Source organism: Dromiciops gliroides, chromosome 6 (assembly GCF_019393635.1).
Source record: "Dromiciops gliroides isolate mDroGli1 chromosome 6, mDroGli1.pri, whole genome shotgun sequence".
NCBI classification, from domain to species: Eukaryota; Metazoa; Chordata; class Mammalia; order Microbiotheria; family Microbiotheriidae; genus Dromiciops; species Dromiciops gliroides.
The window spans coordinates 5,776,875-5,847,433 of NC_057866.1; the positions used below are offsets into that span (position 1 = coordinate 5,776,875).

Below are 70,559 nucleotides of genomic sequence, written 5' to 3' on the forward strand. Positions count from 1 at the left end.
CTGTATATCCAGTCAAAGTATACCTCCCGGGCACCTCTGTCCATGGCTCCTAGTTATGTGCTCTGGGGCCAAATCTAAAACATCTAAATCAGTCTTCCCACCAGATATTTGGAGTTGGTCGCCATGTTGCTTCTGAATCTTCTTTCCAAGCTGAATGTTGAATGAATAAATGCAAGAATAAATTCATGAATGAATGAATGAATGAAAGAAAGAAAAAAGCACTTCTTAAGCACTTGCTTCATGCTAAGCCCTGAAAACAAAGAGGAACATGTGTCAGCCTCTCCCATTCTTTCCAACCTTTCTCTCACAACCCTCTCTCCCGTCTTGCTTCCTTATCTACCCAGTCATCTGTAGCTGTCAAGTGTATTCCTATCTGAGCACTTGAGAGGGAGATGCCACAAGTATTAGTTCCCCCCAGGATCAGGAAGCTGAGTCTGGGAGAAGGGGGATGACTTGCCCAGGATCACCTAGGTAACAGGTGGTGGTGCTGGGATGACCATAAGCCTTCCAACTCCAGATCTATGAGTTTTGCCATGACACCACAGACCCAGGATCCTGGCTCTTGGCTGATAAGCATTTACTAATACCCACTCCATGCCAGGCACCATGCTAGAAACTGATCCAACCTCCTTACCTTACAAGAGAGGAAGCGGGGGGCCAGAAAAGGGAACAGACTTTTCCCTATATCAGATCCTTGCCTTAACAAAAAGGCAGAAAGGATAGGCTCTGGGAGGGAGATACCCGGGACACCTGACTGTAAGTGACCTGTGTGATTCCCTTCCAACACACACTCACACAGGCACACACACAGGCACACACACACACACACACACACGTGCACGCACCCTTGCACAAAGATGCCTACAAATGCTCAAAGGCAACCCCACCCTGCTGCCCAGGTCAGCACCATCACTAAGTCGGGCCTGGGCATTAATCCTGACTTAATGAGATGACATAGCTTCTTTGGTGTTCCTATTCTCTGAAGTCTTGCTTTTAAAGACAAATAAATAAATAAATGAAGAGACTGATGGATGTGCCTCAGCAAAGGAGGGCAAGAGTTAAGAAAGGGGAGTTTCGGGACGTCAAAGTCAAAGGAAGAAGGGGGTGGTGAGTGATGTTTGTCCCAAAGCTGCTTTGTAAAGCCAGCTGGGGACACGGCTGCCCTGTCTGTTTGTAGGGGAGTGCGCAGGCTTCCAGATGTTTCACTCTAAAGCATCGCACATCAAACGAGTAGAAATTCAAGCCCATTACCTGCCTGCTGCCTTTATGTCTTATTTCAAAGGGGAATCAGCTGCACTTTCCCTGTAATCATGATCCCTCTTGAAGACATGTCTTGAATGGACCATGAGGAAACACCTCACAGAAATCCACCAGCTCTGTTCGGGCTGGACTGGCCCTGGCAGCTTCCTGTGAAGCGCCAAGCCCCTCGTTATCCTAGGTGAGCCTAAGGGGAGGACAGAAGGCACAGGACATCTGGGCCAGACGATCCCAGCTTCGGGATTCTAGACTCTCTCAAGCCATGCTTGGATGCCAGCGTAAGCAGCGATGCCTCAGCTGGGCACCATCTGCTCTTTGTCCACCAAGACCTTTGTTGTGGCTGACAGCCATGTCTCGGCGGACACCAGGGCACGGAGAGAGGCGCAAACTAACGCTCGTGGGCCATCACTCTCCCATGCTGCGCTTGATTTCAATCCACCAAACAGCAGAGGCACCCAAAGGCATCAGCCTATTTCTCAGTGACCCAGTGGCAGGAAGATCAGTGGAGAACAAAGCTCCATATCTGGGAGTCTCAGGGTTGGGTCATGTCTCATCCTGAATAAAAGTCCCCACGACAATGTAATAGCAACCCATCCCACTTGTTGGAAGGCCTCCAGGGAAGAGAGGCCCCTTGGATGGCTCTCCTTGGTAGGAAGGCCCTCCCAATGTGAAGCCTGAATTGGTTTCTGCTGGACTCGCCCCCCCGTACTCATGGTTCTGCCCACTGGGGTTGAGCAGGGCAAGGTTGACCCCTTGTCTACACGACTACCCTTCAGAGACTTAGGCTCTTGTCCTTCAATGTCCCAGTTCTTTCAGCTGAAAGCGCCCCCTGGCCCTGTACCAGGTGGTCCATAAGGTTCCTTCCCACCACAGACCCCGTATGGAGCCCTGGAAGTCAGAGAGCAGCACTTCTTTCCATTGCACTGGTGATAACACTGATGACGACTTCATCAGTCGCTTCGAGTAAGACCTAAAAGCCTTTCTGCATTTACCACTGAGAGTTAGCCCACTGTGCGGCACATTTCCAAAGAAAAATGCCTTTGCTGATTATCAAGTTGACCCAAGTCAACAAGCATTGATAAAACGTCTACTAGGTTCGAGTACACAAAATCCTGGGGATACAAAGAAAGGCCAAAACCCCTCCCTGCCGTCAAGGAGGTCACAGTTTAATGGGTGAGGACCCCTTGGGAAGGACAACTTACATAGAGACAGACTAGGGAGATCATCTCAGAGAGAAGGCACCATATGCCATTAGAGTCCTTCATCTTTTCATCCCAGCCTTACTTAGGCCTCTTGTGTAGGTGGCCCTGGGTCCTCACTTCGCTACATTCTAGGCCAGGATGTGCAGGGTCCATTGAAAGACATTCACTAAGCGTTACATATACACACAGACACACACATTCACAAGGCAAAGGTAATGGTGCCTCCAAATGAAACTTGAGAAATAGATGGGGCCTCTGATGAAATGGCGACTCAGGAAGCCAGTCTGGGTGAACCCCCATCTGTGGCAGAGGAAGGAACTGAGCTCCAAAAAGATGAAATGATTTGCCCGATGTAACACAGACAGCAATTAATAGAGCCAGGATTTGAATGCAGGTCCTCTGTCCTGATTCTAAATCTAGTCTTCTCTGAGCCACAGCCCACAGCCCCAGAACCAGTTAGTTCATGCTTTGAGGTCACATGGAAGGGTGGAACAAGGATACATCCATGTGACCCTATAAATAAAGGGTATTTTTAAGTGGAGACACAAATGGCCAGATGGTACTATGGGGTTCTGTGGGGAGAGAAATTCTTTGTACTGGAAACAGGGGATCCTGGGGCTTTTCCTTGACCCAAAATGAGTGGCAGAGTCAAAAGGAAGGTTGGTGAAGTGGATGGAGCTGAATTGGGGTTCAGAAGATCTGGATTCTAGTCTTGGTTCCATTGCTTCCCAATGTCCCCTTGGGCAAATTCCTTCCCTACTCTGATCCTCAGCTCCCTCATCTGTCAAGAAGGGAACTGGACTGATGGATCTCCAGGGTCCCTCCCAGCTCTGACATTCTCTGATTCATAATACTCATGTAAACTTCCTAAAGCATTTAGGCTCCTGGACTTTAGCCAAGTGTGGAGAGGGATGAGTAGTAGTTGGTTTTTCCCTCTAAATTCTCCATAGCCCTATTCACCTTTGACCTCTCCTAGTCTTCAAACAAGGGCGCCAAGCCCCTCCTGTTAACATACCCCTGCAATGGTTGCATGTTAATGTGACTCTCCAAGTGGACTTCTCGGCTTGCAATTTAAAAATGAATGGGACCGATGTTGTGTCCTGAGGATGAAAGCAGCAATCCAGGGCGGTGAGTGGTAAATGCTTTTTCCAGAGTTCTTTGAAATGAAAGCAATGCCAAAGCTGGTGCTAAGCCATCGCCACCCCTGAGATGAAGAGAAGAGAATGTCAAGAAATCCGCTTCTTTCTCTGTGGGTTGGGGGCGGGTGGGTAGGAATTGAGGGTAGGTTCATTCTAGTCATAGATTTGGACCTCGAAAGAACTTGAGAAGTCATCATGTCTAATTACCCCCTTCTTTGTACAGAGCCCAGGGATGTTAATTAACTTGCCCAAGGTCACATAGACTGTTAGGAGCAGAGGCGTGCTCAACCCTACATTCTCTGACTCCAATTTGAGGGCTCCTTCCCCTGGAAAAGGAGCCTCTTCCAGCCCGAAGTCTTCTGATCTGATTATGTCTCCTCCCAGATTTATCCAAGTCCCTTTCCTCATTGAAAAACTAGAAAGTTTAGAATGGACTCTGTACCTTTCAGAGAGAAGACTTGATCAGGAAGAGAGATGAAGAAAGATGTAACATTGAAATAAAGACAGCTGGAAAAATAAACAACTGAGTTCATCAGCAGTGAGCTCAGGCTTTGTGGTGGCAGAGGGAATTCTATTTTTGAAAGGTCATTCCTTCACCCCAGCATTCCTTCCCCATGCTAGCCCGCCTGCCGATTGTGCCCTCAAAGGTCTTTATTCTTCTTTTCTTGGCATGCTCTACACAGTGACTGCCATAGATAATGGGACTGCTTGGTCAAACAGATGGATGGTGAGAAATCCCCTCCATCACAAAGAGCAATGGGAACATCAATGCCATCCATTAGTGAGCCATCGGTTGGGCAGAGCAGGATGTCCGAGGAGAATAGAACAGAGTGGTAAGCTCAGCGAAGGTGGAGATGGGCACTGGTTGGGTGAATGCAGAGATGAGATGCCAGTGACATACAGATAGGATGGGAATGGACAGGCCACGCGATATTTGTGACTTTTAGGGGTGCTTCCAAATGAGCTGTTTACCAACTAAATTAACCCTTTATTTGGTACCTTACAGTGAATGCAATATGGTGGCATCTACCCAAGCCAAAGGGAGAGGGAATCCAACCTAAGAAACGTTTGTAAAGCATTTCCTTTGAGCAAGCCCTTGGGCTGGGTGGTGAGGAAACCAGGAGGAAGATGCACCATCTCTGCTCTTCTCTGAAAATCTCACAATCTACTGGAGGGTGTGGGACAGGAAAGGATACGGAGGCTCCTTTAGAAAGTGGCCGGTTAATGGTGACCAAGGTGGTTAGCTTGTGGTTGCTTCGGTTTCCTGCCTTTGCCATATGGACTCTTTTGTGTGACTCTGAGAAAGTGGTTGAGTGAGGAAGCCCTGTCAAAGAGGACACCGATGACTCATTTGGGTTCCTTCCTCTCTGTAACCCCCACCCACAAACTCAATTCCATCATCAACCCTGAGGAGGCGAAATTCACTTTTGGCTGCAGTCCCTCGGGGTCCTGATGGTTATTCCAATGGCATGGGGTCTCTATGGCAACTTGGCACAATGGAGTGACTGCTGGATCTCTGTAATCTGAGTCTGCTTGGCATCTGAGGATATGGTAAGGCACTCACTGATGTGCTGCCTGTACACTGGGGGTCCTCCCAACGCCCAACCTGTCCTTCATGAAACCATTGTAAGGAATGAGTGTATCGTTCACAAGGGTTACATGCCCCATAGCCTTTTGGGACCAACACACAGGTGTACAAGCACATATAGTCATCCTTGGGGCTTCCAAGGGTGTTCTAGGAGCCCTAGTTTTGGAGGCCAGAGAGTAGAGTTGCAGCCCCAGCAGGAAGCCCACACACTCAGACCAGTCCACCTTATTTTCTGACCATACATGGCTCCAATTACCTAGCTCTCCCCACTGCTCCTGCAAGGTTCATTGTGGGTCATGTGTCCCAACCTATTCATGCCCCCTTACCTCTCCATTGTCATTGTGCATCTTGTAACTTGACCACTGTCAGCTACAATATATTCTCAGAGAAGTTGAATCAGTCTTGCTAGACCCCCATAATGCTCTTTTTTTCTTTGAATAGAATTTTATTTTCCAAAATATATGTAAAAACACATTTTAACATTAATTTTTTTAAAACTTTGTGTTCCAACTTCTCTTCCTCCCTCCATTCCCACCCCCCCCTACAAGAATTCAAGCAATTCAAAATAAGTTATACATGAGTAGTCATGGAAAAATTTCCATATTAGCTAGTTGTGAAAGAACACAGTCAAAAAAAACCCCCAAACTTCAGATTAAAGAATTGTCAAAGAGGAAAAGAAAAAAAAATTTTTTTAATGTGTTTCCATCTGTTTTCAGATACTATCAGTTCTTTCTCTGCAGATGGGCTACAATCTTCATAAATCCTTCAGGGTTATATTGGATCATTGCCTTGCTGAAAATAACCAGGTTTCCCAGCAGATCATCCCCCACTATTGCTGTTATTTTGTATACAGTACATTTCACTCTGCTGCAGTTCATGTAGGTCTTTCCAGGTTTTTCTGATAGTATTCTGTTCATCATAACCTGAATATAGTGCCTTAAGCTTGACAGAGAATTTTCTTCATAAAAGCCCAGCAAAGTAGGTACCATACATTTTGCCATTATAATCGATCATCATAACTATTTCCCTCCATCCCACTCCCTTCCCATGACATTTACTCTATCTTCTTTTTACCTATTTCTCCTCAAAAGTATTTTACTTCTGACTATCCTCTCCCCCTCTCTGCACTCCCTTTTTTTCACCCTTCCTTCCTTATCCTCCTCCCCTTCTACTTTCCTGCAGGGTTAAATAGATTACTCCTCCCAATTGGGTATGAATGCTATTCCCTCCATGAGCCCACTCTGATGAGATTAAGGTCTTCGAGCTAATTCTGGGTTCTAAATTTTTCTTCCTCCCTCCCTCCTCAACCCTCCCTATGAGATCAAGCAATTCAATATGTCATACTGGTGCAGTAATGCTGAACATCTTCATCTTCCTTGAAAGTGTTTTGCTTTTTACTGCTCTCTCCCCCAATCTGCCCTTCCCTCCTTCCCTTCTTCTCCTGCCCCCCTTATTTCCCTCCCCTCCCTCAGGGCAAAAATATATTATCATACCTACTTGAGTATGTATGTTAGTCCTTCTTTGAGCCAATTCTGATGATATTAAGGTTCACTTAATGTTCCCCAACTCCTTCCCCCTCTTCTCTTCCCCTCCATAAGCTTTTTTCTTGTCTCCTTCATGTGAACTACCTCTCCCCAGACCATCTATCTCCTTCTCCCTCCCCCAGTCTATTCCTCCTACACCTCAACCCTATTTTAGGGCTGGTGCTTTGTCCACTGTGCCACCTAACTAACCCATAACCCTCTTAACAAGACCCATCATCAGTCATGTTGAAACACTCTTCATCCTAGGCCATGCCCTTCATCTCTCAAGAGCACTCCTCTCATCCATCTGAACTAAGGTCACCACCATTTTTTATTTCCCTTGGGTCTGTGAGTTCATCTGGGTAGAGAGCTCCGCATGAAGAAACCCCCTCTCCTGATGCAAATTGGACCCTGCTCTCCAAGTTAGAACTTACAGAGCTGCCTGAGGCATCGAGAGGTTAATGGACTTTTCCAAGGTCTCACAGTCAGCATGTGTCTGAGGTAGGACTAGAACCCAGGCCTTCCTGACTCTGAGGCCAGCTTTCCCTCCACCTCCCCATAGATGCCTTTCAATAGGGTTCATATTCACATTCATCTCCAGACAGCACACATTCAGACGACCAACACAGTTGTCCCCGTCTGCTTGGTACATCACAGGCTTTATCTTTGTTAAAAGAAAGATGTCAAGGGTATGTAAGGGTTTCATAGCATTACTAGCAGGGCCTGCAGAATTGAAAGCCCAAAGAGGAAAGAGTTTCTAAGCCAGAATTCCTTTCTTCAACCCTCCCGGAAGACCCCAAACGCTCCCTCTCTCCTCTATTACTGTATTACTGTATTACTCTATTACAGTCCCTTGGGTTCATAGCCTAGGAGTCATTCCCAACTCCACACCATCTCTTACTCCCCATATCCAATATGGTGCCAAAGCCTGTCAATTTCACCTTTGCAACACCTCTCCAACACACCCCCTTCTCTCCTCTGACACTGCCACCACCCTGGTGCAGACCCCGGTCCCCTCATATCTGGACTATGGCAATAGCTGCTGGGGGATCTTCCTGCCTCTTGTCCCTCCCCAATCCAGTCCACCTTCCATTCAGTCTCGAAAATGATTTTCCTATAACACAAGTCTGATCAGGGCACTCCCCTACTCAATAAACTGATTGCTCCCTATGGCCTCCAGAATCAAAAAGAAATCCTCTGCTTGGCTCTTTTTTTTTTTTTTTAGACTTTTTTTTTTTTTTTTAGTGAGGCAATTGGGGTTAAGTGACTTGCCCAGGGTCACACAGCTAGTGTTAAGTGTCTGAGGCCGGATTTGAACTCAGGTACTCCTGACTCCAGGGCCGGTGCTTTATCCACTGCGCCACCTAGCTGCCCCCTCTGCTTGGCTCTTAAAGCCCATTCCTAGCTCTCTTCTTCCTACCTTTTCAGTCTTCTCACCCCTTGATGCCTTTCCACCATAGATTCTGTTTCAGGTGACCCAGTGCCTCCAACCAGACACTTTATTCCCAGAATCCAGGCATTTTCTCTGGCTCTCCCTCGTGCCTGGAATGAGCTCCTTCCTCAGATCTGGCTTTCCCTGGCTCCCAGCTAAAACCCACCTTCCACAGAAAACCCTTCCCCAATCTCCCTGAATGCTGGTGCCTTCCCTCTGTCTGCGATGATCCTGTTGAGAGCTTGTTTGTATAACTGTTGGCTCATCATCGGCCTAGTGGGGGAGGGGCTGTGAGCGCCAGGAAAGCGCGGACCCTTCGTGCCTCCCTTTGAATCTCTAGCACTTCACAGAGTTTATGGCATACAGTAGGCACATAATGAATACTTGATGACTTGCCTCAACTCTTTGATCAGAGCTTTTCAAACTTGTCTCTCCATGTTGTCCCAATGATCCTGTCACTGCGTCAGTTCATACAGGTCTCCCATTCTCTGAGACCCTCCCCTTCCTTGTGTGCTTAACAAAGGCTATCTTCCTGCCACATTTGTGTGCCAAAGTTTGCTTAGTCATCCTCCACTGGGGGCCAGAGACCCCCTAAGCTTCCCGGGCTCAGCTTCCCTGGAAGGGGCCGCCCTGCCTGGTTGGGTTTGTTGTTGTCTAGAAAACACCATGGTCTTGTTTTTTTAATTGAGTAATGATAGTGAAGGCTAAAGATTTCATCTTGTTTGGTTCCTGGTGTTTGTACTTTGGGGTTGTAGTTTAGAGTTCTGTTAAGAGACAAAGATTCTTTAAGTGACCACCCCCCCCCAAAACCTGTCTAGAAAATCCCTTCCTATCATAGAGTCCGAACACAGATCAATGTGGACTATTTTTTGCTTTCTCTATTTTTTTCATTTCTTTTTCCTTTGGGTCTGTGTCTTCTTTCTGAACATGATGAATAGGGTGATATGTGTTTCATGATTGAAGATGTATAATCTCTATCAAACTGCTTTCTGTCTCAGGGAGGGGTGAGAGGAAGAACAGAGAGAGAAAATTTGGAACTCAACATTTGTTAAAAAATGAATGTGAAAAGTCATCTTTTCATATAACTGGGGAAAATTAAAATATTATTTTTAAATACCCTCATGCCAGGTACCTTCCCCTGCTTCTTTGCAGAAGCTGGGGATCATGGGAATGGAAACCTGCCTATAACACCAGGCTAATATCAATATGTTGGATAATTTCACTTTCTGTTCTTCTTTTTCGTTTTTCTGATTATACGGGATGGATCTCTGAGAGGGGGGAGAGGGAGAGGCCTAATGAGAAATACAGGTGCTAGGCCTCTGCTTTGTGTCCCCTGACTCCCGGCATCCCTCCTTCCTAGGACTCCTGGGTCAGCGAGTAGATTTGGGGCCTTCATGTCAGCTATAGAGACAAGGCCAGAGAGCAGTTCCGCCCCTCACTGCAGGGCCATCCCATGTGTCTGTCACATAACTGGTCATTTAGCATCAGAAAGTTGATCAGAGATCAGCCTGGGGAGCCTCCTCTCTCCTAATGGGCCCCCTGCCTCTGCCAGGGACAGGGGCCCTTTGAAGAGGCTCTCTATGGTAATGGATGTTAATGGGGAGCAAGCCCCCCAAGAGGCCCAGGGTCTCCAGGTAGGAAGCCCCCAAGAGCTAATCTAATTACTCAGGAAAACAAATTACTTTCAACCAAAACAAATTACTTTCAATCACTAGGCAGCAGATAAGATCTCCAAGCTGCTGACAATCTGGGAACCCAGGACCCAGAGAGGCTACGAGTTGATGGACTAAGATTTTTTTCCCCATCTCCTTAGTTTGATTTGTTGAATGATAAAAGAGCCAAGAGCTGGACTTTCCTCTCTTGGGCAGGCCTGGCTCCCCACTTCTGGGCCCAATAAGGTTTCCCTGGAGAGACCTTTAAAGGGAAACATCTGTTCATGGGTCGAGCTGCTGGGCTTGACCCAGCATGTGGTCTTTGGGGCTTGGTCCTTCCCTGTGATTTGAGGAATTCTCCCAGAATCCCACAAGCTCAGAGGGACCTATCTGAGCACCCAGGGCTACCTTTACCCGATCAGCAATTCCCTGCAAGCAATCAGCCTCCAAGGGGTGATCCAGACCTCCCCCAAGGGCTAAACCCCCTTGACTCCCAAGGCCGTCCATGTCATCTCGGAAGAGGGGATGAGTTTTAACAAAGAGGAGGCGGTGAGCTTCCCGTCCCTGGAGGTCTCTAATCGGACACTGTCGGGGGATTCTTGCTCACCCCCACGTGTCAGAGGTCCCAGGAAAATGACAAAGTCTTCTCTCTCTGTGCTTCACACTCCACTATATCTCCTTGCCTTCCCACTGACTGGTTCCAAGGCCTGAACCCTATTCCTTCCTCATCCCCATCTCCAAGAATCACTTTCCACAAGCAGAGAGCAGCCCCTGAGCTCCCCTGCCCTCACCCCAACATCTGGCCCCTGCCCCCACCCCCAGCGATGGCCCCTGCCCCCGACAATGACCACCTCATATGTATTTTGTGCTTTTACACACTTACTGATCCTATTGACATTTGCTGTGTCCTCTGTTCAACGTGAGCTCCCTGAGGGCAGGAATTGTTTCCTTCTCTGTCCTTGCATGTGCCTGGCGCACAGCCACTGCTTCAGAAACGTTTGCTGGCCCATGGGTTCTGTGGCTGCTTCTCCACTCTCAGAGCGAGCTCCCCATTTCTCCACACACTCTCACACACTCACTCTCACACTCACTCTCTCACACACACCCTCACACTCACTCATACTCTCACACTCTCTCACACTCACTCACACATTCTCACAATACTCACTCTCACTCACACACACTCACTCACAAACTCACACTCTCACACACACATTCTCACACATACTCTCACATGTACTCACACACATTCACACTCTCACTCACACTCACACTCTCTCTCACACACTTATACTCACACACATTCACACTCACACACTCACCACTCTCACTCACACTCACACACTCTCTCTCTCTCTCTCTCTCACACACACACACACACACACACACACTTATACTCACACACATCTCATCAAAACAAGAGCCAGGAAGGACCTTAGCCCTCACCACTGTCACTGAAGTCCCCTGAGAGGACCTGATTTACCCAAGGAGGTCACAAAGCCAGGACTGAGATGCAGGTTCCCCTTCCACAAACCCAGGGCTCCTTTTCCAATGCTGCTTCTTGAGGCTCCCGCCTGGTGCCAGGCCTGCTGGGGGGAGGCTGGAGGTCTCCTTCCTGGCCGCTCTGGAAAGTGCATTTCCGCCTCCACTGAGGTCAGGGCATGAGTAAGGCCCACACAGAACTCCCATTTAGGCTGCCAACAGAGGCTCTGCCTGCACTGAGCGCACCAGAGCCTGCTCCCCATTTCTAATTGGGATTTCCCTGGCCGGCTGCCCAGGGGACCTTGAAGGGCTTTTGACAGCTGGGTCCCTGGGTCAGCCATCAGAGCCTGAGACTCACACCACTGGGCATTCTGGGGCCCTTGGCCAGACCCCCAACTCAAGGGAAAGTCTTTTTTTCTTTTAGGGGGGAAGCAAGGCCCCTTGGAGCCTCTGAAATTCCCTTTAAAAAACTTTGCTGCATTTCAACAAGCTTCCAAGCTGGTCCAGCAAGCGGAGATTATGGGACCGACCCTTCACAGAACTTGTAGGAAGCCTCCTATTACAAATGGGGAAACTGAGGCCCCAGGAACTTAAATGACTTACCCCGGGTTATGCAGGTGTGAATCAGGCAGCCTGGGACGGCTCCCATTTTGTTCAATTCAGTTCCTAGCTAGAACTGCTGACTTAGACCAGAAGGGACCTTTGAGGCAGTGTTCCCACTTCCCTCCGCCTCAGCCTTCCACATAGAGGAAGCATTGATATTTGCCTGACTGTCATCTCTCTGGTGTGAGGCTCCCTCCTGCAGTGTAGACCTTGACCTGGGTGACTCTTGTCCAGAGAGGAGCTGACCACTGAACCTGCTTTCCTCTGGGCTCGTCATCAAATAGCGCAGGCCTGGGCCATTCCTCAGGTGAATCGTATGGATTCCCCCTGAAGTGACGGGGATGTCCTATACCTCTCCTCTCCTCCACCCCGTCCTTTTCTGCTCCTAACCTACCCCCTCCTGTGCACTGACACCTGAGAGACTGTCCCGAGGCACTCTCAGGCTGGGCCTCTGAGATCTAGGAGACTTCTGAATTGGGAGGGCCAAGAGACCACTAGTGTAGACAGACACCCATAAACCTGGTCATGAGGACAGGAAGCAGAAACCACCACCCTCTGTGTCCAGGGTGGAGGAGAGCAGGTTCCTGACCATTTGGGGAGTGAATCTGAGCTGCAACTTCACTGTAATAAAGGAACTCCCCAGTGAGGAAGCACCCTCCTGCAATGCAGGTTGGTGCTTCTTTGCAACTTTGCTCCTGAGAGGCAGAGCAATCCCTGAAAGGTGGTCTGCTCCGCCCCTCTGCCCATGCAACCCCACCATGCACCCCCTATGCACCCCCCCACCCATTAGGTTTGAGGCAGTATTTGAACCCAGAGTTTTCTAATGGGCTGGCTGTCCAGCTGCCAGCCCATAGCTCCTCTCCTTCTCTGGCTAATGCCATACAAACCACCAGGGAAGACATTTAAAGCCAACAAAGCACCTTGTCTCTTGAGGTTTTTCTTCTCTGAACTTTGGATTCCGAGGCCACACACAAAGCACACAAGCCAACTGGACTGATTGAGCCCAAGAACTACAGGGTAGGTGAGGCCTACATTCTAGGGCCCCACTGTACAGATGACTTTGCCGGGGTCACACAACTAGTAAGGGTCAGAAGCAGGATTTTAACCCAGTCAAGGTCAGAGGCCTCAGGTTAATAACATTCCAGGGCCACCACTTACTCAGCTTCTGTACATCCCTGCCCTCCCTGTGCCTCAGTTTCTTCAACTGTAAAATAAGGACCTTAGACAAAACGACCTCTGAGGTTCCTCCCAGCTCCAGACCCTTCCCTCTGTGAAATCATTCAGCCTTTAGCCTCCTAGGGCTGGGTGCCTTTTCCTAGAGCACCAGAAGCCTTATGAGTCCAAAGAAGGTCCCCCACTCCCCTGCCCCCAGCCTCCACCCCCAGGACCAAAAAAGTCCCCCACCCCCACCCATCTCCTCTGACTCATCTAGGCCAGCCAATGAGGGATTGATCTCAGTTTGTTTTGCCCATTAACGACAACTCTAAAATGGGGTGTTAAGGAATTAGGGCCCTGTTATACAACTTGCTCAGGGTTCCTCAGGCCCAACCTACAACCTCCGTCCCGCCTTCATTTCCCCACTTAGGGCTCTATGGCCCAGGCTGCCTTTGAATCTGCTTTGATTCCCCAAATCGTTTGTTTGGATGGTCTGCGGGGGGATCTCATGACACCCCTTTTGGATAAAATTACAGAGTAGGTGACAAAGGGCTTTGAAAATGTCAAAAGCCTTTCCCAAATTGACTGGGGCTTTTATTATCGCTAGAGCAATCTTGGAGTGAGAAAAGATCTCAGAGGCCCCCCACTCCAGCCCTCCCTGCGAAGAAGGCAGAGAATAAGATCCTCATTGATTTATTTAGCAGCCTAGAAATAGCTTTGGGTAGCCCAGACCTCAGAAAGGGAAGACTTAGGTTAGAGAGTCCGAGAAAGATAAGGTGCCCTGGAACTGTTGGAAGACAGAGAAATCAAGGAAGGAAAGGAGAAAGAGAGAGGAAAGAAGGAGGGAGGGAGGGATGAAGAGAAGGGGGGAGGAAGAGAGAAAAAGAAAGAAAGGAAGGGAGGAGGGAGGGAGGGAAGAAGGGAGGAAGGAAGGAAGGAAGGAAGGAAGGAAGGAAGGAAGGAAGGAAGGAAGGAAGGAAGGAAGGAAGGAAGGAAGGAAGGAAGGAAGGAAGGAAGGAAGGAAGGGATTTCTGATGGAGGAGATGGGAGGGGGCAGCCTCTTTCACAAGGGACCCATTTCACTTGGAAGGAAGGTGAGACTGAATTAAGGAGCCCGAGGCGGCCCTGTCCCCACCTCCTTGGCATCCACCAGTCTGGAGCCCCTGGAGTTTGGTGTTCTCCACAACCAGTCACACCGAATGTAGGGAGGTTGGCCTCATCTCATTTATCCTTTTCTGCACTGATTAGCCTTTAAAGGCAGAGACCCGTTTTTACCAAGGTGACTAAAGGGTCCCCCTCCTCAAATTTCCTTGGGTTCCTCTCCTCTGGCTTTTTCCCCTCCAAGACCCCAGACCCTACCTTGTGTGGCCCTTAGCTGTGCACATGGGCCTGTGAGCAAAGATGGCGGTGCTCCTCTCCATCATCTCCAGTGCCCAGCCCAGTGCCAGGCACATAGGGGGCATTGTGATTGATTGACTTCATGTTTTGCTGAGCCCAGGGTGAGGTGACCAGGGCTCATCCTCAGCTGTGAGCCTCCAGGAAGCACTTCTTCCACATACCATCCCTATGCCTCATTGTCCACCACTTGCCAAGAACTGCAAGGTACACTCTCAAGTGTCCTGTCCCTTTCCTGAGGTCTTCCCTCCTTCCCTGCCACACTCCCTGCCTGCTTCCCCCTTCCCCTGGTTCATGCCATCTTACATAAGAAATTCTGCCCTTGTTCTCCTATAAACCTTCAATAGTGGGTCCACTCAATGTACCAGAAGCCTTCCTCTCTATCCTTGGATGTTACATAGGTACGCATGAGTACCTCGGCTTTTTATCTATTGGCATCTGCGTGGTGCAGTGGATAGAGCACTGACCCTGAAGTTGGGAAGACCTGAGTTCAAATCTTAACTCAGACCTTTAATAGCTGTATGATTCTGGGCAGGTCATTTAACCCCATTTTCCTTCAACATCCAAGGCCATTTCTAAGCGCTCTGGAGGAGAGAGTGAGGCTGGTGACCTTGCATAGCCCTTCCTTCCTTAAATCCAATTCTTTGTAAGTCATGACATCACCCAATATCATGGTCCTCTTCAAAACAACTGGCTTTCCATTTGCTATTACCTGCTCTTAACTCATGGCTGCCCCATCTTTTCCAGGGCTATGTCATGGGACTTTTTCTATCTTGGATCTTTAGGCTGAATTCTTGACATGCTAAAGTGGTTTTTGTGAAAAACAGGTGAGTGTCCTTGGTCTGTTCTCCCCATTAGTGACATCTCTAAAGTGTTGGGGAATTAGGGTTCTGTTATATAGCCTTTCCAAGGACTTGTCATAAGCGCACTCTAGAGCTTCCACCCTCAGTGAAGGGGCTCTGGAGGGGTCTGATACTTGATGCAATTAACACAGTGCCATATCCCCAAAAGAAGTATCTATAAGACCTCATTTTCTCCAGCATCTTCATCTTCCTCTGGGCTTGGGACCTGGCCACCTCTGCTGGACAGTGGCAGACAGTGGCAATTGGGGTTAAGCGACTTGCCCAGGGTCACACAGCTAGTAAGTGTTAAGTGTCTGAGGCCGGATTTGAACTCGGGTACTCCTGAATCCAGGGCCGGTGCTCTATCCACTGTACCATCTAGCTGCCCCAGTGGCAGACTTCTAAGGTGAGCCCACAACCCTGCTTTAGCCTTCTCTGATTCTAGTCATTGGGTAGATGACCAAACAATATCATCTCTTTTGTTGCCCCTGTCAAGGAATACCTAGGATACAAACATGTGCATGAAAGACTTCAATCCCAAATTATTCAATCCCAGTATTGGGGAAAGAAAAGGAGGATGAAAAAGGAGGCAATGAAAGCTGATGGCAAAGAGGACTCCTATTTGTCTTACTTCTTATTTCTGGGCAAAGTAGAATGATTTTGACCTTGGAAATGAAATAACAAAATGACCAATTAATACATAGCTACCCAAGATGATAAATAAGGAAATAAGAAAATACTTCATTTCCCTCAATGAAATTGGGCTAAGTTTTCAAGTCAATTAGTCAATAAGCATCTATTATGTGCCAGATACCGTGCTAAGCAATGGGGATACAAAAAAGGGCAGAAGACAGCCCTGCCCTTGAGGAGTTTACAATCTAATGTGTGAGTGTTGGGAAGGACATACAAATAAATATGTATGGTGTAAGCTCTATCCAGGATAAACAGACAGTCATTAACAAAGGGAAGACACTGGAAATAAGAGGCATTGGAGAAGGCTTCCTGTCAAGGGAGTGTCCACTGTTGTTTTGTTGTTTTGGTCAAAGGTGGATCCACAAAAGCTGATATTTGTTTGAATTGGATGTTGGCACAAATCAGGGGTGTGCTGGAGCCAGCTCGAACCAAGAGCTAATTGTTACATTTTCAGTGTGAGCATTTACACTTCAGAAATCAGTGACATGACAAATCACGGTTTGATTTATTGTTTTCTTGATTTCTAAACTTAAGAAAGTGACAGAGAAAATGTTAATAAATCAGATTAGACCAAAAGTGTATCAAGCATCCTCGTGTCCTTCCAGAGAGGCAGCTGTAAAGTGTTTACCAGCACAGCCCTAAAAACCATGTATAAACAAGATGTGTGTGTGTGTGTGTGTGTGTGTGTGTGTGTGTGTGTGTGTAATAATGAACAGAGTGAAAACTCCTGTAAGAAAGGGTGGATTATACCGCAGGGAGGCAGAGCTTTAAATCTCCCTCCTCATCCCACCTTTCTGCTCTATGCTAACTACTCTGGGTGTCCGTGATTCTGGGCCCAGAAACCAAGCCTGGCGCTCCCCGTGGCCTCCCTCTGCCTTCTCTTTACCCGAGCGGTTGGCTGCAATGCAGCAGAGAAGCACAGTCACCCCCCAAAGCAGGAGCCAGACCCCGACCCTAGGAGCCAGGGCGCCGGAGCAGAAGGAAAAAGGGAAGGGAGTCATTGTGCAACTAGCTAGGATGCTTCTGTCAGATTCCATCTGATTTGCCCAGCAGCCGTGAATTAGAATGTACAATGCCAAGAAATGTGGAATTAGATTCCAGCCTCCAGCCATAATCTTGATATAACAAGAGGAGGCCAAGGACAAAAATCGTCAGTGCATCATGCTGATCCGAAACTTTTCCAAGTTTTCAGACTGTGGTATAGCTGCTGAACAGCTCAAGTACAACCCAAGACACAAGGCCTACCTTGAGGGGGTGTCTCTGCAGCAGTTGGAGAAGTTCTTCACTTTTTTTTTTTTTTTGCAGGGCAATGGGGGTTAAGTGACTTGCCCAGGGTCACACAGCTAGTAAGTGTCAAGTGTCTGAGGCCGGATTTGAACTCAGGTCCTCCTGAATTCAGGGCCGGTACTCTATCCACTGCACCACCTAGCTGCCCCTTCACTTTTTTAAAAGGTTTTCTATGGGGACAAACTATGGACCAAACTATAGAACAAATTCAGTGGGAAACAACCATTAATCCTGAGGAAGACCTGAACAAACTAGACGATAAGGAACTTGCAACAAGGAAGAACATCATGGACAAACTCTTTAAGAAGAATCAAAGGGGCAGCTAGGTGGCGCAGTGGATAGAGCACCAGCCCTGGAGTCAGGAGGACCTGAGTTCAAATCCGGCCTCAGACACTTAACACTTACTAGCTGTGTGACCCTGGGCAAGTCACTTAACCCCAATTGCCTCACTAAAAAAAAAAAAAATCTTAAATTAAAAAAAAAAAGATAAAGAATCAGAAAAAGAAGGATGACCCAGATTTTGTCTATGACATTGAAATAAAATTGCTGCAGGACGAGCAGCTAGAGGATTGCAGCTGGGAGGCAGAGGCAGTTGAGGAGTTCTAATACTAAACAAAGTCAAAAACTTATCAAGACCTAGAAATTGGCATTAGCTCTGACAACATCGTTTAGGTGTTGCAGAATTTTAAAAGGACACTAAATGTACATATTGGGCCTTTTCAATCAACAAATATTTATTGAGCACCTACTATGTACATATTTATGAATCATCTAACCTGGTATGAAGCTTGCCATCAGTATACCCATTCTATAGGGGTATTCTATAGGTACAAACAAATGTCCCCTGATGATGAGCAGGGGGGCTTGGCCTGCTAGGAAAAGGCTAATATAAGTAGAGATTCCCTAATCCTGAACTCTTAATGCCACATAAAGTAGGCAGAATCTACCTGTGCTAAATGAATGACCAGAACAGTCTAGCTAATTCATAAGTTTGGATCTTTGTAGAAAAGGTTTTTATATAACAATTGACCTTCTCATAGGAAATTACTCTCCCTTTTTCCAAAACATTTCTTAAGGAAGAAAAACTTTTACATGCCAGATCAAATTACTTCATTAAAGAAAATAATAGGGGGCAGCTGGGTGGTGCAATGGATAGGGCTCCAGTCCTGGATTCAGGAGGACCTGAGTTCAGATCCGGCCTCAGACACTTGACACTTACTTACTAGCTGTGTGATCCTGGGCAAGTCATTTAACCCTCATTGCCCTGAAAAAAAATAGTAGTAATATTAATTCATTAAAGAAATAGAAAAATTTAAAAAAAGAACTGGTGGATTGCAAAGACATCATCACTAATATTTGGAAGATTGGCTTCCAAAAAGTGGAAAATGAGAGAATGCCCCAGGATTGGAAGGGGGAGGGAGAAAGAGAGGGGGAGGGGAAGGGAGGGAGAGAGGGAGGGCAAGAGGGAAAGAGAGACAGAGAGAGTTTGCTTCAGTCTGTAGTCACACAACATCAGTTCTTTCTCTGGAGGCAGATACCATTTTCAATTGCTAGTCCTTTAGGATTGTATTGGATCATTGTATTGCTGAGAATAGCCAAGTCATTCATAGTTCATCATACAATACTGCTGTGTACAATGTTCTCCTGGTTCTATTAATTTCCCTTTGTATCAGTTTATGCAAGTCTTCCCAGGTTTTTCTGAAACTATCCTCCTTTTCATTTTTTATATCACAATAATATTCTATTACAATCAAATACCACTTGTTCAGCCATTCCCCAATTGATGGACATCCTCTCAATTTCCAATGCTTCGCTACCACAAAAAGAGTTGCTATAAATATTTTTGTACAAATAAATCCTTTCCCCTTTTTTGATCTCTTTGGGATACAGACCTTGCAGTGGTATTTCTGGGTCAAGGGGTATGCACAATGTTATAGCCTTTTGGACATAAATCCAAGTTGCTCTCCAGAATGGTTGGATCAGTTCACAACTTCAACGACAGTGCTTTAGCATCCCAGTTTTCCCACATCCCCTCCAACATTTATCATTTTCCTTTTTTGTCATATTAGCCAATCTGATAGGTTTGAGGTGGTACCTCAAGAAGTTGATTTACTTTGCATTCCTCTAATCAATAGTGATTTAGAGCATTTTTATATAACTATAGATAATTTTGATTTCTTCTTATGAAAACTTCCTGTTTATATCCTTTGATTATTTATCAATTGCACAATGACTCATATTCTTATACATTTAACTCAGTTCTTTATATGTTTGAGAAATGAGGTCTTTACCAGAGATATTTACTGTAAATTCCCCCCCCCCCAGTTTTCTGCTTTCCTTCTAATCTTGGCTGTTTTAGCTTTGTTTGTGCAGAAACTTCTTGATTTTTATATAATCAAAATAATCCATTTGTTAAGGGCTAAAATTCTAGCTAAACTGTCTAAAATATCTAATGAGTGGTCGCCAATGAATTATAAGCTTTAGCAAGAGTTAGACTTTTAAGCATTTATTAAGGAGAATAAGAATTGGGTAAAGAGAGAGAAAGGCCTACATTCATCTATCTATTAAAGGGAGAGCAGGTTTCTAGCTCCCTTCTCTGCCAGAGTCCCCAGGAAAGAGCCCAAGACCAAGCGCCAGTCTCTTCCTTCCTCCTCCCACTAGCCTGCGTCACTTCCTGACGCCAAAGAAAAGACTCCTGGTCTTGCCCTCAAAGACCTTCGCTTCATGGGCGGAACTCTTCTACAGTAAGTCTCCAGCAGGTGGTGTCATTCCAATCGTTACACATTTTATATTTCAAAATGCTTTTTATCTCTTTTTTATTCCCCAATTCTTCTCTTCTTTATAGATCTGACAGGTAAACTATTCCATGCTCCCCTAATTTGCTTTTGATATAATCCTTTCTATCTGAATTATGTACCCATTTTGAGCTTGTCTTGGTATGATCTATGAGATGTTAGTCTATACCTAGTTTATACCAAACTACTTTCCAGTTTTGCCAGCGCCTTTTGTCAAATAATGAGTTTTTATCCTAAAACCTTGGATCTTGGGGTTTTTCAAACATTAGATCACTATGGTCTTTTACTACTACATATAGTGTATCTAATCTATTCCACTTATCTACCACTTTATTTCTTGGTCAGTACCAGATTATTTTGATGCTTATCCTTTGATAATATGGTTTGAGCTCTGGCATGGTTAAGCCAACTTTCTTCACTTTTTTTCATTGATTCCCCTAACATTCTTGATCTTTTATTCTTTCAGATGAATTTTGTTATTTTTTTTCTAGCTCTAGAAAATAATTTTTGGTAGTTTGATTGGTATGGCACCGAATTAGTTGGTTAACTTAGGTAGAATTGTTATTTTTATTATATTGGCTCAGCCTACCCATGAACAATTATTTATTTTTCCAATTATTTAGATCTGTTTTTGTTTTTGTAAAAAGTATCTTACAATTGTGTTCATATAGTTCCTAGATTTGCCTTTTCAGGTAGATTCCCAAGTATTTTATATTATCTATAGTTATTTTAAATGGCATTTCTCTTTCTAGTTCTTGCTGCTGGACTTTGTTGGTAGCATGTAGAAATGCTCCTGATTTGTGTGGATGCATTTTGTATCCTGCAACTTTGCTAAAGCTGTTAATTATTTCAACTAGTCTTTTAGTTTATTCTCTAGGATTCTCTACATTACCATATTGTCTGCCAAGAGGAAGAGTTTTGTTTCATTGTTGCATGGTGCCCTTTTTTGCTTATGTTTCTTGCAAATACTACAATGTGAGAGGACCAAGTGTCCCATGAAATGGCTTTTCTCATTGCCTTTCAGTACAAAATTAAGCCACCTATGCTCGCTCCTGTATTTGTCAATCCAAGGAGAACCTGCTTCACCCTGAGTCTTTGGCTGCTTTAGGCCACTGGCCTCCTCTGTATCTGCTGCATTTTCAAATGAAATAACATATGGAGAACTCTTTGAAAACCCACAAGTACTTTCTAAAAGTTCTGTACCAGAGTTGTCTCCTTACCCACCAAAACGTGTGACCTTTGGCATTTATAAGCCTTCTGGAGGCTCCTTTAAAATTTTTTTTCACCAGAATTAATGTAATTAATTTAATTTTTTTTGGTAGTTTTTTTTTAAGGGAGGCAATTGGGGTTAAGTGACTTGCCCAGGGTCACACAGCTAGTAATTGTCAAGTGTTTGAGGCTGGATTTGAACTCAGGTCCTCCTGAATCCAAGGCCAGTGCTTTATCCACTGCGCCACCTAGCTGCCCCTAATGTAATTAATTTATATAAAACTAGTAAAAGATAAAAAGTTGACATGGAAATTCCACTCCCTAAATTGTCATCTCAGCCTACCCTGCCTTGCCTGATGGTGAGTAGACTGCACTGCTTTTCTGGTCAAAGCCATCCACGGCAGCTTTGTTATTCAAACTCAGGTCCCTTTAGTGATTCACCCCTTTGTCAGTCTTCATGGGAGAATTTGACACCTGCTGGAATCAATACCATTGATGACCTAAGATCAGCTCTCTGCATTTGGGACAAATCTAGTGAGATAAAATGGAATAGGGATAAATGTAACGTCTTATATCTATAGAAGCAGCTGGTGGAGCACTAAGCTTAGAGTCAGGAAGATGTAAGTTCAAATCTGGGCTCAGACACTTCTGTGACACTGAGCAAGTCACTTAACCTCAGTTTTCTCAACTTGAAAGTGGGGAGAAACAATAGAATTAGCTCTCAGGGTTTTTGTGAGGATCAAATGAAATAATATTTGAAAGGCACTTAGCACAGTGCCTGACATATAGCGGATGCTTAATCAATGCTTATTCCCTACCTCTGTGCTCAAGTAGATAGGGAGGAAGGTGTAGATAGAAAGCAGTACTGAAAAATATCTGAAAGTTTTAGCGGCAACAAGCTCACCATGAGTCAACAGTCTAACATAGATGGATGGGTGGGTAGGTGGATGGATGGATGGATGTGCAAGGGCCAAATTTTAATTGGGTGGCTCACTGTAATATTGGGGTTCAGAAAATAATGAGAGACCTCTAGGTCCAAAGTTTCCTCCCTTCCAAACTGCCTTTTGTAGTTATTTTTTCCCAGACTAATAAGAAAGGAGGTTAACAGCCTCTTTTCTACAAAAAAAAAAAAAAAAACAAACCCATGTTTTATTAAAGGGAACAAAATTTACAACACAGGTGAAGTTAATAAAGGCAGGAACAACGAGGAAGAGAAAACAAATAAGCTCCCTGGCTCTAGCAAAGACTGACTCATACCCCAAACTTGCTTGCTACTCAGCTAGCTCAAAGAGCTGGCCTCACTTCCACTCACCACCTAGGGTCCGTAGCTTTTCTTTTTTTTTTTTTCCTTTTTTTCTTCTTTTGGTGAGGCAGTTGGGGTTAAGTGACTTGCCCAAGGTCACACAGCCAGTAAGTGTTAAGTGTCTGAGGCCAGATTTAAACTCAGGTCCTCCTGACTCCAAAGCCACTGCACCACCTAGCTGTCCCCATAGTTTTTAAGTGAGGGTCAGCTGTGCAATCCCTCTCCAGTTCACTCTGATGCTCTCTTACTCTCCCAGCAGAATGACTGTCTCTTCCCTTCATAGTTCCTCTCTCCCTCCCCCAAAGGCGAGGTCCCTCAAGCTGATTGTCTGAGAGAGGTCTCTTGCTAATGTCAGCAGCACACCAACATGTCACTCAGGGTTGGCCAGGTGTGGCCTCCATCCAATCATCCCCAAGTAGATACTTAGTCAGTTTCTCATTCTCACCCAATTCAAACAATACTAAGTCAATCAGGTGAAGCACCTGGGTGTCTGCCAAATTCCATTATTTTATCACAGATGGATGGATGGATGGATGGATGGATGGATGGATGGATGGATGGATGGATGGATGGATGGATGGATGGATGAAAAATCAATTGTTAAGCATTTACTATGTGCCAGCAAAGGCCACAAATAGAAAAGTAAAACATTTTAGTTCAAGCTGGGTTCATGTTCCAATTCTGTTGCCTTCTTGCTTAGTGACATTGCGAAAGTTTCCAGGTCCCAGTTTCATTGTCTGCAAAATGAGGGAATTGGATGATATTCTCTGCAGCCCCTCCCCAGTTACATTAACTGGTTGATGTTTATTCTAAGGTCCAACTCTGGGGGCCAAATTTAATATATGAAGAGTTAATTGAGTGGCTCGTATATTGGGGTCCTGAAGATAATGAGGGACCTCTAGGTTTAAAGCTCCCTCCTCTCTGAAACTGCCTTTTTAGATATTTCTCCCTGGCCAATAAGAAAGGAGCCTTACAGCTTCTGTTCCACAGATGAATCCAATTTTATTAAGGAGAATAAGGTAAACAGCAAAAGGCAAAATTAACAAAATCAAAGACAAGGAAATAGGGGAGAAGAAATACGGATAATCCTCCTAGGTCTAACCTAAGTCTATTCAAAAGAGCAGAGTAACTTACCACCTGGAGCTTATAGCTTCAATGGGAAGCACAGCTTACAACCAGGCTTGCTGCTGCTTCTGCTCGCGCCACACTGGAAGGGCAGAAGAGAGAGAGAGCTCTGCAAGAGACTCAGACTCCCCTCAGCGAGCATCTAATCTTCCTCTCTCAAAAGGAGGTCCTTCAAAAACTTCCTATGGAGAGAGGTTTCTCCTTCTGACCTCAGTAGCATATGTAACTTCAGGACGGGCCAGGTGTGGCCCCTCCCAAATGAGTCAGCCAAATTCTAATAATTTTACCACGCCTCCAAGATTTCACAGTCTATAGTTCCCCACTACTACCAAATTTGTTCCCGGCTTGGATAGTCTATACTCTAAGGTACCTCTCAGATCTGACATTCTGTTCTAAGACCCCAACCAGCCCTGACATTCCATGTTCTAAAACACCTCCAAGTTGACATTCTCTCTTCTCAGGTCTCTACCAGCCCTGACATTAAACGTTCATGGGTCCAGTCTAGTGCCCACATTCTGAGACTCTGAATAGTCAGAAAACTTTAGGGTTTTTGGTTGTACATGGTCTGTGTCTCAGACAAGAAGCTTTTGTCATGTGCCCATTGGTTTCCAGGTCCCAAACATGGCAAGGTCAGTTTGAGCAATCATAGCATCTGAGTATCTGGATAGCCTTAGGTTGAATGAAATCCTGGGGGAAATTCGGCAGAGCTGACTGCCAAAACCACCATCATCAAATGCAAATATCCCAGCTTTGGGGACAAGAACTCATTAATTGACAAAAAGCGCTGGGAAAACTGGAAAGTAGTTTGTTATAAACTAGGTATAGACCAACATCTCATACCATATAGCAAGATAAGGTCAAAATGGGTACATGATTTATATATAAAGGATGATATCCTAAGCAAATTAGGGGAGCATGGAATAGTTTATCTGTCAGATCTATGGAGAAAGAAAGAATTTAGAAACAAAACAAGAGATAGAGAGCATTACAAAATGCAAAATGTATAATTTTGATTACTTGAAGTTAAAAAGTTTTTGCAGGAACAAAACCAATGCAGCCAAGAGTAGAAGGAAAGTAGAAAACTGGGTGGAGGAAGGGGCAAAATTAATAGGAAGTATCTTGGATAAAGACCTCATTTCTCAAAAAAATAAAAAAACTGAGTCAAATTTATAAGAATACAAGTCATTCTCCAATTGATAAATGGTCAAAGGATATAAATAGGCAGTTTTCAGATGAAGAAATCAAAGCTATCTATAATCGTAGGAAAAAATGCTCTAAATCATTATTGATTAGAGAAATGCAAATTAAAGCAACTTCTTGAGGTACTACCTCATATCTATCAGATTGGCTAATATGACAAAAAAAGGAAAATGATAAATGTTGGAGAGGATGTGAGACAACTGGGACATTAATGCATTGTTGTTGGAGTTGTGACCTGATCCAACCATTCTGATAAGCAATTTGGAACTGTGCCCAAAGGCTATTATAAAACTGTGCATACCCTTTGACCCAGCAACATGACTACTAGGTCTGTACTCCAAAAAGATCAAAGAAAGGGAAAGGATTTATTTGTAAAAAAAAAAACAAAAACAAAAAAACAACAACTATTTATAGCAGGTCTTTTTTTGGTGGCAAAGAATTGGAAATTGAGGCTTTGTTTACCAATCAGGGAATGACTGGACAAATTATTACATATGATTGCAATAGAATACTGTTGTGCTGTAAGAAATTAAGAGATGGATAATTTCATAAATGCCTGGGCAGGGACAATTTTGTTTCTGTCTTTGTGTCCCCAGTGCCTACCATGTATAAAATACTTCCTAAATGTTGGTTGAACCAAACTGAAGAAAGAAGGGAGGAAGGAAGGAAGGGAGGAAGGGAGGAAGGAAGGAAGGAAGGAAGAAAGAAAGAAAGAAAGAAAGAAAGAAAGAAAGAAAGAAAGAAAGAAAGAAAGAAAGAAAGAAAGAAAGAAAGAAAGAAAGAAAGAAAGAAAGAAAGAAAGAAAGAAAGAAAGAAAGAAAGAACCATGTCCTGGGACAAATTAGCCAAACGAAGCTCACCCAAGAGCAGGAACCCTGAGTCATCTATCCCCAGGGAAGGACTAGAGAGCCCGATTCCATCTCTTTCCCAAAGCACTGCTTGAGTTCACTAAACCCACAATCTCAGGGGACATGAAGACTCCGGGCAAGAAAATCTACCCAGGAAATCAGTTTTTCTGGCTGACAATCCTGAAAGCCCAGGCAGAAATTCTGGGAATAGATTCCAAGGAGTCCACGATGGTGTATCCTTTCAGAAAGGAAGTGACAGAAGTCCGGTTTCCCTTTTCCTTGGAATGACCCTACTTCAGTAGGGGTTGGCCCAGTCATTACCTCATTCTCTTGTGCTATCTTTCTCCAAAGGTTGAAATTCAGATTTACTGCCCAATTTGATTTTGGTTCAAAAGGCCATCTATTTAAAGCTGGAAGGAACCAAAGAATTCATTGAGTCCTTCCGCCCCATTTATAGATAAACTGAGGCCCAAGGTCACAGAATTCAAACCCAGATGCCCTCACTCCAGACGAAGTCTTCTCTGCCCACTCCACCCCATTGTTCTGCCATCACCATGAAGGATGAGCAACATGTGATGATGCTTCCCCTACCTTTCTTAAAGGAGGAGGCAGGAGGGGGAGAAGAGAGGCTCCCCGAACACCCTCCACACTCTAAATTTCTACAAAGCCTCAAGGAACTAGAATCTTCAGGGAATGGAATTTCCTGGATAACTGAACTTCCAGTTAATAGAGAAACAAAAGGCCTCTTTTGATTCAATCCTGGTTGGAATCCATTCTAAAAAATGATAACTTCCTCAGTGGATCCACATGGCCTGACAATCCCACTGGGACTCATGATTCCCCAAATGAACACCATGGAAGGCATAGGAGATAGGGTTGTCCATGAGGATGTCCTTGAGACCTGCTGGCATTAAATTTTCTTGTTTTGTTTTGTTTTTTGTGGGGCAATGGGGGTTAAGTGACTTGCCCAGGGTCACATAGCTAGTAAGTGTCAAGTGTCTGAGGCTGGATTTGAATTCAGGTCCTCCTGACTCCAGGGCTGGTGCTTTATCCACTGCGCCATCCAGCTGCCCCCGACATTAGATTTTCTTGACCAAATGAGATAACACCTATAAAGTACTTTGGAAACCTTAAAGGATGATGTAGACATGACTTGCTATGAATAATGCACAATAATTATGATTATTTATCATACCTAATCATTCAAATAATTATTTGATTATGTGGCCATCATTCTATTTAGTTATTTATTATGATGAATTGGTGATAATAATTAGTAATTATTCACATTAATCTTTCCTCTTTAGTCTTAGCTGAATGCCAGACAACAACCCCCAGAAAGGGTTCCCTGATGGAGAGCTGGCTAATTCTACATCCCACACCCCGCTGGTCATCAGGAATACCCCTACCCTGGGCCAAAATCGCCTATGCCCTAGAAGGGTCGTTGTGAAGAATGATGGAAATCAGTCAGATGAAGGAAGGCCGGTGGCTGCTACCTCCTGAGCCATGAGAGACTGGTGGGAAAAAAGAAATCCAGAGCACTTCCCGAGCAAGCTTCCATTCTCCTCCCCGCCCTGGCAAAGCAGGAAGAGGGTCCTTGTCCCCATTCTGTAGATGTGGAGAATGAGGTCAAGTATTTGGCCAGGAGGGCACAGGCCAGCCAGGGGAGGGGAGGGCCTGCTTGAGAACTCAGGACTCTGGATGCCCCGCCCCTGAGGCCCGAATGCCACAAACTGCCTTGAGCACAGCATCTGATGCCTCAGCATGAAGATATTCCCAGGAACTATTTCCGTACTAGAGAAGAAATGATCAGAAGCGCTTCAGATAGTGGCTTCCATGAGTGGGTCATCTGCCCTTGGAGGGACCTTTCAGATTAACCCCCTAGTCCTGAAGGTTGGAACCAATGTGAGGCAGTGGATCGAGTGGGATCCTGGGCATCCGAGGCCCCGGGCCAGACCCTGGCTCTGCCTCTACCTCCCTGACTGACATTTTCTCTGGCTGTCCTCATGCCTGGAGGGCGATCCCTCTTCCACTCCTGACTACTCAGCCCCTGGCTTCCTTTAAGTCCCAAGTAAAATCCCACCTTCTACACGAAGCCTTCACAAGCCCTCTTAATTCTAGTGCCCTCCCTCTGTTAATTATTTCCTACTGATCCTTTAAATAGCTTGCTTGGCTTATATTTGTTTGCATGTTGTCTCCCCCAATAGATTGTGAGCTTCTTGAGGGCAGGGTCTGTCTTTGGACTCCTTTTGTATGCTCACCACACAGCACAGCGCCTGGCACATGGTAGGTGCCTAATGAATGTTGAATGAATGAATGAGTGAGTGAGTGAGTGAATAAGTGAATGAATGAAAGTAGTGGACAAGTAGTCACTTTGGCTCTCACTCATTTTCTTCACCTGTAAAATTGGGACTGAACCAGATGCTAGATGATTGCTACGGTCTCATCCTCTATGAGTCTACAACTAAATTTCTTTTGAGCCTGTGACGTGAGCCACAATGCCCTGGACAGTGAGCACAGCAGAAGGGATGGGGACCAGACCTATAATTCCACTAGTCTACAGAATTCCCTCCCAGGTGAGGAAATTCCCTTCTCTGTAGTTTCCAATCCTATAGACACTATAAAAGTCAAGTGACTTACCTAAGGTCACACAGTCATGTGTGGGCAGAAGAACTCAAATCCAGGTCAGTTACCAGTGCCACATTGTTTTTTCAAATGAATACTAGATCTAGAGCCTGAAGAATCGGGTTTGAATCCAGGCTCAGGTATTTCCCAAGCATGGGATGACAACAACGACGACCACCACCATAATAATAATACATAGCACTTTGGGATTTACAAAGGAATTGCCATGTTATCTCATTTGATCCTCACAACAACTCTGGGTGATATTAGCCCCATTTTACAGATAAAGAAATGGAGGTGGAGAGAGGTTAAATGCCCCAGTCACACATCCAGTAAGTATCTGAGGTAGGTTTCAAACTCAGGTCTTCCCAATTCCTGACTTTACTGCTGTGCCACGGAGCTGGGACCTGCCTCTGAGCTGCAGTTCCCCCTTTCCCAAAATGGGGGCCATAGAGGCTGCCCTGTCTCCTTCACAGGGAGGCTGGAAGGAGAGCCCCTGCTCAGTTGAGCCACCCGGTAGTAGTGGGCACTGTTGCCCACAACCTGAGGCTCATTGGGTCGTAGCTCTAGGGTGGGACGTGAGTCCAATGCTGTCATTTTGTAGGGGAGGAAACTGAACCCTGGGGAAGCCACATGCCTTGCCCAAGGCCACAAAGGCAGGGAGCCTTGGGGGTCCTCTTCCTCCGTGTGGGGTGCCCCCTCCCATGGCTAGGCCTGACAGATGGTCTGAACAAAGGCCCTTTTATCTGGAAGGTTTGGGGAGGCTGGAGAAGGAAATAGGACAGATGAGAAGCAGCTTCTTCCCCTCATTTCATCTGCTTTGCATTCTGAAAGTGAAGCATCCCTGAGGATGCTGAAGGGAAGCCAAGTCTGAGTCACCATTGGCTATTTATCTGTGATGGGGAAAAATAGGCATCGAGGAAATGAGCAGGAAGATCATATGAGAAGAGGTGCTTTTGGTCCTTCCCAAGGGCCCCAGGGCCCCAGAAAGGGCTCCCTGATGAAGAAATGGCTAATTCTTTTTGTTTTGTTTTGTTTTTGGTGAGGCAATTGGGGTTAAGTGACTTGCCCAGGGTCACACAGCTAGTGAGTGTTAAGTATCTGAGGCCAGGTTTGAACTCAGGTCCTCCTGACTCCAGGGCCGGTGCCCTATACACTGTGCCACCTAGCTGCCCTAGAGCTGGCTAATTCTACATCCCACACTCCACCAGCCATCAGGAATCCCCCCCACCCTGGGTCAAAACAGAATGCCCATAACCGGAGCCTTTCTCAGTCTTCTGCGAGAAACAGAGATGGCCTTGGATCCTGCATTCATGCCAAGTGTCCACTGAGGGCCTGCCCTGTGTCAGGAGCCATGATGGCTGCTGGGAAGACAGAGAACCAGAACAATGCAACCCGCCCCATTCCACAAGTAGTTGGCACATTTCTCCTCAGGGTTAGGGGTAGGGTTGTGTGGGGGACTAGTGCCTGGGGGCGCAGATCAGGGCAGCCAAAGGGTAGGAAGTGGTCTGAGCCTTGGAAGAAGCCAGAGACTGGAGGCAGGACAGGAGGGACAACACCAATCATGTTTCCCCTGAATCTCAATCCATGGAGTTCAAGAACCATGGCCAGAATTTGAAAAAAAGATCCCTGGGTGACCAAGACAGCGGTAAGCTTCTCTAAAATAAGCTGCTGTCCAGCACTGCTTCTTAAAGGGCTCGGAGGCAGAATGATTTGCCTAGGAGCCCGGCCAGGTGGTGCAGTGGTTCAAGGGTGGGACTTGGTGTCAGAAAGGCCTGAGATTGAACCCTACCTCAGATATTTGCTAGCTGGGTGACCCTAACCCACCTAGCCTCAGTTTCCTAATCTTCAAAAGGAGGATAATAATAGCACCTCTTTCCCACCCCCCGCCCAGGGTTGTTGTCAGGGTCAAATGAAATAATAGCTGCCAAGTGCTTTGCAAACCTAAAAGTTCTATAGGAGAAAGGCATTGGGGCAAGATTAGACCCTCTTCTGGGAAGCCCAACACAACACAGAGGCCACTCTTCCTGGGTGTGGCTCTGTGGCAGGCTGCCCCATTCACTGTGGTCTCTCTGAGCTCATCTCTGTGACTGTCTCTGGGTTCTCCTTGGTTCTAGTGTTCTTTGTTGTACTTTAGGAACCCCCAACTCTTGTAGCCCAAGAACCACAGAATCACAGAATTTGAAAGTTAGGGGTCATCTCCAAGAAGTCCAACTTCTCTATATGATACCTGACTGGGTCCTTCTAGAACCACCACCTGAGGCAGAGCATTTAACCTTGAAATTGTTCTCTCTTTCCCCCTCTGTATCTTCCTTCCTATCCTCCTTCCTTCCTCTTTCCTTCCTTTCTTTTTGTTATGACAGATGGCTCACTTGGGAGGGGGTGGAGGAAGGGTATGTTTGGAAATGTTTCTAATACCAAAACAAAAGATATCAATAATTTTTAAAAGAAAGCACTTTTGGATCCTCCAGGTGGGTACAGTCATCATTTTGCACATCAATTCTCCTCGTCCCAGATCATCAATAAAGACACCTAGTCTACTGGACACCAGGGGGCGCAGTCATACTAGAAGTTTTGTGGAAGAGTGGGTCTCCAGTTTCTAGGAGAGGCGTTTGATTGCTTTTTTTTTTTAATTATTCCATTTCAATAAATGCTTTTGCTTTGACTTAATTGTGTCCTCTGGTTAACTATGGAAAGCTGAACATGTCAGTGGGGGCTCAAGAATTATATTTGAGAGTACCCAGAAAGTACCTTGAAGTTATTACCCAGAAACTCAACCTCCTAGTATGCTTGGAGGGGGTGCAGTTGACAGGACACTTTACTGCAAAACACTATCTCATGGGACAATTGGTCACCATGCCCCGGCAATGTTCATGATGAGCATGAGGAAAAAAACAAAACATTCTGAAGATTATGAAGATAACGCAACTTCTGTTGTACCAGATGAGGAAGGGGGAGATTCTACAAAGACCTTCGTGGATCCTTCCAAATGGAATCAGTATAGACCTTAATGCCAGTTGACTTTAATACAAAGGCCGATGTATGGGAAAGGGGAAGGAAAATTGGATGGTTTGGCTGAGGGTCAATAAATAAGGGGGGGGGCAACTAGGTGGCACAAGGGATAAAGCACCAGCCCTGGATTCAGGAGGACCTAAGTTCAAATCGGCCTCTGACACTTAACGCTTACTAGCTGTGTGACCCTGGGCAAGTCACTTAACCCCCATTGCAAAGGAAGGAAGGAAGGAAGGAAAGAAGGAAGGAAGGAAGGAAGGAAGGAAGGAAGGAAGGAAGGAAGGAAGGAAGGAAGGAAGGAAGGAAGGAAGGAAGGAAGGAAGGAAGGAAGGTCAGAGCTTTCAGACCATATCAAAGCTCATACCTGACCACCATGAACACTTTCTTCCCGAAAAGAACCAGATATTGAACATTAGATCTGTGCACCAAACACCCAGCACTGAGGGACTGTCACCGGACCTACAGGGGGCAGGATACTTGCCCTTCCCTGCCCTATACCTATGCATGTGCCTTGGACCTCATGCAGTTCTGGGAGAGCTTAGCTCTAAAGGGAAGAATTAGGTTCCCTCTTCTCACATTCATTGACCCATTGAATCCACCTGAAGAAAACCTGCTTATGGCTTAGGTGATGTCTCACAAGTCTAAGGTTCCCCAGAAGTAGGGGATAAAATAGAACTCAATGTACAGAAGTACCCCAGTATGGGACAGATGATTTATCCCTCCATACAAAAGGAATGTTAGACCCTGAGTACTCCCAGAGAGCATTCTACTGAAGGACCTAAAGACAGAATTCACTCATTGAACATATGGCCACTTTTCAATCTGTCCAATGTATGACCCTTAGATTGAATTTGAACATAAAGGAGTCTGTGGGCTTGCTGATTGGCCAGCTTACACTCCACTCCACTCCAAACTGCATGTCTTACTCAGCTACTTCCACCACCAACTGTTCCTCTCATGGGATCCAGGAGCCCCAGATCTCTCAGACTCAGGTCATCTGCCATCCTGGACTCACCCACCATGAGGATGATACTCAGTCATCTACTCAGGAAAGAAAACAAGTCAAAAAGAGAAAGCTGGTGGGGTGCCATGTTTGAGCTTAGCTACTTGAATCTGAAATCCATTTGAGGCCAGTGGTGGCATTCTAGATAGAGGGATGTCTATACCTCTGCCCTCTGCATAGGAGAGTCAACACCAAGAGGGCCAAGCCAGAAGCCTTCCCACTTCAAGCAGACTCAGCCTCTCTCCTCTCCTCTCCTTTCAGCATTGGGCCACTACCTAGCCAGAAACAGACGAGTGATGGGTCCCATGTTCTTGGAATCCCTGGAAATTCCAGGCAAGCTCTGAGTACCTGAGCTTCTGGGTGATCCCCACAGACCAATTCCCAGTCACTACATTTGCATTTTAAAATAAAACAAAGGTACTGACTATTCAATTTCAACTGAACAAACATTTATTAAGTGGCTACTGTATGCCAGGCACTGAGCTAGAAGATGTGGAAGGTAAAAAGACAAAATAAAAACAGTCCCCATTCTGCTAGAGCTCACACTCTACTGTTCTATATTTTAACAGGGAAGAAATAAATGGCTGCTGAATGTGGTTTCTCAAATAACCATCTATACAAACCAACTTAAAACAAATAGCAATAACCACCTCAAATTAGAAACAAACAAACAAAAAGGATAGGGGGTGCAGCTAGGTGGTGCAGTAGGTAAAAACACTAGCCCTGGATTCAGGAGGACCTGAGTTCAAATTTGACTTCAGTCACTTGACACTGTGATCCTGGGCAAGTCACTTAACCCTCATTGACCTGCCCCCCCCAAAAAAGGATAAAGGCGAGTTCTGATGTACAATTAAAATAGCCTCAACATAATATAATAAGTTATTGCTGTGGGGGGGAAAAGAAGAATGGGGAGGGGACTGGTAAAGGCAGCTAGGTGACTTGGTGAATACAGCCTGGGTCTGGAGTCAAGAAAATATGAGTTCAAACCTGAACCCTCTCAGGGTTGTTGTTAGGATAAAATGAGATAATATTTGTAAAAATGACTACTTAGTATAGTGCTTGTCATATAGGAGGCACCATATATTAAGCCTAGCTATTATCATTATTATTCATTAGAACTCAACAGGCATGGTCACCATTTTCAATGAAAGCTTAACAGATACCAATACAAGGAGGTGAAAAGAACCTAGAAATGACATCAGTTAGCAATCCTGGATCACTTTGACAAGTGAAGAAATATGACAACCAGGAATTTGGAACATAAACTCATTTGTAAAATCTAATGAAGGAAGTAGAAAATAGGAAGTAGAAGATCAAAAGTAATATTGTCTCATAAAAGAGTGAGAAGCACTAGGGGGGAAATGTGTTGTCTGGAGCTTGATGAGTCTCAACTAAACCAGATCATCCCAAAGACATTTAAGGAGGAAACCATAAGAACAACTAATAGAAAAAATGGAAAGGATCTGTCAGCCTTTCTATAGCAATGGATTCTCTCTGTCAGTGACAGTGGAGCCACTGCACTTGGGCTCTCATATAACTATCCCCAATGTCCTGCATGAAGAAATACAAGTGGCATTGTAGAAAACAAAACCAGAAAGATTTAGACCCAAGAAAGTATCCACAGGGGACACCAGTTCTGGCAGTGACACATTCTCCAGGTTCAAGTGACATGACATTCTTAAGATGTAGGAAAGGAGGAGATAACAAGAGTGGGGAAGTTGATCAGTGATACTACTGGTAAGTAAAATTGGATCGACATCAATAACTACTGCCTCAGGTGCCTACTTTCTGCTATTTTCAAAATCTTAATAAGAATAAGCCGCACACACACTCACATACCCGCTCACTCACACACTCACATGTACACTTACACATGCACACACACACTCACACACACACACACACACACACACACACACACACACACAATGAGAGCATCCTAGAAGATGAGAAGGGAGCAGGCAGGCTTCTGCAATCATTATTCCAGAGCAGCCCACATCTCTACAACTATGCAAATGATTGGAAGGAGCAGAGTCTTCTGATTTTATTGTTTCTTCACTAGCATTTGTTTTGGAAAAGGCAAATGCCTCAAAGGCTCTCTTCCAACAAAGCATTTCCCATGTCAAAATCACATAGTATTTCTTGAAATATGCAACAAAGAAATATCCAATAGTAATTACTAATGATAGCATCTTTTTTTTTAAACGGGGCAATGGGGATTAAGTGACTTGCCCAGGGTCACACAGCTAGTAAGTGTCAAGTGTCTGAGGCCGGATTTGAACTCAGGTACTCCTGAATCCAGGGCTAATGCTTTATCCACTGTGCCACCTAGCTGCCCCCTACAAAGTAATAACCTTGATGGTCCTCTGAATTTTTCTTAAATTTTTGTTTTGTTTTTTATTTAGGCTTTAAGGTTTTTTAAATTTCCCCTTTGATTCTTAAAATCAAAGAGGCATAAAATAAGGAGCTGCATAATCACCAAAATGCTTGCTACTGTCCAGACAAATGGGAAGGTCCAGAGTATGTTTCTGGTTAAGGATCTGTCAGCCTTTCTATAGCGATGGATTCTCTCCATCAGTGACAATGGAGCCACTGCACTAGGGCTCTCATATAACTATCCCAGTGGACAAAGAATTCCATTCCATTCCATCCTAATTATTATCCTATTCTATTCATTCTGTCCTGTTCTGTTCAACAAACATTTAAGTTTAGTAAGCACATACTAGGAACAAGGGTCTTTACACTGGGTGTGGATAACAAAGACAAAAAGACGGATCAGGCTCTGACCTCAAGAAACTTAAGTCTTCTGGGGTGATGCAATACATACAGATGACTGGCAATTTCAGGAGTGGCCAAGCACTAAAGGGTGGCTGGTGAACAGAGGCTTGAAGGACTCTCAGGAGATCAAGGTGAGGCAGGGGGTGTCTTCCACCCCTGAGGGATAGATAGCCAGCCTGTTCTGATCATCCATTTGACCTTTCTTGTGGTTATTTTTCGGGATTTATTATATTAGGTTCTCAGTTGCCATTTGTCTTTTAGCTTTGGCTTTCAAAGTGTCGCTGCTACTTGAAATAAGGTTTCTTTAGATCTACAGCCGACAATGTATCCTGGAGAAACTGTTTGTACCAGAAGTTTAAACAGGATAACCAGAAGAGAAGCTACTTAAGATCAAACATGGCCAGAGCCCTTGCTTTCATTCATTGAAGCTTTGCATTGCGTTCATTGCAGATTGCATTCATTGAAGCCAAAGCTTACATCCTATCATGAGCCCACACAGGCCAGTTTGGAATTTTTCATGACAAAGCTCATCTCCACAAGTGGGGAAGACACTTCAAATGGTGGGCTGCCTTTGCTCGTTGGTCACTTAAGTTTACAACTTTGACTTGCCATCAGAAGGACAGAGTCAGGACAGACTCTTTCTTTCTTTCTTTCTTTCTTTTTTTTTGGTGAGGCAATTGGGGTTAAGTGACTTGCCCAGGGTCACACAGCCAGTAAGTGTTAAGTGTCTGAGGCCCTATTTGAACTCAGGTCCTCCTGACTCGACTCCAGGGCCAGTGCTCTATCCACTTCGCCACCTAGCTGCCCCAGGACAGACTCTTTCTTAAAGAAGAGATGTCTTGCCCAGGAGGGCCGAGCTTGCCAAAGACAGCTAAAGACAGCTAAAGTGAGAACTTTCCAGAATGTCCATAAGGCATTTTTCAGAACTTTGCCCTTCCTACTGTAATTGGGCCCTTCCTACTGAAGGGCAGCCTTTGCCTGGGTCCTGCTCCCTCTCCTCTGTGGCCCTTTTTTCCCTTTTCAGGACAGTGTGGAGAGGACACCAGGCCAGGAAAAAAGAGCTAGGTGGGACTGGTTGAGAGACCAAAGCCAATGAGTAGCCATCAATGGCTTATCCATCAATGGTAAGGAAGTTTCTAGTTGAGTACCCCAGGCTCTCTGGTATGCTCCCTTGGAGAAAAGCACAGAGGGCATGTTTCCCCAATTTCCAGCTGACTTTGAAGAGGGATAGAGAATGCTTGGGTAGCATCAAAAGAACTCCATGGCCCCTCCTCCCCACCTGTGATAACTGCCCCCCCAGTATCCATGGGGGGGTGAGGGAAGGGAAGAGTGAACCCTCTCAGCTTTAGAGCTCCCACCCTGGGGCTAAGATGTCTGGATTGGGGAAGAGGTGAGCAAGCTCACCCAACCCACCTTATCTAGCTGGCCTCCGGCATCCTTGTATTATCCTTTATATTCCTTCTGGCTGCTCACCCAGGCTACCCTTCCTCCTACCCTGGCACCCCATGGGTATCACACAGTGATAAACTGGAGAGATAAGCTGGAGAGCATCTGGTAGAGCATGACTTGGATGGTCAAGTCAAAAAGATTTATTAAGTACCTACTATGTGCTAGGTGCTGTGCTAAACAATGGGGATTCACAAAGAGGCAAAAATCCCTGGCCTCAAGGAGCTTACAATCATTTAATGGGGGAGATGGGCAAAGACTATATACAAACCTCGATAAACAGGATAAACTGGAGCTAATCCCAGAGGTCAGGCACTAAGATTTAGTACAATGAAGGGCTTTATTAGGATCAGAGTAAAAAAATTGAGAATGGTTAACCTGGAGAGAAGACTCAAGAGGGAAATGGGAGCTGTCCTGTGGAGGAGGGATGAACTGGGCCCCAGAGGGCAGCACCTGAAGCATCGAAGGGAAGATGCAAAGAGGGAAGGGCAGCCACTGGTGTCAAGAATCACTCCCTGCCCAGCAGAGCTGCCCCCAGAGTGCACTGGGCTGCCTTCGAACAAAGGAAGTAGGCATTCCCAGCTGTGGTTTATCCAATGCCTTTCTAGAGATCTGCCAGATTCCTGCAGAGCGCCGTCCTTCTGGGAGCTGCCCCTGACAGCAGTGCCGGTCTCTGCGTTCACAGAGGACCTTTTAAAAACCAACGCTGCCAGGGGGAGAGCAATTAAGTTTAATCGGGCCGCCATTGATTGAAAGCCACAGGGGGCTGGGGGAAGGGGATATGTAATGGTTCAGAAGCTTCTGTCACACTTAAAAGACCCAGGCTCACTGGTGGGTTCCAGGTATTTTCCCCAAAGATTCTCCATGGTGACACTTCTGCCTGCCTGGTTATTAATGCCAGTCAATGACTACTGTGTTAATTTTGCTTCTGCTCATTGAAATGCATCAGGGTCCTAAGCAGCTCCCTCCCCCTTGCCTGATGTCAGCAGTTAACCTCTTTGCCTTTGACTCTGGAAACCCGATGTTATGCCTTTGGAAAGTGGCTAGGATGAGTCAAGGGCACAAGTTCTGTGGGGCCCTGGCTCTGGGAGGTCCCAAGTGGCCAGGACCTCTTCAGTCTGACCCATTTGGGAGATAGGTAGGAAAGTAAAGGTGACTAGCACTCACTCACCCGGATAGTCATTCTGGAAGGCAGACTTCCACTTCTGACTCTCCTCCTCATCTTTTTGTCCTCCCTTCATAACAGTTCAGAGCCATGTTTGAGATTGCCTAGGAAGGTTTAAATTGCTGTCTGTAACCCCAAAGAGACTAAAGAAAGAGAAAAAGGAGCCCTGTGTACAAAAATATCCATAGCAGCTCTTTTGGGGGCGGCCAAGAAACCAGAGGTGTGTTCATCTATTGGAGAACAGCTGGTCAAGTCATGATATACGAACGTAACTGAATAATATCGTACTGTAAGAAATTATCAAAGGGACACTTTCAGAGAAACTTGGTAAGTCTTATATAAACAGATTCAGAGAAAAGTGAACAGAACCAGGAGAATAACATAGACCATAACAACATTCTAAGAACTGGTTGTCCTTCATGCTGGAAGAGGACCCAAATGGCATCGAGGTATGATGTCTCTGAGGGTGACTGATCAGACTACTAGGAGTTCAAAGCACTCTTCCACAGGTCGGGCACAAATAGCAACTTTCGGGGTGGAGATGGCTCTAATTTGTGCATCTCACATTATAGTGGGCCAGCACCACTATAAGGAAAAGCAACCTTGAAATTTGAGAACTCTGATCAACACACTGACTGACCACCATTCTGGGGGACTGATGCATGAAGCCTGCTGCTCACCTCCTTATAGAGAAGGGAAGCAGAGCAAGATAAACCTTTCCAGGCAAGGCTAATGTGGGAATTGGTTTTGCTTGATTACATGTGTATCACAAGGGCTTTGTTATTCCTTTTTTCCAATGGTGGTGGGAGAGGAAAAGAGGACAGAGAGGTAGGAAAGGGGAAAAAAAAAGAAGAGAGAGACATCAAGGCATGAGAAGACAACAGAAAGGATGCCAGAAAGAAGCCCAGATCAGTAGGAGAGTTTTGAAAGCTATGAGAAAAATGTATCCTATGCTTTAAAAGAAAAGCAGTTTCATCTGCAACTCGTTGTACAAAGTACATGGAAATGTCCATTTCATTTGGCATTTGTGAAATTCAGAATAAAAAAATATATATGTTTTAAAGAAATTGCGCAGACCTTCAGAATAGCGACAAAAGATGCCAACAAAAGCCCAGAAGGATTGTGACTGGATGTCATCATATCTGTGTGTGTGCTATTGAATCCTGCCTCTGCTACTGACAACCTGAGTGACCTGAGGCAAGTCACTTGACCACTGTGACCTCCAATTTTTCATTGTTTTTTATTTATTTATTTATTTATTTTTTGGTAAGGCAATTGGGGTTAAGTGACTTGCCCAAGGTTACACAACTAGTAAGTGTCAAGTGTCTGAGGTCAGATTTGAACTCAGGTCCTCCTGAATCCAGGGCTGGTGCTTTATCCACTGCGCCACCTAGGTGCCCCACACTTTTTCATTGTTAATGAAAGAACTGGACCAGAGGATCTCTCAGGTCCCTTCCAGCTTGAAATTGGTGAGAATACACTTACACTTACCACCTCACGTGGCGTGATGGGTTTGGGGAAACAGACATTGTGAATCTTAATACCATGAGCATCCAAGAATGCATGGGTAAATGGTACTTTAAGGATGAAAATGATATTATTGTTATTCACCTAGGATCCATCTGCTCCAATTGGACAAAGAAGTAGAGATCTATGCCTGAGGTGAAGGGCCATGAGCTCAAACCCCCAACCTTATATGGAGGTCAGAGTTCAGTTCTTTACCTTTTTCCCTGGCTCCCCTTCTCATGGTGCAGGCAGGAGTCCTGGACTCCAGTCCTGGTTTTGCTACTGAGTCAATGTTATCTTGGACAAGTTACTCAGCCTCTAGCCTCAATTTCTCAATCTACAAAATGAGGTTTTTGAAATAGTTGATTTCTAAGGTTCCTTTCCACACCATCATTCCATGAGCCTAATATCCTAAATCCCTTCTCTTCCTTTTGACTTTAGTTTCTTCATCAGAGAGGTTGGCCTCAATGAACTCTAATGGCCCTTCATTTATTGGATAAGCCTATAATAAGCACCTACTGTGTGCTTGATATTGTGCTGGAGACTCAAAGAAAAAAATCACAGTCCCTGACCTCAAGAAGCTTATATTAAGTTGGAGAAAACAATATGTCACTGAAAAGAAAATACAAAGGAGATTCTGTTGTTCAGTCAGGTCTGACTCTTTGTGACCCCATTTGGGTTTTTTTTTAGCAAAGCCACCTGAGTGATTTGCCATGTCCTTCTCCAGCTCATTTTACAGGTGAGGAACTGAGGCAAAGTTAAATAACTTGCCCAGGGTCACACAGCTAATGTCCAAAGCCAGACTCAAATTCTGGAAAATGAGCCTTCCTGCCTCAAGCCCAATATGCTAACTGCTTCGCCACCTAGCTGCCCTTATAAATGAGGCAGATACAATTAATTTTTAGATGACGGTATTAGCATCATGGGGACATCATGAAAGACCTGTGCTTGAGGGGGTGTTTGAGCTGAGTTTCAAGAAAGCTGGAGATCATGAGGGAAGGCATTCCAGGCATGGGGGACAGCCTGGGCAAGAGCCCAGAGACTGGAGATGGAAGTCTGTCTCTAGAACCCTTGTTGGCAGGGTATTACCCCTATTTTCAAGGGAGGCAAGTAGCCCAGGAGAAAATAGATGGGGACTTTAAAAAAAATGTTTCAATGAATAGATTTTTCAAAAAAATCTTCCTGAAAAGAAGGTGAGAAGAGTTTGAAGACCTGTGGTCCAGTGCCTGCAGAGGTAGCGAGTTATCTCTTTCTCTGGGATCTCATGGGGATACAGGCAGAGGCTGGATGACCACTTGTTGGGGGGGGGGTGACCCAGGGGATCCTTGGCCAGACACATGTTGAACTAGGTGTCCCTGAGATCCCGTCCAGCTAGAAGAGAACGAGTTTTCAGTGGCAGCCAGAAAGAGTATGAATTCTTAGGATCCCGGATTCCCGCTGGGGACAGAGGAGCCCCAACTTGAGTGTGATGTGCCATCTAGTGGCCAACACTGTTCCAGATGGTTGGGCTGGAAAAGGGGAGTGTAGTCTCCTCAGACACCCAACTAGGTCACAGTTTACAGCCCACAGTAAGCCCAAGAAAAGGGAAAACAGAGAGAGAAAGCTCAAACCCAGGAAACTTTTAAGGAGTAAAGTAGCCTGGGGGAGGGCAACCTGCCAAGCATTTTTGAATGGGAAAGGACCCCCTGGCTTCCCTGAAGTCAATTTTTTATCAAACTGTAGAGAGGAGTTGGTCAAAGCTTAGCTTGTGCCAGGACAGTGGTGGGGTGCCAGGGAGGGAACATGACAGTGTAGGCCGAGAAGGTCCTGTTACTAATAACCACTATCCCTTAGAACAGTGCTGGACACACAGTAAGTGCTTAATAAATGAAGGCTTGTGGCCTTGCCTTTCTAAGGGCATAGGTCTTCACAGCACAGGTATCATTGATCCCATTTTGCAGAGGTAATTGTGACTTGTCCAAGGTGGGCCCCGCTAGTAAGTGTTGGTATTCCAAGCCAGGACTGTTCAGGCCAGCATTTACTCTCCCTTTTGTATCTGGCACACTTCCCTCTCCTTGGTTTCAAGGAGCCCCCTCAGCTTAGGTGGGTCCTCAGCAGAAACTCCACTTCCAGATGAAGCCAAAGACCCCAGGAGGCTGGAGCCCAGAATGTCAGCGATGGGACACCCCTCCCAGACCTGCAGTGTAGATGGGAGGACAGCCACGCATTGGGAGTATGGTCCAGGAGATCTCCAGAGAGAAAGGCCCTGCCCGTGCCTCCCAGGCCTTGCTCCTTGGGGTTGGTGGCAGATCAGGCCCCCTCCCAGCCACATCTCCTCCTATGGGCTCTGGCCTGGCCAGCTTTCTTTTGTCATGGTCCACCAGGGGCCAGGAGAGTAAGGGGAACCGGAGAAAAGAGGTGTTGGGGGAAGAGAAAGGGGCCTGGGGCAGGCAGTCTCCCTTCTCTCTCTGGATTTCTGCTCCCCAGCCCTTGGTGCCAGACAGGGGAAGTGGGGTGGGGAGATCTGACTGGGAGCCCGCTCCTTCACGGAAGTGCATCCACCCTTCCCATAAGCTCCTCTTCTCCCTGCAGGCGGACTGAATCTGTGGCCCAGAACTAGGCCCCCAGGAGCCAGCCAGCCAGCCTTCCCTCTTTTTCTCCTTCTGTCTTCCTTCCTTCCTTCCTTTGTCCTCTCTTTCCCTCCTTGCCTCTTTCCCCTTTTGTCCTCTCCCTTCCTCGTCTTTTCTTCTCCCTTCTTCCTTCCCTCCTTATCTTTTTTCCTTCTCTCCTTCCCTTAGCCGTACTTTCGATCCCTCTTTATCTCCTTTCTTCCTTTTCTTCCTCTTCCAACCTCCCATTCTCTCTTTCCTGTCCCTCTCCCTCCTTCCTTGTTAGCCGCCTCCTCCCCCCCCACCCCCGCCACCCCTCCCCACTCCTAGGGCCAGGGTGGGAGGGCCCGCTAGGGGCGGAGCTCAAGGGACTGGGGGTGGGGGGTGAGAGAGGAAGGACAGTGTCCGCGCGTGGGGGGGTAGGGGGGCGGGACGGGTCTGTGAGTGAGAGTTCACCCGTGGGTGTGTGCTAGACTCCCGGAGATTTGACCCTGGTATGAAATACTCTATAGGCAGAAACCTCATCAAAGATAAGGAGCTCTATAAAAGGCTTGGGCACCTGCAGCCACCGTGTCCTCTTCTTCCCCCCAATCCTAGCTAGCGCCTTGGCTCCCTAGTGCTTCTGTACGTCCGTCGGGAAGCGTCTAGCTGCGAGACCGTGCGTGCCAGCGCCTGTGCGGCCGCCGCGTGTGTGCTTTCGTGCCCACCACTGTGCACACGAGCCGCTGCTTGGAGAGAGGCAGCTCCTGGGCTAACCCACCTCCGGTGGCACCATGACTCTCCTGCTGACCCCTCTGCTGACCCTGTCCGCGCTCTGGCTGGCCCCGACGGTGCGCTCCCGGCCGCTGGCGGACGCCGGCCCGCACGTCTACTACGGCTGGGGGGAGCCCATTCGCCTGCGGCATCTCTACACGGCCAACCGGCATGGGCTGGCCAGCTTCTTTTTCCTGAGGATCCACCGCGACGGCCGCGTGGACGGCAGCCGGAGTCAGAGCTCGCTAAGTGAGTTGGTGAGGGGGTGGAAAGGAACCCGTGTGTGTGTGTGTGTGTGTGTGTGTGTGTGTGTGTGTGTGTGTGTACGCGCGCGCGCGCGCGCGCCTGTACATCTATGTGCACCCTCGGGTTTGCTTGCCTGCTTTCCTTTGGAACTGCAGACCCTCCCTCCCTTCCAGACGAAAGGCTCTTGGAGTGCCTCTGTCCCCCGACGCTGGTCCAAGCTCATCCCAATTGACTGGAGGAGCTGTCTGCCCAGAATCCTCTGGCCGGAGGTCTAGACTGGCGGCGGATAGAGGCGGGTGCGCCCTCCGCCTGAGGCACATTTCTCAGTCCCTCTCAGCCAGGGTAACCCTGCCTTCTGGCCAGTTGCTCGCAGCCAGCACCACCACCCCTCAAAAATCCTTGGGTCCTTGGAGGCCGGGTTTGAGGTTGCTCGGAGCTACAGCTCGGGGGCTTGGTCTCTGGCTCTGAGCAATGTTCTGGGGGCCTCGTTGGAGCACTTCTTCCGTCCTCATCCCAACCTCACCTGTCTCCTTTCTGCGCAGGTTTGCTGGAGATCAAGGCGGTAGCTCTTCGGACTGTGGCGATCAAGGGGGTCCACAGCTCTCGGTACCTGTGTATGGGAGACGCCGGGAAGCTCCAGGGATCGGTAAATCCACTCCCCAGTCCGAACCTCGTGGGCTTGGGTAACTGGCTCCACGGGCTTTCCAATTCCGGGGACTGGGGCTCTTCACTCACCTCTGCTAGTTTTCCGGGCTTACAAACTGATATTGATGTTTGTTTACCTCTGTGTAACCCTGAGCTCAAAAGAACTTAACCACTCCCAGCCTCAGTTTCCTCAACTGTAAAATGGTGATAATAATACCTATTTCGAGGCTCTAATGAGATTAGGGATGTCAAATGCTTATCCAGCCTTGGAACTCAGCTGGAGGAGGAATGTGGGGTCTTTGTGTTAAGAAGCCGGGAGCCAGGCACTGCTGGAGGCACTAGAGGAACTGGGGAGCCCTGGGGTCTCAGAATGCAGCCTGCAGGGCGGGCGACTCCAGCTCCTACCCCAGCCGCGGGAGGAGTTTGCTAGTTGAGAGATTGCAAAGAGAGAAAAATCTCAGAAACTACATCCTGGGGGATTGAGGAACTAAGGAGTCAAGAAGTGAGAAAGGGTAGCTCAACCAGCCGAGGGCTGAAATCCAGGGCAGAAAAGTGCGCAGAGAGATTCGCTTTGTGCAGACGGCTTGGCGTTTGCACTGAGCGAACGAGAAGTGACTGTCTTCGTAGTGAGCTGCCAGCAAGGACACTTAGAAGTAAGAATTAAAAGGGGCGCTTTTATTTTCTGAACAAGCCACAGAAAGCCCCTGAAAGGGCTCTCCTACTGCTTTAAATCTTCTCGAAATTTGGTTAAGTGCTTTCTCTAGGCATACCCGGGAAACCCCAGGGGAGACTGGGAGAGGGAAAGGGGGGTGGGGTCAATGCCGGGGCCCAATTTTTCTGCATTTGGGGTTAAGTCACTTGCCCAGGGTCACACAGCTAGTAAGTGTTAAGTGTCTGAGGCCGGATTTGAACTCAGGTACTCCTGACTCCAGGGCCGGTGCTCTATCCACTGCGCCATCTAGCTGCCCCTGCATTTTCTAATAAAAGCATAAATAGAAGACCTAGGCTCCCCGACGCCTGAGTCTCCCTAGCTAGGTAGTTTTCAAGTCCCTCTCCCTTTTCGAGCCTCTGTTTATTCCTCTCTTAAATGGGCTGACCTCCCTCTCAGCGCTGTTTAGGGTCTCAGCCGAGCATCTTGGTAGTGCTGGAGCTGTCCATTTGCTCACTAGTCTGTTCGAAGCTTCTTACTCCGCCCCAGGCACAGTGCTGAGAGCCCTGCGTACCGAGAGAAATCCCAACATTCCCTGCCCTCGAGGGCCCTTTCTAGTTGGGGAGAGTGACTGCTGGTAAATCCCAGGGAGATTGAAATCCCTGAGAGACCCCAGGCTAGTCCTTTAGCCTCCGGGAGTTTCGGTATCTTCTAGGATACTGGGGGGAGGGGAGGGCGCGGGGCGGTGAGAGAGAATAGCACCTTCTTTTCTGAGTTGTTGTGAGTCCCCTCTGAGATCACAGAGTTAAGTGTTTTCCAAACTTCAAAGCAGTGGCCTAAATCAGCTATTATTATGTAAAGTGCTTCCCCATCTTTACGGCTGTAAGGGAGGGTTAATTATGTCACCCTCGTTATAGATTCACCGGGTTCCCCTATTTTAAATCCTGCCTCTTGCCAATTGTCGGGATAGTTTTTCAAAGGTTTAGTCAATTCTTCTGTCCCCAGAAGCCTGGGCTTCCAAAGGTTGGCCGCCAGTCCCACCAAGCTGGTCTCTTCATCTTAGAATAATAAACACTTCCAGCCGGTCAGCCAACCACCCTCCTGCTCCCCTATTACTGTTCAACTCAGGCCCCATCCGAGAGCCAGCCCCCACTAACAAGGAACTAGCCCATGCAAAAGCAGAGCTTGCTGCTTCCCTAATTAGCTGTCAACAAAGGCAGGAGTTCAAAGGAAGCCATTCTAAAAGCCCCTCTCTTTCTGGGGTCATCGCTGGCTGTTGGCTGTGGGAGGTCTGAGAAGGGTGGTCCAAAGAGGGCCGGTCAGGGGCCCCAGTGCCCTCCTGCCCTGCTGTGAATGCCCACCCCCACCCCTTGTGTTTCTGAAGACCTGGGAATAGCCAGGACTTCCCAGGCCGGATCCATTGCCTGCTAGGATGTTGCAGGGAGAGCCCAGCTTTGATTAGCTTCTACCCAGGATGCTCCATGACCCGACCTCAGGCCTTTTGATGTTGGTCCCCAGCTTGTTTTGTAGCTGGGAACCACTGATGTTAGATCTCGTTGTGACCTTTAGTCATTAAATACTTGAAGGGGAGGGGAGGACTTGGGGAGAGGAGAAAGGAGGAGGGGGCCCTGGGGAGAGATTTGGCACCTGGGGCATTGGAGCTGTTTTTCCTATTGGGGCACTTACTTCAAGTGGCAGCACCAGTGGCCACACATGCCCCAACCATTCATCAAGTGATTAGCACGGAAGGCCTTTTTCCACCTTTGCTCTGTCAAGACTCACTAGGACAGACATCTTCTGGAGGGGCCTCCTGGAAAAGCAATTAGTCTTACTCTGTTTGGGATCAGAGGGCTGCACTAGGAGAATGGGAGCTGGGGATGCCAAGATGGCATTGAGGCTAGACCAGAGGAAGAGCTTCCTAACAAGCCAAGGCTCCCAGAGTGAACTCTCTCTCCTCAGAGCTCCCAGCAAGGTGGGGGGTGGGGGGGATTCCCAGACACATCTGGGCTGGACCCAGTTCCTCTGAGAGCCCCCATGTGTCTGAGGCCCTGAGGTCCTAGAGCTGCCACCTGGCCTGGGCAATGTGAAGGCACCAGGGGGCTGGCTCCCTGTTTTCTAGCTACTGTTGCACATCCTAACATTTCCAGTCGAAACCACTGGTTTTAAAAGCATTCAGTGTGGTTAAATGCTGTCTGCTGAAGTGAATGGGCTTTCTTTTGAGAATTACATTGTCTGCTAATCTTTCAGGCAGCTAGGTTTTTTTTTTAAAAATGCTAGATCTGGAAAGAAAAATAAGATTGAAAAGCCCCCTCCCAGTCCCCAATCACTTAGAATCCTGATAACCACCCAAGGGACACCTGACAGAAGGAGACAGGGGCTGGTTGACCCCCAAAGCCCCTCCCTTCCAGCTCTGCCATCCTATGGCTCTGAATTCAAGAGAATAGCACAAAGAGGGTCAGCAGGGGATTGAGACAGAGGCGATCATCAGAGCTGTTCAGAAAGAAGGTGCTGCCCTGGGAGGTCTCGGATCCCCAGCTCTGGAGGCTTGTCAGGGATAGGATGAGGGATGGAGAGCTCAGGGAAGAGTTGGACCAGATGCCTCCGAGGCCCCTCCAACTCAGACTCAGAGATTGGGGGAGTCTGAGGCTCATTCTTCAGTTTCTAGCTGGTATTCCATTTTGGAAATGATTGACTATAGGATGGAGTAAGCAGCAGCTCCAGTCTCCTGGAGGTTTTATTACAGGTTGCAAGAGTTCCCTGGGAGTCATGACCTGCAGTTCACTGACCCCTGAGCGGGAGTCAGAGCCCTGAGCTGTGGGGCCCTTGTGGCCCCTGAGTTCTGCACTCCCGGTTGTTGAGCCCAGCATCTCAGTCATCAATATTGGCGGGGCAGGCTGGCGGGGGGGGGGGGGGGGGGGGGGAGGGAACTCTCCTCTCCTGGAGAAGAGAAGTGTTTGGACTGGGGCAGGAGCATGAGGATTGAGGGGTTTCTTCTAAGACTCCCCAGATCCTTGCAGAGAAACCGCAGATGAATTGACTTATTAGAAATGTAAATGAACCATGGGCACCAGACATCTGTCTCTAAAAACGAATCCCTGCTGTAGGCTATAATAATATTGTTGAAAAGCCTAAAGAGCTTGGAAATACAAGTTTCGGATTCAGATCCTGGCTTGCCCTCTCCCTCATTGGCTAAGTAAATGGGCAAGTCCCTTTCTCTCTCCATCGGGTCTTGAGTTTCCTCTGTGTGTGTGTGTGTGTGTGTGTGTGTGTGTGTGTGTCTGTCTGTCTGTCTGTCTGTCTCCTTGGTATCCTCAGCTTAGCACAAAGTCCAGCACCCAGTAGGTGCTTAATGGACACTTCTTAACTGAAATGAGGGGCTGGCCTTGATGAACGATGAGGCTCCTTTCAGGTCTGTTGTGGGGGGATTCTCTCTTGTCTCTCACAGAGGCCCCCTTATCTCTCTCAGCTGGACCTGGATGAGAATCCCCCCAGTGAGAGGCCCCACAGGCAGACATCCACATCCCCCTCAGGCCATTTCCCTCGGCAGCCCAGACCCCTTTCAGGAGACTGAGTCTTGGGAAGCTTTTCCTTCTCTGGACTCAGCCGGGGTCTCTGTAGCTTCTGCCCACCAGCCTCTGTCCCTCCTTCTGTCCTCTGGGACTGGCACAATAAATCAAATAGTTTCCAGTAATCAATGATGATCAACACACCTCCCTGCATCAGGCAGCCACACACTCAATCATCCTCTTCTTGAGGCTGTAGAGCCCTGGTTTCAAGGAAGGGAGGGATGGAGGGAAGACAGAAAGGAAAGATGGACAGATGGACGGACTGAGCAAGTGCTCGTCACTGTGAGAAACACTTTACAAATGTCATCCAGCTTGGTCTTCACAAGAACCCTGGGAAGTAGGTGTTTTTTGGATTCCCATTCTACAATTCAAATAACTAAGGCAGACATTAGTTAAGTGACTTGTCCAAGGCTACATAGCTCATAATCATCTAAAGCAGGATTTGAATTCAGACCTTTTTGATGACTAGTCCTACACCTTGTGGGGGAAACATTCCTACATCCTCCACCTCCCCTGAGACAGCAGTAAGATTTGAACCCAGATCCTCTGGAACTGCGAGGCATTTGCCTTCCCTTCTCTGGATTCTGTTTCCTCATTTCTTAAATGTGGGTAATCAGACCTGAGGTACCTCCCTCAAATGGGTCAGCTATAGCCAGTGGGGATGTTCCTCACTATCCTTGCTTTCCAGGCCAGCTTAAGGGAGGGGGTTCTGACAGGTCTGTGTCTCTGCCTAGGTGAGGTTCTCTGCGGAAGACTGTACCTTTGAGGAGCAGATTCGCCCCGACGGCTACAATGTGTACCAGTCCCCGAAGTACGGCCTGCCCATCTCCCTGTGCACTGACAAGCAGAGGCAGCAGTTCCAAGGCAAGGACTTCCTGCCTCTGTCTCATTTCTTGCCCATGATCAGCTCTGTTCCTCTGGAGGCTGAGGAGGCTGAGAGCCACAGGGCATCCTTTGACCCCGAGATGTTTTCCTCATCTCTGGAAACCGACAGCATGGACCCCTTTGGCTTCGCCTCCAAACTGTCGTCCATCAAGAGCCCCAGCTTCCAGAAATAATGCAGGCCCTGCCAGGATTTGGGACCCAGGCCCAGCGTCCCTTCCTCTTGTCCCCTGGAGCACATGGCTGCAGGGAGGGGAGCAGGGCAGCGTCCTGGGTGTCTCGGAGGATGAAGACAGCCCTGGAGAGAGTGACAATTAGAATTCTGTAAATACATAAAGCTCCTCAGATGGAGCAGAATAAGATACTGAGCCCCGGCCAAAGCCCCTTTGCCCACTGGATCTCTCCTCTGGGCAGAGTCACTTTCCATAGGGTGCAGCAGAGACCCCTTTCTGCTATGAATCAGTGACTATAAGAGCTGGAAGGGTGAACTCGACCAACCTCAGGTCCATGTGGGAACAAAGCCCAGGCCCAGAGCTGCCCCCAGAACCATCGAGAATCCCCCAGGATCCTTCAGCTGGGGGAACCTGGGGCTGGTCCTGCTGGAGCTGCTGCAGCCTGGAAGAGGCCCCTCCCCCACCTCCTCAGGTCTGTGGGCAGGATTAGATCAGAGCCAGGGTGAATGACCCCTCTGGCCTGCCTATGAAGCATCAGATTGCTCCTGGGAGATAAGGCTGTCCACACTTCCCTGCCTCCCGCTAACTCCCTCTCATAACCTGGCTTACCTCACTGATAGCAAGAAATGAAAAGACCTCGGCACCCCAGCTTGATGGCTGCCTGGCTTTTCAAAGTAAACACAGCTTGAAACAGAAAGAGATAGGAGCCGGCTTTGGAGGAGTCTGTAGACCCGAGTCACCTGGGGTGACTCAGACACATCTCGAGGAGTTCCCAGGGAAGAGCAAAGCAAACTGGCTGCTCCCTGCCTCCTCCTCCTCCTCCCCTCTTCCTCCTCTTTCTTCTGTTTCCCCCTTTCCCTCCTCCTTCTCTTCCTCCTCATCTTCCTCCTTCTTCTTCCCCCTCCTCCTCTTCTCCCTTCTCATTTCCTCCCTCTCTTCTTTCTCTGCCTCTTCCTCCCCTTCCTCTTCTTCCTCCTCCTTCCCTTTTTCCTGCTCTTCTTCTTTCTCTGCCGCCTCCTCCTCTAATCCAAGCCCAGCTTGGGGTGGCCTTCCCTGGGTATGCCACCCCCTAGAGCAGACTCCCACTCCTTGTAATCAGATCATCACAGGAAGTCTCGCCCCTGTCCTGCCCAGCACTTAGCTGCCCCATGTGATATTTATAAGTAATTTATTGTCCCAGGCTCAGCTCTTTATTTTCTTACTTTATTTATGCCTTAGGTCATATTTATGCGCCAGCCATGGGAGTTGTGTTTTTTACATTAAAGTGGCATTGGTTTGTATTAAAGCCTGTCGTCGGCGTCATCATTTCTGAATGAAGAGTTTGATGTGGAATGAAAGCTAGAATTGTGTCCAAATGTAACACTAAGAGGCATGGACTTCTCCCCAGGGCTCCTAAGTAGAGACTCAAGGACCAATCCTGCTACAAGCACATATTAAGTACTTACTGTTTGCCATGGACCAGGCCCTTTGGGGGGGGGCAATAGTTCAACTCATAACCTCTGGGGTCCCCTAGCTCCCAGGGTCTTGTCTTGTATCAGGAGTTTATTGGAAATCCAGACTCTCTCTGGAGATACTGTTGAACAAGGAAAAGGGTGTGAGTGGGTCTGGATAGGGAGAGTGTCCAGCTCCTACTGCTCCAGTTAGGGGCTCGAGTCCAGACACCGAAGCACCCCTCCTCTCTGCAACTCGTTCATGAATCCCTAAACACAGAAGTTCTGGCTTCATCTGTCACTAAGTGAGACAGGATTGGAACTCAGCTCTTCCTGACTCCTGATGTGGCCTTTGCTTTCTCCACTAGACTACATTAATCTCTCTTTCTCTCCACCCCCTCCCTCTCTTTCCCCCTTGCCACCCCTTTCCTCTCTCTTTTTTCTCTTCCCTTCTCTCTCTCTGTTTTTCTCTCCCTCTCCCCCCCCTTCTTTTCCCTCTCTCTCCTCCCCCCCGCCCCCCCCCCCAGCTCTTCTCTCTTCCATTCCTTCCAGTTCAGAGACTGAAGGATTCTTTGGGTTACTTCCATATCAGTTTGAGCCTCTGCTATGGGATCCATCTGGTTTCCCATATGGAGAACCAAAAGTCTGCAACTTCCGGGGTTGGGAGTTACCAAGACAACCAGGTGTAGCTCCCTCTGCTACTTTACTATATTATTTACATTGGACCAAGAACTGTCAAGTATCTCCCAGAGGTTTCATCACAGGTAGAAAGAAATCCCTGGAGCCAGAACTGGCAGTTCATTGACCCGTGAGGCTGAGGCAGAGAGAGCTCTGAGCTGTGGGGCCCCGGTGTCCCCTTGAGCTCTGAACTCCCTGTTACAGAGCCTGGCACCTTACTTATAAACATTGCCTATGGGGGGATGGATGGACAGATGGATGGGCCCTTGGAGAGGCTTGGAGTGTTTGGATTCTTGGGTAGGAACGCATAAACTGAGTGTTTTCTTCTGGGACCACAGTAAACACCAGACTAGAATTGATTTATTGGAGGGGTCAATGGAACATAGGCACTGAAGCTCTACCTTTAAAATATCTCATTCATGTGTTCTACAATAATATTTTTTCCAAGGCTAAGAAGCCTGGATTCAGAAGATGTAAGTTCCAATCTGGCTAGCTGCTTACTGGCTATGTGACTTTCCTTCTCTTCTCTGAAGGATGATGTGGATGCAATGAATTTTCCCATCCTGTCCAGCTCGGGCATTTATGTGGATCTCCACTGCTATCTTTTCTGCCCTCTATCACAGTTTAGAAAGTCTAGCTTTCTCAGAGGTAGAAGGAACCTTAGGGACTACCTTATCCAAGCTCTCTATGAACAAGAATTCCGTATTTGATGTAGCCAGTAAGTGGTGATCCAGCTTTGGCAAGAGGACCTCCAGTGAGGCAGGAGCTCCCCAGCTCCTGGGGCAACTCATGCCTCTTTAGGATGACTCTGACCCATAAATGGTGATTGACTGACTGACTGACTTCAACCTAACTTGGCTCCTTCACAACTTCCTTTCAACCCTCCTAGCCTTGTCTTCAGGGGTCAACTGGAGCTAGTCCAATGCCTTTGCCAAATCATGGCCCTTTAAATAACAGAAGAAAACTGTTATCTCCTGTCCCATCTTTCTCCAGGTTAAGCATGTCTACTCATTTCAACCTCTCTTCATAAATGAGCATAGATTTCTTTTTAAAGACCTGGGTTCAAATCCATCCTATGACACTTTCACATTGGGCAAGTCATTTAACCTCTGCCTGCCTCAATTTCTTCATTTGTCAAATGGGGATAAGAGTGTCTATAGTGCCTGCCTCATTTAGTTTGGGAGTGCAGCTTAACCACAAAGTGAGCCAAATACATTTATCTCCTGTCCTCAACAAGGGGAAGGTTTGGGGGAAAAGAGGGACTTCAGTCAGCCCCAATTCCCAAAGTGTGACCTCAGCTTCTGGCCATCATCTCTCTCCATTAACTTATCCAGTGATGGTCTTGCAATAGTTCTATCTTCAGAATGCTCAACGTTGATTCTTCCAGGACAGAGAAGGGCCATTGATACTTTCCATGATTGTGCAATGGTGTAGAAGGCCAGGCAAGTCTCTTCCTTGTGGGATAGCGGTCCCCCTCAGTGGCCATTCCCACCTTGACTATTCCTGGAAGGAAGAAATCGCATCCCAAGACAGGACCATGTATTTGGGTAATTTTTATCATCCCTGAACCTTAGCAGAGTCTCTCTTAGAGGCTGAGTTATAGAGTGGGAGATGAGTGTTTGCAGTTTACTGAGGAGAGCCTGGTCCTAGGGGACTGAACCCTGCTTGAGCAGCAGCAGGATCAAAGCTCATTAATTCCCCCCCTTTTAATGTCACCAGTGGGGGGCCACCTCCCTCAGGTCTCTCCCTCCTCCAGTGTATTCCAAAGTGACCTTCCTAAAGCCCAGGTCTGACCATTGTTACCCCTTGTCCTACCCACTCAACTCCAGTGGCTTGCTTTGGTTTCCAGGATCAAACACAGACTCTTCTGTTTGGCCTCCATCACCTACTGCCCTCCTACCTTTTCAGTTTTCCTGCACCTTAGGCCCCAATGTGTGCTCTTCGATGCAGTGACCCCGGCCTCCTGGCTATTCCAGGAACAAGACCCTCCATCTCTAGACTCAGGGCATTCTCTCGGACTCTCCTCCATGCCTAGAACCTCTCTCTGCTCTGCTCCTCATCTCCCCGACTTCCTCGCATTCTCCAGGAAGGACAACCCTGTCAACTATGCCTTCATGCCTCTCCAGGCTGCAATTCTGATTCATCTCAACAGGACTCTCTATGTCTACCATGCCCTCTCTCTCTCTCTCTCTCTCTCTCTCTCTCTCTCTCTCTCTCTCTCTCTCTCTCTCCTCGTTTTTTGTGTTTTGTTCGTTTTGTTTTTATTTTTGTTTGGCAGGGCAATGAGGGTTAAGTGACTTGCCCAGAGTCACACAGCTAGTAAGTGTCAAGTATCTGAGGCCAGATTTGAACTCAGGTCCTCCTGAATTCAGGGCCAGTGCTCTATCCACTGCGCCACCTAGCTGCCCCTCCTGTGCCCTTTCAATGGGTACATCCATCTCCTTTTCCCCTCACACCTTCACCTGCTTTCAGCTTACTTTTACCTGTCCTCTTCCTCCATTAGAATGTAAGTGTCTTGAGGGCCGGGACTTTCTTCTGGCCTGCCTTGGTGCTCCCAGTACTGGCACAAAGTAAGTAAGTCCATGCTTAGTCCATATCTGTTCTCTGATCTCCCCTTCTGTCCTCTTCTCCGGTTCTCCTGCCTTGTCTTGCTTGTTGGCCTCCTCATGGTCATCTTTTACCTTTCTTTGTGTGCCCAGGTCTTAGTGCCATGCCTGGCAAGCAGTAGGTGCTCAGTAAATGCTTATCTTCCCTGACGTGTTGACACATTATTTTACTGATCCTCATATCCACTCTGTGAGAAAGGTGCTGTCACCACTCCCATTTTTTTTCTTTTTTTAGTGAGGCAATTGGGGTTAAGTGACTTGCCCAGGGTCACACAGCTAGTAAGTGTTAAGTGTCTGAGACCGGATTTGAATTCAGGTCCTCCTGACTCCAGGGCTGGTGCTCTATCCACTGTGCCACCTAGCTGCCCCACCACTCCCATTTTTACAGGTGAGGAAAAGAAGGCTGAGAAAGATTATGTGATTTTCCCAGGGTTACCTACCTAGTAAATACTGGAGGCAGTATCCTGAGATCTTCCTGACCCCAAGTCTAATACTCTATCCACTGTGACACCTAGCCGCCTAGACTCTAGGAAGGACAAAATGAAATAATCCTTGTCTTCAAGGAGCTGACACTCTACAGGAGAAGTAGAACATAACATGGATAAGTAAGCACTAGGCCAACTGAAGAGAGAAAGAGACAGAGACAGAGGGAGAGACAGACAGACAGACAGACAGAGACAGACAGACAGGCAGACAGAGAAACAAAACTAACAAGGTTGGGGATCATGGGGGAAGTATCTGATCTAAGCCCTGAAGGAAATGAAGGATGCTAAGGGATAGAGGTAAGGAGTGAAGTCATTCCAGTCATGGTGAACAGCATATGCTAAGGTGAGAAATGAAATGAAGTTCACAAAATAGCCAAAAAGGCCAGTTTGCCTCAAACTTAGAGTCTGTGCAGAGGAATAATTGGAAATAAGCTTGAAAAGGTAGGCAGGAGTAAGGCTGCGAGTGTCTGTATATGGCAAACTGAAGCATTTGTATTTTTTCCCTGGAGGCACTAGGGAGCCACCAAAGACTATGTGTCTGGAAAAGCAGCAGCCTAGCTCATTTTGGAGAATGTCATCAAGAGGCTTGGCCACTGAGTGATGGATATTTTTGGCCATGGCCATTCAGGAAAACCATCTCCAAAGATCTGGGGAATAGGGAAGGCTGCAACCTGCATCATTAGAGAGATTACCCACATTGAAAAAAAAAATCACAGCTCTTTGTAACACACACACGTGTGCACACATGTGTCTGTGTGTGTACACGTGCATGTGTGTGTGTGTGTGTGTAGTATTGTAAAATCAAAATGGTGGCTCCCCACTTGGGCTGGGAAGTCTTCAAGCAACCGAAAGTAAAAACGGTCTACAGCACAAATCCACTGTGTCTGTGACATCAAGGACTGAGGGTGACAAGCTCTTGCAAAGCCACGAGATAAGGACCCTTTCTTTCCGCCGCCACCAGAATTATGTCAAGAGTGAACAGTGTGTCCCTAAGGCAGTACCAGGCAGAGACGGACCGGCTGCTGAGTCTCAAGCTCTGCTGGCCCAGAGGCTCCAGGAGTCTATGATACAATCATCCACAAAGATTCAGTGAATTCCAGCTACATGCAAGGGCAGGAAGCTGGTTGGTTCCAGGGTTCAGCAGGCAGAGAGAGGCCCTGAACAGGTGCCTTAGTCATGGGCAGTGAAGGACTTATTGGACCATGGGAACTGGGCAGGGGTTACTGTGAAGACTACAGGAGAGGGGAGGGTGCTCAGATAGGAACAGTGCCTAGCAGAGGCACTCAGTGTTTGTTGAATGAATGAATGATTGAAGGAAGGCAAAAAGGAAGGAAGGGGAGGAGGAGGGGAGGGAGGAGGAAAGGAAAGAGGGAAGGAAGAAAGAAAGGAATGAAAAAAGGGAGGGAAAGAGGGAGGAAAGAAGGAAAGGGGAGGAAGGAAGAAAGGGAACAAAGGAAGGAGGGAGGGAAGAAGGAAGGAGGTTGTAAAGGTAAATTAGGATCACATTCTGGATGGTCCTGAATGCACAGTAAAGAAGTCTGGACTATATCCTGTAAGAAGCATGTAGCCCTTGGGAAAGAAGCACTGAGCAAGGGCAAGGGGAAACAAATGAATGAAGAACACATTTACTGAGCACTTACTATGTGGAAAATACTGTGCCAAGAAGTCAGGACAGTGGCTGCTCTCAAAGAGCTTCTATTCTAATAGGGGAGACAACATATGCAGAAGGCTTCAGCAGGAGGTCAAATGGGAAAGTCCCACGGTCCTGTGTGAAGCAGGAGGTCATGCTTCTTCAGGACCATTTCTATTGCTGAAATCCTCTTGTTTCTGATGTGAAGCCGTTGGTTGTGGCCGAGAGGTCTTGGGCGACAAGACCTCTCTTTCCCGGGGCTGCAGTAGCTGTGGCTGCATCTCCACAGGGGCCACTTCCCTGGAGGATAACCCAGAGCATTGGGAGGTACAGTCAAGCCTGGCTAGTACCAAGGCTCTGGGACTCGGGGTGCTCTCATCAGGGTCTGAGGGGAGATGGTTTAACCTGCCTGGCACCTGCTGCCTCCTGGGTCTCCCTCAGGGAGCCTGGTTCCTTCAGCCAGGCTGGCTTGCCTACCCTCTGCATTGCCTGGGGGGCCTGGACAAATGAAAACACTCGGGAAGATCCCTCCCATCTCTACAAACCCATGACCTCCTCTATGCTTTAAGTTCCTCCATGTTCTCAGGCCCCTCCCAGCTTTGATAGTGTAGCTACTAAAGGCCCATCAAGCACTGACAGTTTATGTTCTGTGTTCTAAGGTCTCCCCCAGTTCCCACAGTCTGTTTTCTTCTCTTTTGAAAACCGCTGGGCCAGGATTTCATTACCCTGGCCCCCTGCCCACTTTGCTGGGATTGGTGAGCCGAGAGAGGGCCTTGAAGGGTCGAGGGTCAGAAGACAGAATGAGGGCGCATCTTGCTGTTGGCGGACACCTCCGAGTCATGACCCAGTGTCGGGCCAGGGGGCACCCCCCTGTCTCTGGTGCTTCCTCCCTCTCGGTCTTGCCCTCACCCTCCAGGGAGGCCGCTGTCTGCCTGAGCTTCCAGGATGTCCCCTGCCGATGGGGCCGTTGGTCTAGCGGACTGTTGTTCCTCAGAGCAGAGCAGAGGAGCCCAGACTCAGGCCCTGGGGAGAAAGGTGGGAAGGGTGGGGGGCACCAGGCTCTCGCTCTGAGTCCCGCTGCCTCGATGCCTCCCCGTGGTTGTGAGGAAGGCACCAACGCACTGGGAAAAGCCAAGCGAGCCGAGCAGAACCAACATTTCCGTGCCCCGGGTTCCACCTAGTGGCCAGTGCTCCTTTCAGCAATCCTGAGCCTTGAGACGGTTTGAGGCTTGAACGTTTGGGACCGGCATTCAAGCGCTCAGACACCAAATGTGGCCAGCTTTGAATTTTCTCCTCTTTCCTCCCCTCCTCTGTCCCCGTGAAGAGGTGGCCTTCTCCCCGGCTAGGCATACACTGTGCCCCCAGTCATCCCCCACCCTCTCCTCTTCAGTCTCTCCTCGTCTGCTCCCTGCTTGCCTACCAACATGCCCATGTCTCCCCCATCCTCCCTCTCAGCTCTCACTCCGTGCCTCCTGCCTATTCCTGGGGGCCAGCCTCCCTCCCCCAGGAAACATCACTAGGAAATCTCTGGATGCTGCACGATGCATCCGCCCAGCTCTCCCATCTCCCAGCTGGACCCTCAGAATGAAGGGCGGGGCAGTGGGCTCTATTTTAAAAGGGGGGTGCAGGATTGGCATTTCTCCCCATGTCCCACCAGTTAAGGCAGTTTGAGGGCATCTTAAGAGATTTTCCATTACGTTTCCACACAGGCTACCTTCTCTACCCCCTCCCCGCACCTCTCTCAGCTTCCTTTTGTTTGTTGGCAACCCTCCCCCCCCACACACACACACACTAGATTGTAAATTCCTGGAGGGCAGGGACTGTCATTCTTTTTATTTGTTGCCATAGGGGTTAGCTCAGTCTGCACACAGTAGGGACTTAATCATCGTTTGTTGATAAACATGGTCCGACTGTGAAAAGACTTGGGTATTCTGAGCCATACAACAATTTAAGACAATTCCGAAGGACTCGGAAGGACTCCTGCTGAAAAGCTCTCTCCACCTCCAGAGAGAGCGCATGGGTACGAGTCTGAGTGCAGACTGAGCATGATTTTCTCTCTTTTTCTGGTGACCTGGCAAACGTGAAAATATGTTTTGTTTTGCATGATGTCATATGGATAATTGAGATCCTATGGGAACAGCTAGGTGGCGCAGTGGATAAAGCACCGGCCCTGGATTCAGGAGGACCTGAGTTCAAATCTAGCCTCAGACACTTGACACTAGCTGTGTGACCCTGGGCAAGTCACTTAACCCTCACTGCCCCACCAAACAAACAAAAAAAGAGATCTTATGGCTTGCCTTCTTAGTGGGTTGGGGAAGGCTTGGAGGGAAGAAGGGAATTGAGAATTCAAACTAAAAAGAATATGTAAAATAAATAATAAATTAAGGGGGGGGGGACGGCTAGGTGGTGCAGTGGATAAAGCACCGGCCCTGGATTCAGGAGTACCTGAGTTCAAATCCGGCCTCAGACACTTGACACTTACTAGCTGTGTGACCCTGAGCAAGTCACTTAACCCCCATTGTCCTGCAAAAACAAAAATTAAGGGGGGAATGTTTATTGACTCCCCTTTATGGCAAAGAAGGTCATTCACACTCAGAGCTTGTTCTTCCTTTCCTCTCACCCTCTTCTGACTTCATCATGCCATTGACAGTGCCCCCTCTGGAGTGACCAAGGGTCTCTTAGTGGCCAAATCTAGTGAAGGGCCTTTCTCTAACTCCTTCTCCTCAGCAGGCCTCTCTGCAGCCTTGGGCACTGGTGACCACCCTCTCCTCCCCATGCTCTCTTCTCTCTAGGTTTTCTCCACCCCCACCCTCTTCTGGGTTCTCATCCAACCTGTCTGAGGTTCCTCTGACAGATCTTCCCACTTCCACCTGCTCCTTTGGGTGCCCCAGCGAGCTGTCCTGGGCTTCTTCTCTTCTCCCCTTGTAGGATTTCATTTGGTGATCTCATCAATTTCCATCGATTCAGTTATTATTTCTGTGATATCATACTCAAATCTCCTTATTGAGGCTTCACCGTGGTTGACCTTCAGGCTCCCACTTCCAATTGCCCCCTAGATCTCAGACTGTGGGACCAGCAAACCTTTAAAACAGAACTTCCTCTCTTTCTTCCCAAACCCTCCCCTCTTCCACACTTCCCTCTCACTGCAAAGGTACCACTAGCCTCCAAGACCTTCAGTGTCACGCCCTGCATCGTCACAGCAAAAGGGAGCAATTCTTTACTGCCCACAGAACAGTTTCCTCTTATCCTCCCTCTGGGAATCTAATGCGTGTCAATTCTTCACTCTCCTCTCCCTCCCTCCCCAATCTGTGGCCAAGTCCTGTGGATAAATGAACATCTCTCACCTACACAATAACCCTCTCCTGTCTATGTAGGTTACGCTGCCTGCCACTAGCTTCCCCCCCACATGCCAGACCATTTCAAACTGGTCTTCCTCTGACCACATCATACTCTCAATAAACTCCAGTGGCAGACTATCACTTCCAAGATCAAATGCAAAATCCTTTGCTTGGCATTCAATGCCCTTTAGAACTTAATTCCCTCCTGTGTTTCCAATCTTATGTCCCTGCTTCCCTTGCTCTTAAGTCCAATGACCCTCACCTCCTGACTATTCTCTACATACCCCCATCTCCTGAGGAAAAAGGTGTAAGTCCTTAGATATTCCTCTGTAAAGAATGACACTTTCACACACAGGTCAATTAGAATTAAAATGGTCTTTTATTTGGAGCTAGAGAAAGTGACCGAGGGTAAGTCAAAGACTTCACACCTGAGGAGGAGGGTGCAAGCATTCTCCTCCCAGAACAGAAGGAAGACATGAGCTTTTCCAGAGGACAGATGGAGTGTCCAGCTGACAATGGAAAGTTTCCTTTGGGGTGGGGGGAAAGCCTGGATGCCTGTCATATTGCTGGGAGTAAGAGGGGGATTCTTTAGGAATGATGGTCCTGGCTTCAAGGTTCTCTCTGTCTCCTCACTCTTGTCAGGTAGCAGCCACCCTAACTGACTTTCCTGCTACAGGATTCCATCTCCCCTGACTCCTCAGCTGTGGCCCTCCTCATGTCTAGTTAGCCAAACTAAACTTTAGTGGTCCCTTGATTCCTTGATACGTCTGTCCTGTTATCTGGTGAGAGAATCAGATGTGTTTTCCACAGAAGTTCAAAGGGGCTTTTTCCCTTTCCCTCACCATTCCCTCCCTTTTCCCACCAAGTTAACCAGGAGAGGATGCTCCCCCCAGATGAGAACTCATTACATACATTATTCAACCCCTAGGGACTTGTCTCCTTTCCCAAATTTCCCTTTCTGAGTTAAAGTTAGATAATAAAGAATCGGTGGTGCCACATTGGGGGGGGGGGTAATACATGTTTAGAAGTACTGTGAAGAATGTGAACCCAGAGTAATCGGTTCCAGTGAAATGGGGTAGGGAATGCTAGCGTTAGGGACCTATATAAACTCAGTGTGGAACAAGCATGGGGCGTGCACAACTTCTTTGGGGCGTGCACCCTTTCTCACAAGATTGTAATAAAGACCTTCCTGCTTTGCCCCAGACCAGGGTCCTGCCTCAGTTTACCTGTTTCTTACATTGGGTTACCTTTGGTTTTGCTTCTCACAGGAGAATCTTCTTCTGATTTATCCTAAGCCTCAGGTCACGGGGCGTTTGCTCTGGCCTTGGCCTGTCGAGTCTCAGCCTTTGTGGGCCCTCCTTAGGGCCAAGGTCTCCCCTCTGTGGGGCATTTCCACTCCATCCTGCACCATCTTGTTTTGACCCAGTGGTTTACATGTCTCCCCATCTGACTGTGAGCTCCTCAAAGGCAGGGACTGGCTTTTTGCCTTTCACTCTATTCCCAGAGCCTGGCACATAGTAGGCACTTAGCACACCAATGTCCACTGGTATCTCTGAGTTAGAAAAGACTTTGAGTGCTCCAGCCCTCCAGCCCCAAGAAGGAATCTGCAGAGCTAGCCACTCCATGCCTCTATGGGCAGACACAGAACTCGCCTTGTCCTGAATGAGAGAGACCTTGGGTTCTGGGCTGGGTCCTGACATGGGCGAGTCTCACCTTCCTCATCTCTAAAAACAGAACAAGAGGCAATGACCCTGGGGTCAAGAAGAAAGTATTGAAAGCATCAAGAAAGAAAGAATTCAAGTCCCTGGCCAGGGTAACATAAGATCTAGCAGCTTCTACATTAAAGGACCAGAGGGCATGGAATATGATACTCCAGAGGGCAAAGGAATTGGGATTACAACCAACAATCACCTACCAAACAAAACTGTGTATAATCTTTCAGAGTATAATCTCTCAGAGGAAAAATGGGACTTCAATGAAAAAGAGGACTTTCAGGCATTTGTGATGAAAAGACCTGAACTGAATGGAAAGACCTAGGAAAAGAAATCATGAGGGAGGTTAAAAGGTTAAACTTTACATTCTTATATGGGAAAATGCTACTTCTAACTCATTAAAACTTTCTCAGTATTAGAGCAGCTGAAAGGAATACATTTAGACAGAGAGCACAGGTGAGAATTTATTATGAAGGGATGATATCTGTAAAGCATTTACTTTTTATCTTTTTTTTGCAGGGCAGTCAGGGTGGGGTGGCATGCTCAGGGTTGAGCAGTTGGTGAGTGTCTTGTGTCTGAGGCCAGATTTGGGCTTGGGTCCTCCTGGATCCAGGGCAGGTGCTTTGTCCACTGTGTCACCTAGCTGCCCCATGATGACATGTTTAAAATAAAATTAAGGGGTGAGAGGATTGCCCTGGGAGAAAGGGAGGGGAAGAATGGGGTAAAATGTCTCACATAAAAGAAGAAAGAAAAAGCTTATAGAGTGGAGGGGAAGATGGGGGAGGAGCAGGGGAGTGAATGAGCCTTACTCTCATCAGAATTGGCTCAAAGATGGAATAACATACACAATCAAGTGGGTATAGTAATATATCTTGCCTTCTGGAGAAGTGGGAGGGGAAGTGAATAAGGGGGGAGGGCTGAAGGAAGGGAGGGCCGATTGGGGGAGGGGAAGTCAGAAGCAAAACACTTTTGAAGAGGGAAAGGGTAAAAGAAGATAGAAAATAGAGTAAGTATCATGGGGAATGAATAGGATGGAGAGAACCACAGTTAGCAATAGTAACTGGGGGCAGCTAGATAGCACAGTGGATAAAGCACTGGCCCAGGATTCAAGAGATCCTGAGTTCAAATCTGACCTCAGACACTTTACACTTACTAGCTGTGTGACCCTGGGCAAGTCACTTAACCCTCATTGACCCACTCAAAAAAACCCCAACCCAACAATAGTAACTGGGGAAAAATTTGAAAGAAGGAGAGGCAAGAGCAAGGTAAGATGAAGATGATGAAGAAGAAGATGATAATACTTTACTGGGTTACTATGAAGAAAATTCTTTGTCAGGTATAAGGTAGCTATTATTGTTGTTGCAATAATCAATCTCATGGGTTTATTGTAAGGAAATCTCTCTCTAAAATACTATATAAATGTAGTTTACTATAAAAAAAATGATGAGCAGGATGCTATCAGAAAAACCTGGAAAGATTTACATGATTGGGGCAGCTAGGTGGCACAGTGGATAGAGCACCGGCCCTGGAGTCAGGAGTACCTGAGTTCAAATCCGGACTCAGACACTTAACAGTTACTAGCTGTGTGACCCTGGGCAAGTCACTTAACCCCACTTAAAAAAAAAAAAAGATTTACATGAGCTGATGCAAAGTGAAATGCACTGCATACAAAATAACAGCAATACTGTAAGATGATCTGCTGTGAATAACTTGGTTATTTTCAGCAATGCAAGACAACTCTGAAGGACTTATGAAAAATGCAATCCATCTCCAGAGAAAGAACTGATGGTATCTGAATACAGATGGAAGTATATTCTGTCGTTGTTAGTTCCTTTTTCTAAAGTTTTTTGTCTGCTATGTTTTGCACAATTGCACATGTATAACATATTGAATGGCTTGAGTTCTTAAGCGAGGATAGGGTGGAAGGAAGAGAATTTGGAACACAGTTTTAAAAATCAATGTTACAATTTGTTTTGACATGTAAGGTGGGGGCAAATTCTAAATGAATGAATGAATGAATGGATAAATAAGTTAATTAATTTTTTTTAATTTTTAAAAAGAGGTAATGGGGCTAGGCTAGGGAGCCCTGGATCCTCGCCTGGTTTGTTTGTTTGTTTGTTAAAAGAGGATTTTATCTCCAGTGTGAACAGAATTCTCTTCCGTGAATGCCGCATGTTGTTTTATCCACTTCGGAACCTTCCGCCGGAGGGCCCACGAGCTCTGCGGGGCTGCCCGCCCGAGGGGTCCAGGACCCCCAGAACTGAGCCCCGTCTTAAAGCCCAGGATCTTTTCGGCTGGCAGGTGAGTTCATTGGGATACAATGACAAGCCCGTGTAAAATCTCCACGGGCCTCGAGGGCCCCCCAGTGGCCCACGCGTGAAACGGCAAGTGGGTCAAGAGCGCAAGATCCAGCAGAGACCCCGAGATCGGTTCCGACAGCCTCATTTTACTGCCGGGAAGAAGAGATGGAGCCGAACTCGAGGGTCAGAGCAGGGGTCTGTACTCGGGGACCCCCACTTCAAAGCCAGCGCCGCCCGTTATCCTGCCCTGGCAGGGAGGAGGGGTGTGTGTGTGTGTGTGTGTGTGTGTGTGACCTCACCCGCTCCGGACCTCGGTTTTCCCATCTGTGAAATGGGGGAGGGGATGGGACGGGATAATCCCTAGGGTTCCCCACCCCCTTCTGGGGCCGCTGGATCTAGTCCATCCTTTCGTGTTCTGTTTTGTTTTGTTTTGTTGCGGGGCAATGAGGGTTACGTGACTTGCCCAGGATCACACAGCTAGTAAGTGTCAAGTGTCTGAGGTCGCATTTGAACTCAGGTCCTCCTGAATCCTGGGCTGGTGCTCGTCCTCCTGTTTTGTAAGTGGGGAATCAGGCAGGAGACGCGGCAGCAGCCGTGGCTTGGCTTCCTCTTTTCCGCCTCCAACCTCCCCGCCTCCGCTCCTCAAGTTTAAGACAAAGTCGTGCGCGCTCGCTGGGGGGCTTTACTTTCGCGCCACGCCCTCCCCCCCCCCCCCTTCCACAGGTACGGATTTAGTGCCGCGAATTTACGCAGCCAGGAGAGGGATTCCTCCTCTTACATCACCCCCCCCCATGTACAGTGGTTGCGGCCGGGCAGGCCTCGCTCTAAGACCCCCTTGGAAGGTTCCATTGCAGGAAAGGGGAGTTGGGGGGGGGAGCGCGAGCGCGCGCGCGCGAGAGCAAGCGAGAGAGAGAGAGAGAGAGAGAGAGAGAGAGAGAGAGAGAGAGAGAGAGAGAGAAAGCGCGCCCCTGGCTACTGAGCATGCGCCGCGGGCTCCGGCCCTCCGGCTCGCCGTAGTTACTGTCCCAGAGGCCTGTGCGCGGCCGACGCGGCCTGAGGGGGGGGGAACCGGCAATCACTAGTGGGTCAGAACCGAGCGGAGCCATGGAGGGGCCTCCGGACCTGTTTGACACCATCGTGATGGCGGAGGAGAGGTGGGTACGCGTCCGGACCCTGTGGGGGAGGGGGGGAAGCCGTGCCTCAGTTTATCCCCCTGCTCCTTGACCTCCGGGGGGGGTTGTCTCAGCATCCCTCAGTCCTGGAGCTGGAGGGACCCGAGCGAACCCCGAGGCCTGTTTACAGCTGAGGAAACTGAGGCCTGGAGCGGGGGGGGGGACGGGGACGGGGAGGAGACACCAAGTGGAGATGGGGGGGTCCGAGGACCCCGTGTTTACCCTCAGGCCCCCGGGGCCCCTCCCACCAGGATGGGGGGGTGGTTGGGGGCAGGCCGGCCCCCCCATGCTGTCCCCCATCTCCGGGATGTCACGGGTGAGGACGGGAGGTGCCCGAAGAAGGGCGGGGGGGGGGGGCGGCCTCCCCTGAGGCCGGCCCTGTCCCCCTGGCCCAGGTATCGAGGCGAGGGCTTTCGGGACGGCTTCGCCGAGGGCAGCTGCCTGGGGCTGGCGGAGGGAAGGTGCTGCGGAGCCTCGCGGGGCGCCTGCGTGGGCTCCGAGGTGAGCCTGGGGACCCCGGGGGTGGGGGGCGGGGCGGAGCTGGGGGCGGGGCGGAGCTGTGAGGGGAGGGGCGGTGCTGAGGGCGGAGCCGGGGCGGGGCAGGGCGGAGCTGTTAGGGGAGGGGCGGAGCTGAGGGCGGAGCTGGGGGCGAGGCGGAGCTGTGAGGGGAGGGGCGGTGCTGAGGGCGGAGCCGGGGCGGGGCAGGGCGGAGCTGTGAGGGGAGGGGCGGTGCTGAGGGCGGAGCCGGGGCGGGGCAGGGCGGAGCTGCGGGGGGGAGGGGGCCGCCCTGCAGACTGGCCGTAGGCTTAGCCCCGGATCCGAGGCCTCTCTCCCCCCCACCCCCCCACCCCGGGCCCACGCCCCACGCCGGTTCTCCCCCCGCCAGATCGGCTGCTACCGAGGCTTCGCCCTGACATGGCAGCGGCTGCTCCCGGAGCCGGCGACCGAGAGGGACAGGTGGGGGGGGACCGGGCCTCATTCCCCTCTGTCGCTGACTCCCGGGTCCCAACTGGGGGGCGCCCCGACTTCTCCCCTTCCTGCCCTTTGGGGGGTTCCTGCCGCAGGGTTCGGTTTCTGCGCTCGCCTGTGACGAAACCCCGGGCCCAAACACGCGGGATGTCCTGGGAAGAACACGGGAGCAGGAGAGCCGAGGCCGCCGTGGGCCCCGTGGGCCCCGTGGGCCGCCAGGCCGTGGAGCTGGTGCAGGATCGCGAGGGTCCTGCCCCGACGGCCGGGGACGCTGTGGGAGGCGGGGCTCGCGGGGTGGATCACCCGCGACAAGGGGAGAACCATGGCCCTGGGCCCTGTTTGCCTCCCGTGGGAGGCTCGGCCTGGCCCCCGGCCCCTGGTGTCCGCGGTAGTTCTTCCCTTTTCCCGAGGAACGTTGCGGCGTTTGGAGAAGCGACTTTCCTGACTGTCTCCGGCGTTGGGATTCATCGTCGTCGGGAGGAGGCCGGTCCTTCTCCCCTGGACCGATCCCACAGTCACGTAGAGGCTTGGTGATCTCTGGGCCTCTCCCCAAGGAGGCCAGACCCTGCCCCGTGGGGAGCGGCTGGTTCTCCGGGGACCGCTCCATAATCCCAAGGACTCCTGGTCTAGGGGCTGCCTCCTGCCTGGCCCAGGACAGAAGCCATAGGATCCGTTCAAAGACCCTTCTGCCGCTGCGTTCTGAGGCCTCCCATGGTCCTGGGAGATCAATCAAAGCCAGGAAAGCGGGAGGCTGAACCTTGGCCAGTGTGACCATGGATGGCCAGAGATGGGGCCTGCCCCACCCTCCAGCCTAGTCACCTGCTCTGGGGAGGGGGAGCTTGGGGGTGGGGGGGGCCCTTCAAGTAACTGCTGTGGATGTGACAGATGTGGGTGGAAGGCCCTAATGCCCTTATTCACCTACTTTGTAGTAAGAAGAGGAAGATGCTGGACTCCCTCCTAGGAATGATGCAGAAATTCCCGTATGCTGACCCCACTTATGCCCAGCTTCATGAAGATTTGGACAAAATCAGAGGGAAGTTTAAACAGGTCCGTTCTGTCAGAATCCAGGTGTGACTTTGTAGCAAACAGCTGGGGAGGGATGGACATGCAGGCTCCCTGCAGGGGGCCACTGCCTCATGGGGGGGGGGGCTTCTGCCAGGGGACAAGTGGGAGAGGTTGTTTAACCCTCCGTAACAGGGCAGAGGGACAGAGGAAAATGCCCCATTTGCCTTTGTGTTTGGTGTTCCAGGTTTGCTCTTTGCTAAGTGTTCAGCCCGACTTCAGAGTCAGCCCTGGAGGCTCCACACTTTCATTTTGAGCAGGATGGGAGGACAGAAGTGTTCAAAGAACAGCTGTCTGTATGTTACCTGTTTAAAAATGAGATTAAAGGCCAGACAATGACTGGGTGCTCATTGTCCTGAAGTGCTCTGAAAAGGCCTCCCTTCGGGTTTTCTGCCGCCGCTGGCCCAGCGTTTGTCAGGGATGTGTTTGCACCTTGGCCTGCATGGAAACCAGGGCTGAGCTTATTGGAGAAGTCTCGGCTTCTGCCATCCTCTGCAAGGGGAGAAATGGGGGGACCACCCATACAGTGATGGTTGCCCCATACCCTCCTCCCCCAGACTTGACTTCCAGAGAAACAGTAAAAGGATCTGAGAAGAAAGATGGAAATAAGCTGAGAATCTCCATCATTGTCACAGCACAGAACAGGGGATTCTGCTCCTTCCCTCTGGATCATGACAGGAACCTTCTCCCTTTGCCAGCGTGGCAGCTTCATATTGGCCGCTGAAAGGAAAATCACCCGGTGCAGGTCATCCTGGGAAATTCCCTGTATCCAGTCCTTGTTTTCCCTTAAATTAAACTAGTCACTCCTTTGATGAGGGTCAAAGATGAGAAAACGTCGATCAAAAGTGGGCCTATGAGGGGGCAGCTAGGGGGCGCAGTGGATGGAGCACCGACCCTGGAGTCAGGAGGACCTGAGTTCAAATCCGGACTCAGACACTTAACACTTACTAGCTGTGTGACCCTGGGCAAGTCATTTAACCCCAATTGCCTCACCAAAAAAAAAAAAAAAAAGTGGGCCTGTGAAATGTGTGTATGATTCTCTGGGTTCAGCCCCTTGTGGTGGTGATCTGGGCACTGGTGACTTTGGACACGACCCTCCCCTTCTCAGAGCCTCCATTTTCTATAGAATAGAGAGGTGCACCAGGTTCTCTCCCAGGCCTCCTTCAGTCCCAGCAGGCTTTGCTTCTCTGATTAGTGGGACTCGAGTTTCTTGAGTGAGTTGTGTGGCTCCTCTTGCCCCGGGAGGGCGTCTTTCTTGCCAGTGTTGTATCCACCCACTGAGGTCACTGGCCACCTGTCGAGTGGTATCACTAGCCTCTTCCCTCTCATTTGGCTCAAATGGACACCATGCCTGCACAGGATGAAGGGGTTTTGTTTTCTGGTGCATGGGGTTGATCTCATTAAACCTCTTATACATACTGTATGGGCCTCACCTCTTCTCACCTCGACTCCTGATCATCCATGCCCCGCTCCCCAGGCTTTCCTCCACCCTGATCCCCAGGGACTGCTGTGGTCAGTCACTCAGTCAGTTCAACACTGTGGTGAATTGCTCTTGTGATGCTGACATTCAAGGCCCTCTATCATCTGGTGCCTACCTCCCTATGCAGACTAGCTTTGGTCACTTGTTCTCCACTTCAGGCAGACTGTACCAACTTTGGGTTTCTCATTGAATTTGGCATAGAAGGCTCCAGGCCCTGCTCCATTCAACATTGCTTACAGCCCTGGGGGTGGTAGGCAAGCCCTTGCCGCTCAGCCCCCCTTATGCTGGAAGAGTTTGTCTGCTTGTGTCCCGATCCCTCCCCATTAGACTGCAGGCCCCTTGAGGTCAGGGCCTGGGCCGAAGGTGTCTGTGTCCTAGGCCTGGCAAAGTACTTGACATGGTCCCCACAGCTAAGAATCCCAAGCGTGTGCGTTAGCAGACATTGTAGCACAGCAGCAGCCGTTGCTGACGCCTTCATTGTTAACACCTCTTGCTTCAGAAAAAATGCCCTTTTTTCCAAGTCAAAGATAAATGAATTTTTACCTACAGGATTGGTTTTCGTTGTTTTTTTTTAAATGCATTTTTTATTTGTTTCTAATAGAAAATAGCTGAGGCTTGCTGGCCAATCAAACCCATAACAGTGGCTGCTGTTTGGGGAGCTCTGCTGTAGTAGTAGACCGTGGCATAGCTGGAGAGTGAGCAGTGGAGTCCGGACGGGAGTGACCTGGGTTCAAGGCCCATTTATGGCTCAGGCTCGGTGCACTGACCACAGAGATTTCCTCCTCCAGAGTTCCCCTGTACTAGAGAGATCACAGGCCCCAGGCCTTATGAATTCTTAGATGCTGAATATGAAAACACGGCCTTTTGGAGCAGGGGTCACCGAGAGTGACTCCTCTCGCACATTCTGCCCAAAGCAGAAGTCCTTCCTGACAAATAGCCTGACTGAAAGTGGAATGTTCTTACCTCAGAGGCCCTGGGTATGTGTGTGTGTGTGAGTGGATGGGAGGGGGCCAATCCCATCTAGGTGCGGGGTGGACTCTAAGCCTCTGAGGTCCCTGCTGTTTCTGGGTCCATGACTTAAAAAAGTGTCTTCCCACCCAGCAAGGAAGAAATCACAGAAAGAACATTAAAGCTGGGAGCCCTAGGCATGGCCAAGATTCCTTCTGGGCCTCTGAGGCACAGGTCAGGTCAGAATTCAGCCTGGCTCGGAGGCTTCCCCCAATCACCCAGGTTGCCGTTTCCTAGAGAAGCCTGTGCTAACGCCCCACTTTTTCATCCCCATCTGCTCAGGCCACACTAACATGTAATGTCCTGAGGCCCCCTGTTCCTGAAGGCAGGCTCTGAAACAAAGAGAACCCTTCAGAATTTGGGCAAGGGGATTTGGAAGGAGAGTCTTATGCGCGAGAGATTTGCCTGTCACTGCTTTGATGGCTCCAGCAATAACATTGCTGAATTGGGGTTAGATTCCCTTCTGTGCCTGTCTGTCTATTTGACTGGGATTTAAGTGGTGGCAAAACAGTAGGAGGGGTGATGTCAAGACATCAGGCCCAGCCCATTCAAGAGAGAGTAGAAAGGGGGCAGCTAGGTGGCACAGTGGATAAAGCAGTGGCCCTGGATTCAGGAGGACCTGAGTTCAAATCCGGCCTCAGATACTTGACACTTACTAGCTGTGTGACCCTGGGCAAGTCACTTAAACCTCATTGCCCCGCCCCCTCCCCAAAAAATAAAAAATCAAAAGAGAGAGTAGGAAGGAAGATGAAGAGGACGGAACCCTGAGCAGGTGGGTCGCAGGGGCTGGCTGAAGGACACTAGGAAGCGGGTCAGGTCAGTTTTCAGTAGAACTTCCAGATTAGGGGTGTTGGTGTTTTTCCTTTCCCAGGATAACTTGGGGTGCCTGGGGCTCTCCACATCAATGTTAGAGCTTGGGAAAGTGTGAGCTCCCCCCAAAAATGTCTGGCAACTTTGAGCCCTGGAGAAAACCATGAGCCGCTTTCCCTGCACTGGGTCCCCTTGGAATCCAGCTCCCGCAGCCTTTGGAAGAAGAGCCAGCTTGTTAGGGAATTGTTTGGGGGTGCCTGTAAGGTGCCTTCACAACCTTATTCAGCTCCACAGGCTCCTGAGTGTAAAGGATTTTATCTTGTCCTGATTCCGCAGCATGGCTGGGAGGGAGACTCCTGGAATTTTGGTCTGTGGCTAAGGGCCCCAATCAGCTGTTTTTAGCCTAAATCTGAGCCCTGCCTGTAGCAGGGGATTCAACCTGGGAATGGGCAACCGGCATCGACAGTCCCACCTATGGCAGACTGGGCAGACAGAGAAGGGAAGGCCTGGGGTGCGGAGCCATGGCCACGATCTGCTTCAGTCTCCTGGGACCACGGGGTGGGTGCCTCCTAGTGGGTGTCTCATGGAAATGGCAACTCTTAAGAATGAACCTGCATTCCGACGGAGGCTGGTTCGATCAGTGATCGTGTCAAAAACACTGTGTCCCAAGACTTTGACATCTGTCTTCTAGAAAGGTATTTTTAAAAATATTTTATGCCACGGACCCCTTTGGCAACAGTGAACCATGTTTTTAAATGCATATAGTATTCATGGTATTTCAAAGGAGGCCAATGATATTGGTTTCAAGTGTAAAAATCATCACACAAACAAGAGTTTGACCAAGAGCCCATGGTCTGCAGCAGCCAGAGCATACAGTCACCTGCATGGAATCACATTTGCTCTCCTAGAGGAGACTTGAATTAGCCAGAGTCACAGGCTTTGCATTTTCCAAAGTGAGCCTAAGGAGAAGGCGTGAGAAGCTTTCCAAGGCTTTGTCTGGCCTGGGTCACGGAATGAAGCCTCGCTTATTCCAACTGTTAAAATTCTGTCAAGAAGGAAGATTTATGGGGGCAACTAGGTGGTGCAGTGGATTAAGCACCGGCCCTGGATTC

General features: G+C 48.4%; 2 protein-coding genes and 1 pseudogene across 2 annotated transcripts; all 3 read left to right on the forward strand.

The window, feature by feature from the left end:
• Window positions 1-17,028: 17,028 nt before the first annotated feature.
• Window positions 17,029-17,856, forward strand: LOC122733037 (annotated as a pseudogene).
• Window positions 17,857-42,626: 24,770 nt separating this feature from the next.
• Window positions 42,627-48,796, forward strand: FGF19 (fibroblast growth factor 19). Its single transcript, XM_043969577.1, has 3 exons — window positions 42,627-42,855; window positions 43,395-43,498; window positions 48,447-48,796. Exons 1-3 carry the CDS (start codon window positions 42,627-42,629, stop codon window positions 48,768-48,770), a joined length of 657 nt encoding a protein of 218 aa, XP_043825512.1. The 3' UTR covers window positions 48,771-48,796.
• A 15,092-nt stretch (window positions 48,797-63,888) lies between these two features.
• LTO1 (LTO1 maturation factor of ABCE1) lies at window positions 63,889-66,521 on the forward strand. Its single transcript, XM_043972004.1, has 5 exons — window positions 63,889-64,100; window positions 64,514-64,619; window positions 65,005-65,075; window positions 66,017-66,134; window positions 66,337-66,521. Exons 1-5 carry the CDS (start codon window positions 64,051-64,053, stop codon window positions 66,403-66,405), a joined length of 414 nt encoding a protein of 137 aa, XP_043827939.1. The 5' UTR covers window positions 63,889-64,050; the 3' UTR covers window positions 66,406-66,521.
• The last annotated feature ends 4,038 nt before the right edge of the window (window positions 66,522-70,559 follow it).

Coding starts and splice junctions, on each gene's coding strand:
- FGF19 (XM_043969577.1), top strand. CDS start 42,627: ATGACTCTCCTGCTGACCCCTCTGCTGACCCTGTCCGCGCTCTGGCTG. Junction 42,856..43,394: donor CCGGAGTCAGAGCTCGCTAA/GTGAGTTGGTGA, acceptor CTTTCTGCGCAG/GTTTGCTGGAGATCAAGGCG. Junction 43,499..48,446: donor CCGGGAAGCTCCAGGGATCG/GTAAATCCACTC, acceptor GTCTCTGCCTAG/GTGAGGTTCTCTGCGGAAGA.
- LTO1 (XM_043972004.1), top strand. CDS start 64,051: ATGGAGGGGCCTCCGGACCTGTTTGACACCATCGTGATGGCGGAGGAG. Junction 64,101..64,513: donor ATCGTGATGGCGGAGGAGAG/GTGGGTACGCGT, acceptor CCCCTGGCCCAG/GTATCGAGGCGAGGGCTTTC. Junction 64,620..65,004: donor GCGCCTGCGTGGGCTCCGAG/GTGAGCCTGGGG, acceptor TCCCCCCGCCAG/ATCGGCTGCTACCGAGGCTT.